Here is a 72,089-nt window from a genome sequence, read left to right as displayed (position 1 = left end):
AAAAAGTAGCTGGTGCTATTCATAAATGACACATAAGGCACAGTAAATTTAATTGATTTGTTTGATAGAGAAATGTAAGTAGCAACAGTGTGGCATCTGGGAATTAATTATGTAAGGCTGATTTTATTCCTCTCCTAAGGTAGATGACCTGTATGTTTTACAAGGAGTTACTATTATGATCTACTGTGATAGGACAACTATTTCCTAGCTATGCCACAGAGAAGTTGTGGAACCAGGAGCAAGTTGCTTAGCTAAAATTATCACACATGAAGAATGGGGCAGCACTGTAGCGCTTTAACTGTTTATATACAATTTCATAGAAACTCTATGTAATATGCTTTATATGGTTATATGGCCAGCCAGAGAGCTAAGAAAAATATTCCTTTAATCTAGCAGCTGAACACTAGTGCTGTCTGGTGTGGTCATACATAAATACATTTACTACACAGCCACAGCTGCCCAGGCCCTCCATCCAGGCTGTGCTGTGTGAGCGTGTCTGCTGCATCTCTTGGACGAATAGCCAGCCCACATTTTGGTGGGGACTAATCGGTGGCTTCCACTTCTGGGTCTCTAAAGCACATCTCCCATGTAGATCTTGCATTCCGCAGAGCAATGCTGCAGTCTGGTTCATGCAGACCAAGGAGCCAGCCATGGCCCCCTGGGCCTTTGGCTGCTTCAGTCTGTCCCCTTGGCTCCATGTCTGATGGAGCTCCATGGGAGCTTTGGTTTCTCAGTGAACTTCTGGAGAGAAAAGCTGCAGACAAAGGAAAAGTACTGCAAAAGAGCTTGTACTCCTGACTAACACACCAGGAAGTCACAGATCACCAAAACCAGTACCAGATCATCAAAACCCAACTCATCTGGTAATGTAACTGCAGGACTATTTTACAGGACATTCTTGATTTCAGCCATTTGTCTGAGAGAGAGAGGGAAGGCTGAGCCAGTTAACCTTTTGCAGCACATCAGTAGCTAAGTAACTGTGGATTAAATCTTGTTTCAGTATAGAACTCCTCCTGAGGAAAATGTGTCCTGCAACAAATTTAGCTGAAAATGAAGTCCATGTACATACACACACAGACTCCTCTTTTGTGTTTTCCTAATGCAACCTTGAATTGCTCACATAAATAAAAACCGAGACTACAGCCTCATGCTTGAGAACCTGTTGTTAAAACATGCTATTAAAATAATCATCTGGTTTTGTACTTGTAACCTTGCTGAGGAAAGGAAGAAAGTGTCTTAGCTGTAGGTGCTTGTTACATAGGTAGGCATGCTTTACTGAAAAAAGTGAGTAAAAAAGTGTGCAGGGTAGGTTTTGGAAGCTGGACAGCAAGCCAGTCCTAGACTGCTAAAAGCCTTAACAAAACCCTGTGGAAATTCTTCTCCAAGCTCAGCAGCCAGTGAATAGAGGAGGTTTTGAACCTCTGCGGTTTTACTGTGCTGTGAGAAGTGGATAGAGGAAGATCTGAGCCATGTGGCAGCCGATCTGAGCACCGACTGCTCTGAGGCTAGAGCAAGGAAAGCGTAAAAGCTTCAATGTCTAGTTGAAGTGGGAGAGAGCCTCAGAAGAGTGAGAAAGGTATGTGAGACAGGAAAAATTCATCCATGAAGCTTCAGGAATGCAGCTCAAGGAGGCAAAGATATGGGAACACCTGTCAGGAGCAACCTGCATCTCCTTCCCCCAGGACAGTGGAGAGACTAAATCTGAACCCCTCTTTGCTGAAGCCTAGGTGATTTCCCCAACCCTATTCTTCTTTCAAATCGAGCCCTGTGTACTTAACAGCTGTTAACCTTTATGCAACACCTTTAAAAGTACAGGATCTCAACAGAGTTCATTTTGGGGGTATGGGTTTTCTTATTTTACAGTGAAGTAAAGTCAACTCCTGTTCAAAGTGCATTTCCAGAATCCTTCTAATTAATGTAAAAGAATTGCAGCTTGGATTACCCGATGAATGCTATTGGTACCTAAAGATATTTTTCTTCATGTGCTTACTATGAATGAAATAGTTACTGTACTGAGAATGGTATGTGTGATCTATTGCCCTGGTACACAAGAGGTGCAGAGCAGAAAGAGCAGCTATAAGGTACAATTTAGTGCAAGTAGGATGTGGCTGACCGTTTTACGTCACAATATAGGTTATGGTTATAACAATAAGTGTAATGCAATATTCCCCCTGCAAAGCAAGATACATCCCTCTCTGAAGGGAAGGAATGGACCGGCATTGTCACAAAAAAAGGACACATGATTGTATGTGGGTCAGTGAAGATAGTAATAATTGCCGTAAGACATAATAGCTTATGCAGAAAATGATTATCAATTGCTCAGGGTGACTTTTCAGATGTAAGACAGTATGGAAGAGAATGGATCATAAAATAATTCTAGCAAAGCTTTTAAAAAACAAACTCTGAAGACTTTTCCTGTTCCTAAGAGGTGCAAATATTATAAAATTAAAACGTGGTTGCTGCAAAAATCATAAATATGCACCACAGTAAGTCAATCCATAGTCAGTCCATACTCATTCATATAGATCACTTGACTGGTTCAGCAGACTAAAGGTGGATGAAAACATGTGCCAAAGATTTGCTAGCTTCTCCTTCCACTGAAAAAAACTATTTGTGCCTTAGCTGAAAAAGGCATTTATTTTGTAGCTCTGATGTCTTAAAATTGTTTTATCAATATCCTACTGCTTACTTGATTACTTCAAGTAGCAATGAAAATTCATTAGGAATTTTTTCAGATGCGGAGAGTGTTCTACAATCTAGCAGGTTTAACATTGATAATGTATCATAATATTCAACAGAAAATGCTTGTGTTAACTCTGAGGGATTATCTACAAATACTGGAAAAGCAGACCGTGTATCTGCTTTCATGTCAGTGCCCAGCTTGTGTACTGCACAATACAAAGCACATTGTAGATAAGTCATTGCTTCTACTCGTAGAGTCTGTAACAGAAGTTTTCAATCATTTTTCCCTATTTGCCATAAGAGTTTCAGAATTACAGGAGATTCTTCATTTTGTCACCTTCGAATACATCTACCTCTCTATTGTTTCAGATATCACAAATTATCCTTGTATTGAATGTGAAGATTGCTTGTAGTTTTAAGTTACTTAAGGATGACAAAGATGGGAAAGATGCAGAAACACCTACAGTGACTGACCGCTACTGATCTTTCTTTCACAGTATGATAAATGAGTTCTATGATATCATCTTGCAAATGCTAAAATTTATGACAATATGCATTCATCCACAAGTGAGTTGTGATAAAAACTGATGACAAATCCTTCAGTCATAAATACGTACCTAAAACATGGCTGAGCATTCAAAAGAAAGGGAGGAGGTTTTTTTTCTTCAACATATATTGGCTCTTAAATACCTGACAGTGCCTGATTCATATTGGATTTCATCTAACATAATTGGTTTAGCTTGATTTGGCTATTTTATCTGAGGAAAAAAATGAGTTTTTAGAAAACTGTAACTGTTCTTGATGGTTTGAAACTTGGCAAGAGACTGGGTATAGACAGCTGAGTGTAGGCTACAGCCTACTGCCACATGAGAAGATCATGCATGAGTATTCTGGGAGCCTTCTTTTAGCAACTATCTAGTATCCAAATCCAAATCTTAATTCTCTCATTTTTTTGGACTTTATTGTGCCCATCTCTACCTCAGCAGTGGCAACAAAAAGAATGTTTATAAACAGACTTGAACAGGTTGCAGACACCTTCAGGTACTGAGGGTAAGCTTCACACAATATTTGTTTTGATGAAAATACAAATAATTTCAAGGGTAAGAAAAGGATATAATGCAACATATTAGAATTGATAAATAGCCTTTTAAACATTACGTTTAGGTTAATGATAATTGAATTTGACAATAATACAAATGTGGACTACAAGGGAAAATACATAATACGCTAAGGAAAAGGTGATTCCATTTACAAAAGATACTGCTTTGTTTTTCTTCGGGCAGTCCCTTATTTCCATTCCAAAAAGATAGCTGGGGCCTCTCCATAGTTGGCTCTTGCTTTAAGCGGCATTCAAATTCAATGGCCAAATATGTAAAAACGTCTCTTGCTCTAACAGAGACTTATCAAACACCCCGATGGACCTCTGACAACCTCAAGACAATAGGCTTTGTCCGTACTGCAGGGGAGCAGGTGCCAGACTGCTTGAGGTAGAAAAATTACACTGGCTAGGGAATGAGAGACAAAGTAGCCAGACCAAAGCTAATAAGCTTCCAGGCTAGTAAGCTCCCCTTAGAAATGAGGCACAGTGTCACACGAACCCATTCAAATTGCTTTCACGGCTGAGCTAACAGCTCTTCGTGGTGCTGCAGCCTGTTGGTGTGACTGTTCCGGTTTGGGTCTATGCAAGCACAAGGACTCTTCATGCCCTCCCCTGTGCACTGTATTAATTAATTATTTTGTATTTTAGTTCATTATTCATTTATGAATATTAATTCAGTAAAATGTTATGCAGTTTGCAATTCAGTATGAATGTCACATTTCACCATGAAAGCTACAATATAGTAACAAATCTCTGAGACTAAATGGGGTTCACACTGGGACACAGGCCTGCCTGACAAAATCCACTGTAGGAGCAAAGGATATTTGGCTCCCTCTGTGCTTAGCATTGCTTCACGGAAACCAGCTTCAGTGTGCAAGTGGTTCAGCTGCTTCCATATGTTAAAGACATCTGGGCCCCACCAAAATACCAGGTCAAAGCACATATTAGTTCAAAGATAGAGTGCTACAAACACAGCAATACTGCTCCTGAGTTGACTGATAGAAAAACCTGCACAGCACTGGGCTGTGTGGGTTCCCTGGAGATTGTGGTCTCCATTGCGCTTCACAGCACATTGTAGGCAGGCTCTGACAAGCTCTGAGCAGCATACATCTAGCCACATCCACATGCAGGGTGAGTTCCTAAGGCACAGTCAGATCAAAGCTCAGTTTTTGTTCTCCCATGAAGGCTATACCCAGACCATGCTTAGTTTTTAATGATAATTTGTAGGGATTTTTTTCTTCTTCCCACAGCGATATCCAAAAAAGGGGAGGGAGGGTTGTCACATGTTCTTTATTGTCTTAGCTTAATAGCAGCTAGAGGACTTTTTTTTGATCATAAAAAATAAGATGCCATTTCATTTAAAAATAGAGTCCAAGAAAGGCAACTTTCAAGCTCCAGGTGGCAAGTTTCAGAAACAATCAGCTACTAATGCAAAGATTTATAATGCAAAAAGTTCCCTAGGTTGTCTTGTGTATTCACCTACTATAATGCAAATCCCTTATGATACAAAGCTATAAACACAGCTGCTGTGAGATGGTCCTTCTGATGGGGAGTGGAAGAAGGAAAGTGTTAAACGCAGAGGGTAAATAGCACCTGATTGTTACCTAGTCAGCAGAGAAGAGAGGATCTGACAGATAAACCCAACCTGCAACTTCTCCCCAGCTCAACTGGTTATTAGGCTGTTGCAGCTCTTACTCATTTGAATCTAGGTGGAGCTCCCTTCCTCCCTCCGGTGACTGCCCTGATCAAAAAGCTTTTCTCAAAGACATGCACACAGGCTCATGAATACACACATTCACTTTTAAGGAGCTTTGCAAGAACACCCTTTGCTTTGTGTTGCTGAGTCAGTAGCAGAGACAGCTCTTCTCCCCCAGCCATCCTCCCGTGAGCCTGCTGGCTGCCCCAGAAGATGGTGAAGTACGGCCTCGACTACACACGGTGCAGATGGATCCTACCTCTGCTTCTGGGCATAGGCGTCATCTTTGGTATCATCGCACTAGCAGGCAGGGGCTGGTTGGAATCGCAGACCTTGCCCTATGTGCAGCGGGCATCGTTATGGGAAAGCTGTCAGAGACCTAATGCAGATGGAGAATGGATCTGCGAGTCCCTCATGAATTATGGTAAGTATCTGCAATGGTGTGTGGGGGGGGAGAAGTGCAGTCTCTGAAGCAGTGGGTCACATCTCCAAACTCATGTTCCCTCAGTCCTCCTAAACATATTTGCTAATATCTGAGTTTTATATAAGAAGTTCTGTGAAACAGGGATCCTCACTGAGATATATCAAGGTTTTTGAGAAACAGAATGGAGAAGAAAAGTGCCCTCACCCCATTAAAAAAGAAATGTGGTGATACAGAAGATGGGTTGTGTTACATTTGTGGTACAAAAAACACGTGTGGTAATGTAGTAATGCAGAAAACATTACAGCATTAAAGATTTCCTTCCTCCTTTAGAAGAAGCAAGTAACCTTTTCTCAATAATCATTGCTGTCCAAAACTTAATAGCTATTGCTGAAGAAATGTCCAAATGGCAAGCTGCATTGGTAAGCTTGGCATTGGTGTGATAAGTCATTTCTGAGTGCCAGTGAGAACTGGGAGGTAAAGTGTAAGATGATACGAATATATCCTCAGGGAGTGTCAGATTGCAGAATGCTGCTCTGAAACTGCTCTGGCAGGTGAGTCATGTGAAAGAAACTTTGTATGATTATGAAACAAACGTTTAAAAGAAGAAAACCTTTTTTTATTGAATGTTGGTTAAGTGTGCTGTTAAACATGTTGGCCCAGATGCAACTTTCAGCTTGAAAAAGTTTAAACCACTGAGGCTGGGAAAGTAGGCCAAGAGAAGGATCACTCTAAATGTGCCCTGTTTCTCAGTGTTTTCCTAAACATCTGCTATTGGCTACTGTCTGAAACAAGTTATTGGGAGAGATGGACTGTTAGTCTGAGCCAGGAGGGAAGTTCAAGCATTCTTATGACTTATGATAATGCTAATTCAAATTATAAGGAAAGAGTATTTTCTCTAAGAGTCAGAATCTCAGCTGCACTTGTAGAAAATGAATGTAAAAACAGTTGCAGAAACAGGCTCAGTGGTCGTTTACTACAGTTTTTCAAAATTGTCCATGAAAAGTTATCAGTAGTCAGACTCTGCCTTCTGTGCTCAAAGTTCATCTGTAACAAATTAATTGTAGCAGGCCCTTTTGAGTGTAGGTACCCAGGACAAGGCAAACTCCTTTCACCATCATGCCCAGTCTTGCCCTCACAGCTCCCGTCAGCAATTTGGCTGGACATAGATCAAGCCAATTTGCTGCATCTGGTATGTGGAGCTGGAGAGCAGGAGAAAGACTGTGATGCTGAGCTGCAAATACATACATGTACTGTGAGTAGAGAGAGTATGAGGTAGGCCTTGTCTTGCTCTGAATGCCGGAGACTTGACAGCTGTGGAAAAGTCTCTGGATAAAAGAGCTGCATGGACATGCTGGGAGTCTTTAGTGACCAGAAGACTGGGACATTCTCTGGTCTGGATTAGCAAAGGGCTTCCCATCAATGAAAAGTGAGCCCTCCTCCTGATCCCTGGTTAGGCACTATTAATATCACAAGAGCCAGTGTTACCTGGGCAGAAAATCTTCAGAAGTTTTACCCTGCTTCTGTTGATAATACAAATGCTTCCAGGTCTTCAATGGTTGTTCAGCATCTCACTCCCTTCCTCATCCTGCCTCACTCTTATATGCTCAAATTCTGCAATCATATGCATAGTTTACCCCTAGGTGCCATCTACAGACAAAGGCAGGGAGGAATAAACTTGGCTAATCCTCTATTTGAACTATCCCTCAAAGTATGTATGGTGTTACCATGAATCACATGCACAGTATGTCCAGCATTTCTAAGATGTTGGACTTAGTACACACATGCAGAATAATTCTCTAGTTGCATGCACCGGAGAGCCATCTGACACTTCTGAAAGCATCAGAAATGCTGTTCACATGCTGCATGACTGCAGTATGCACTCAGTGGGTGTGCATTTGACCTCTTCAGGTTTACTCGACATCCAGAAATCCTGAGCAAATCCTCAAAATCCTCCCGGGCAAAATTTCTAGGCAGAAAATGAGGATATGTGTGAGACTAATTGAGTCATTTGGCTGGTAGGAGAATACGTGATGGTGCATAGTCCAAGTGACTGTGGATTACACTGCCAGGCTTCTGCCTCTGCTAGATTATGCCTTTGCAATGTAAATCTGAGCCACTGCAGGCATGGATAACCTGTTGCAGGAAGACCTGGGCTGGGCCCCCAGGCCAATCTGAACCCAGGTCTCTTCCTTTCCAGGCAAGTGCTCCAACAGTAAAGCTGTTACCTTAAAGTGGTCAGCAATGGAGGTGGCAGGAAGCTCTATTTTCTCTGCTGCTTCAGGGTACCTTTAAGAAACATGGAAGAGGAACAAGGGATTATAAACTGTTTTTTGGATGAGTGAATGTCTGTCCTGCCACCTGGCTGTCTCTGAGGAGAGGACTCTGAGCTGTGGGCTGTGGGGAGATGGAGGTGCTTTCTAAGCAGACTTCCCTCAGGCCCTTATCCCTGGAAGGGGAATGCATTCAGACTGAACCTTGTCCTCTGTATTTCTTGTTATTCTGCCCTTGGTCAATAGATGCAGGGTTGGGGTTTTTCTTCCGGGGCTCCTGTCTTGCCTTACACAGAGTCCAGGTGCCTGATGCTAGTCTTGGATTCCACCCAAAAGGCCAGGCCACATGACAGCATCACACTTGTCACATCTGAGTCTTGCATTAAGTCTGACTCTACCTGCCTCACTGAGGAAATGCAGGTTTTTAGTAGATACACACTATTTCTGGGATTACATTTATCCCCACTGCTCCAAAAAGGTCATAGAAAACAAGAATTCAGCATCATGTTTTGTGGGATGCTTAGCTTCCTCTTGGGCCAAGCATAACAAAGTGCACAATAAACAAAGTATAATTACATGCCTTCCTGAGCACAGACACATAAGATATGATGTCAACAGTAAGGAAAGAAGTACTTTACACTTCTTCTGAGTGATGAACTCTTTCTTTCTCTCCTCTATTCCACAGTTCCCATATCCTTTTCTCTGGGATTTAACCTCAGCTGCCCTGCCTAATCTATTACAGGTTGTGTAGGTTCTGCAGTTCAATGTTCCCATGAGGCTGCTTTCACTGACATGCAAAGTATGCATGTATACCTCAGCGGTTGCCAGTGAATATTCTCAACATGACCTGGACAGTATAAAAATCTTACTAAAATCACTACAGGTATCTACATCTTAATCTTAATTTTATCTATCTATCTATATATCTTAATTAAAGATATATATCCTATATCTTAAAAATCACTACAGGTATCTACATCCTATTATAATTTGGAAAGTTTGTAATTCCCCTTGAATCTCAGCTGTTCAGCTTAACATATATGTATTCACAGACAGCAGACAAAAAAAATCTAACATCCTGGACTAGAGGGGAAGAAGGCTGAATGTTTCACGGGTTGCATCAGTGAAGTCATGAATCTCCTGAGTAGGTGCTTAAACTGACAAAATTCAATGCTCACAGGGGCCTGTACAATTTTTTTGGAAAGCCAGAAGAATAACTCCACTGATGCAGTCATCTTTCAGGAGAGCATCTACACACCCCAGGTCTTTTGCAAAGTTTCTAAACTCTGTGGAAAGTGGAAAAATGAGTTTCTATGCTCTGTTATCTTCTCCAAGTTCAGATCTTGTTTAACCATATGACACTCATCTAGATTTTAGCAGAAGTCTTTTGCTTTTCATGCATGTTTAGCTCAATATTTAGAACTTTATAGGAAAAAAAATCTAGTGCATTGGGACACTTATGAGAAATGAATGGAGTTTAGGATGAGGGACTGAGAGATGAAACCTGTAGCTCTACAGTGCTATGTAACTTGGAACAAATAAAAGTCTTCAGCTTGTAGAGTGCTCAAACCATTTCAAAGACTTCATGAATAGATAATGAACACAGTATGAAATGCACCTGGGACATGGCTAAACTTGCAAAGAAAATGCATAGATCATATCCCTTTGTGAAGGTGGCAAAACACTCCTTTGTTTTTCTGTTTTTTTTTTTTTTTTTTTTTGACTATATGACCTCTCCTGAACGAGGTGTGTCTGATAGACCTGAGACACTTTTTCAGTGTGCAATTTATTCCACTACAGGCTTTGAAGATGTTTAAACTTGCTTGTTCTTGATTGGTGGAAAATGACCAATTTTGTGTTGTTAGTCCGAATGTAGTGCACAATAAAATGAAAAACTCATGAGTACCCTTGTCCCCTCTTATGTTCCACCTGGCCCTACAGCCCGTCTCTGTGCAGATGCTTCCATTGATACAACTGCAAGCTCAAGCCTGTAAATTTAGGTTGAAGTGGTGAGCTCATTTGCATGGTACAAATAGAAATCTTGGGGAAAAAATCAGCAAAAGGCATACCCACATGACAGGTAGAATCCAGATATTCAGTTATTTTCATGTCATAGTACTTAATACCAGTCTTATCCTAGGAGAATTTATTGCCTATGGAGATTAGTGGAGAGATTAATGTTTTTCTCATCTGGGAATGCTTTTAGGTTTGTCAAGAAAACCTTGCTGAATCTTGTCTTCCAGGCAAATAATGGGTAATTATGTTTTAGCTAATTCCAGTTTTATTTCAGCCATAAATGTTAATGCAATATTACAAGATAGGATGGCAGTATAGTATGATTATAATGGGAAGACTGCGACCTCAAGTATGGCAGCAGCAGAGTATGTCTACAGCATAAGTAAATAAGGGGAACGCTGCAAAAGGTAATATCCTCTTAAGGAAAGACAGATTCTACGTTAGTCTCACAAGCACCCCCCCAATGAGTAGATTTTCTCCGTTTGTCTATATTGGGCTTTCAGGTACAGGGAGTCTTTTGCTATGATGAAGTACCATTTATTTATTCTGGAGGTAGCGTGCATGAATGGAAATCACCTGCCAAAAATCCCCAGCTAATGATACAACAGAGTGGTAGACAACCAGGCTAGGAGCATTGTCTGAGCAGCAGAGGACCTTTATTGATACAGCACATAATGGCCTAGGACTGCCGCCCCACAGCTCTCCTGCAGGAAAATTAACTTTGTTGGCCAGACCAGTGACTCATCACACTCAGGGCAAGAGACAGCCCAGGCATGGAGGCTCATTGCCACTGTGCTGCCTACATATGACGGTTTTCCCTTCCCCTGTGTTCCCATCAGCAGCCAATCCCTGGCTTGGGGGAGCCTTTGCTTCCATTTAGTTCAAGCAAGAGCTGTGAGCAGATTGCCTCAGGGATTTTTCCAGAGGGCCGGGTTGGGAGACAGCCTCTCTCAGCAGGGCCTGTGAGGAGAACCAGGCTTTCCCCACTCGTCTTCCGAGTATGAGGGTGTCTGCATGTAGGAATAAACATGGAGCAATAAGTAACTATACTTTTGAAGCTGAGACTGGCTCCAGGCGCAGGGATATTACTGCAGACTTTCCCTAAAGTGAATGTTCTGCACCTCAGCTTCCCTGGAGTTTGGTAATGTTCGGTTAGGTTTGGAAAAGTTTCTTTATAGCGGGGAAGCAAAGGCAAGGGTGATTTCTGGCTAGCCCAGAAAGCCTGTGAGAGAGTCCCGAATGGAGCCCAGCTCTATGTTCGGTGCATTACCTTAACCATAGGGCAAAGCCTTGACCCATTTTATACAGAATGAGCTGAAAACAAAAACTTTGTACTGTTCATACTGCAATCACAACATGAAACAATTATATATACATACATACATATACAAACATATATATATATACACACATGATGATCACTGGTAGTTTTAATGACCATGTATGTATACAGCAGCATATCATTTCCTAAGTCATCAGTCTCCTAAAAGTGTAACATTACTTAAGACTAACCAGTGAAAAATAGGATTACAGGATTAATAATACAATAGCTAAAACTTAGAATGCTGAAAAATACAGGCTCAATTAAATGTTTTAAATCATAGTAATGAAAATTTCACAGTAACAGCATATTTAGGGAAATCTGATGCAAGAAAGAAAGAAAAGAACAAACTTGATTTTCCTCCTGCTTGTAGGAGAGATTCCATTGTTACCATATAGGTATAAGAGAAGGGAATCAAGCCCAGAGCATTTAATTAGCATGGCAATTTTCATTCCTCTGCAATTACTTGCTTTCCCTCGTAATTGTAAGGTTTGTCCTTTTATATGTTTAGTGGCAGATTCATTTAATCAGACACTTTTCTAAATAATGGTTATGCTCCCCAGTAATTAACTCTATGGAGAGCAATTGCAGATGGCATCCCACTGTTTATTATCCAACCTCTCCTTTAATAATTGCACTTAAACTGGGTGGAAAAATAGCAAGCGTGTGGAGGGTTCTCATCTCCCCCATCAAAAGATACGAACCGCTGGTGTTGAGGACTTTGCAAAGTTCTTCAACGCTTTGCATTGTCAGGACTGTAAGTCCTTGAGTGTATACCATTCAGTTACTTCTCTAACCTTTCCCACACAGGAGCCATGTCTGCTGAAGATTTCTCAGAATTTGTGGCTTAATTTTCATTTCTCTTCATCTCACGTCCTATAGCTTATTAAGGTAATCTGATACAACAGGACTATAATACTCTGTCTTTAGTATGAACTGTGATAAGGGCTGTAAAATCAATTTTGAATTCCACTGTAGGGTTAAACAGTCAAATTATTTAAGCAGGAAAGCAGTTACTTGGGAAAAGAAACAGAACTCTTAAAATATTGTGGTTTCTTACATTTCCATATCACTTATCACTGACAGCTTTTATTGCTCTGAGAAACTTTGAAGACATTGAGTCAGTGAAAATTATAATGTTGTGTTTCTTCTTTGTCAAGTATTATTACAAGATCTCTCATCAGTCAAAAATTCAAGAAATTCAAGTTAGTTTATGGAGCGAGGGTGGTAGAATATGGCCCAAAGTTTTCTGGCTTCCCTCTACTGGTACTAAGTAACACTTCAGGCCACAAACAGTTCTGCCAAAGTGCTAATCTGCAACTGAATACATTTAATGTCACCTGTTATGTTGAATACACACACTATTCATGAATCTGGACTCAAATATAGGAAGTCTCTGTGCAGTTCCCATTTGTTCATTAACAACCCTATCAGCAATAAGCAGCCAGCAATGAAGACCTTTAAGATGTATCGCTGAAGCTGTCTTTCTCCTTCACAAGAAGATTAAGTAGGGCTTGCGAGATTTTCAAACTGTAAAATTATCAGAAAAAATATCAGAAATATCAAATATCAGAAAACTAGATCTGGATTTGCAGCTGCTCTCTATCAGAGGAAACTCCCTAGTACAAAAGGCAAGTTTCAGCAAGGTTTCAGAACAAAGTTTGTTCACAGCATGAAAATTGCAGATCAATAGTGAGGAGAACAATACTTGATGTGTATGGAAATGAAATGCAAATGCAGCGTTCTTCAGCCTCAAATGGCCTTAGGAAAGTAAAACATAAGAAGAGCACTTTGGAAAGGTTCCACTGTGGTGTTTTGATTAAAAGCCCTAGTTCATAGTTTGCATTATCATAGAAGTCTATTTTGTTTAATTCACACTGTGGTTTTTTTTAACCCATGTTTAGCTTGGGACTTGGTAAAAGAGCAAGTGCATCATGCTACTCTATGCCTAACTGACACTGTGTATGTGTACTGATTTATCAATACCTTACCCATTTTATTTATCTTACCTTCTCCCCGCCATCCACACATCCAAGTGGAAGTCAGCCTGATTCATTTAAAAATAAATAGGAAAAATAGGAGGAAAAATGTTATAGCATCAAAGTGTATAAAACTAAGCTTTTATCCTGAGATGTTTTGAATGTATGCAACTTCTGAAGATAATGTGAGATAGGGGTACTCCCTGACTCTCTCATGATCCAACCTCTAATTTTGAGGCACTGTGTGCATATTATTTTTAATAGCTAACTTACTCCCTTGCTGCTCCCTTTGATGACGGCTCTACACCCTCTGCCACTTCTGCCTTCCTAGTGCTAAGTAAGCATCAAGGAGGAGCCCTTATTAACGCAAGATTTGCGGCAGGCAACTTTTAAGTCAAGCTTGTACCTGTCTGGGGCTTACGATGAGATGGAGCGGAACCACTCCCTCATGACGTAACTGCTCCTCCCCCCAAATTCATGTCAGAATAGTTCCAAAATTGGATTGCTAACCTCAGTAAAAGGAGAGGCTTTCAGAAGCATGTAACGCCTCGGACGCAGGCTTTCCCTGTACATGCTTGTGACTCCGCTCAGTGACTGGGAATTATAGGCTGTTTGCTTTAAATGAGAAATATTTCTTTTAAAGTCCATCCATCCAAACCGAACTATCATGTTAGCATTAAGCCACTGTCAACACACTGCTTTCTGTTCATACATATAGCACTTTACTGATAGACAGTCTTTGCATAAAGATTCTTTTCCTGTCTGCTGTCATTTAAAGACTCTACTGTAGGGTGATTGGAAGCCCTAATTCTTTCTCCTTTACATGACACCTACTATTAATCACTGAGAAACCTCTGCAATGATATTATCTTACTGCCAACCTAAATAGGTTGTTCTCTGCTTCCACTGTTCTCTTAACCAGTGACTAGCTAACAAGCTGGTTCCTGCTCACATGAAAATGGCTTCATGCTGTGAGATAATATTCTGTTATGACATGAAAAATCCATGTTAACTGCCAATAAATTCTGAAGAAGCAATTCTGAAGAAGCAATGCTAGGGGAGAGAAAGTAGAGTTACCAAAAGAAAAAGATGCCAAACACCAGGATCAAAAATGCTTATTTTGTATTGTGCTCCAAATGAAATAAACTTACACAAACCCAAGAAAAACATCCACTATTGACCTCCTGAGGGAAAGATATTGAAACCTTCAGAAAATATGGCTGTTTTAAGAATGATCCAGATACCATGAATAGCACTGAAGGGTAGAGGCTTAGAGAATAATACACATCCAATCATGCCTTTTTTCCCCTTCATTTTATTCTGTTCATAAATTATCCAGGTCTAACATGCAATTTTCTTCATTTGTATGGTCTTCCTTTGAAATTATTTTCAGTCAATAGCTTTCAGTCTGCACATACAGATTATTCATAAGAAGCTGCTTTTAATAGGTTCTGATTTATTTTTTTGTATATGAACACACACACTGGTTTTGCAATGTCAGCTCATATGATCAGCAAAGGCTTGCAGAGATTTTTAATGTTCACTTGCTTTCAAAAAAAGCACAGAAATGCCTCGTAGCTGGCATCTTACAGAATTGTGATTTTTCAGAAGACAAGATTTTGCACTGTCCAGTGTTACACACGTAATATAGGAAATTGTGGCCATGCCACTCACCCAGGTCTTGTTCCACAGCTGGATGACAGTGACTTGCATATACACTAGGAGTTCATAACTCTTCAGCTGCTGAATTGAGCTGTGGATCAATGAGCTTGATCAGTCATCCAACTTGGACTTAAGATTCAAGCTAAGGAGATATAAATAAGGGGAAACACTTCCAGTCTAATTTATTTTTCCTATGACAATAAACCCCGGACCCTACTGCAAAAATATTCACAAATTCAAAGCTCATTTTTCTGCAGATAAGTTCACTTTCACATGGAAACTTTCTCTAGGAGAACAAAACTAAATGAAATGTTGAAAATGAATGAAACATGGCCAAAAATGGTACCTTTTCAAAGTGAAGCATGTGCTCTACAGAGTTCACCAAACCCTGATGAAGAATGTCAGGTGGAGAAATCTAAGCTGAGTGAGTTCAGGTTTGTTTCCAAAATAATGCTCTTTGCCTTTAATCAGAGCAGCATAAAACAGGTTGAGCTCTCCAAACTCAATCTAGAAACATTCTCATTAAGTACAACACAGAGATGAATCACTGCCATGGCAGGTCTTAGTTCTCGCAAGAACGACAATATGACTAAGACTGGAGCTAGCACTGTGGGATTTTTTCTTCCCCTTTATGATGTAAAGGATAACTGAGTGAAATATTATTCTGTTTTCAGTGCAATTTTGTGTTTTCTTTGACTTGTTTCTTCTGTTTCTTCTGAGTTAAAACTATCCTTCCTAAATTTGCTAAACAGTTCACTCCAATGGCTGATGTGTTAAAATGATCAGCTGACAAGAACATAGAAAATTGCTGATGTCTCTGAGCAGACAATAGTTCATTTATTTTTCTTTCCAGTGTTGGTCACATATTTAGCTCCAAGCAGTGAGGAAAATTTGAAGCATGTTCTTATCGATAGACCAGGAGAAGTACTTCTGAACTCTCTGGGGTTCCTTTCAGATAATGTAGCTCAAATGGAGAAATTTAGTAGTTCATGTGGTTTGAGGGTACCAGATTAAGAAAGACATGAGAATATCGTACATGAATGTTTTCCATATTTTGAACCAAGTACACTAGAAACAGAGAACTGCCTGTTTATCATAGGGGGAAGGAGATTTCACCTTCTATTTTCAGTGCATTACAGCTCTTTTTGGAAGGCACTGTTTGGGACACTAAATATATGGCAGGCTAAGAAAAGAGTAGATCTGGTTGTTCAAAGTTTTGGCTCAACTTACTGCTGAGCAAGCAAGTTTATTTCCTTGTGTGTGAAGCACAAACAGCGCTCACACTGTTGCAAGCTGGAATAGGTATCAAGGAGCAAGACCAGGAAGGCAGGAACTTGGAGACAGTCCTGTTACTGGATCTCTAATAAAGTCATCAGCTTCCATACGGCTGCAGTCAGAGTATGTGTAGATGGTGCAAAACGAGGGGTAGTCATGCTATCTCTAAAACAAATTAGCCTTAATAGCACAGTAATAAAGCTGCATTATTATTGTGCTTTGTCTCAGCTAATTATCCTGCTCAAAAGCTGCCATGAGCTGTGTCCTGGCATGGGCACACTCCTTCTGGTACCTAAATTAGCTCAGGGGTCTTGTCACATGGCGATGTGTTATAGTGGGCAGACACTATTTTCATTTTCTGGGAGTCATACATTGATAGATTCACTTTGGATGGTCCGCACTCTCACAAATCTTTACTGATTTATTTAGAAAGCACTGCAAATAAAGGCACTGTTCTTGTTCAGCTAGAGATAGGCAGGAAAATGTGGATTTGTTTTGCTTGGGTGGGATGGCAAGGCCTTGTTTTCAGACAAAACTGCGCAGAAAATTGCCAGCTAGGAGGAGTTTTGAAGGAGGATGGTGTGTAGCTCCTGCAAACCCTTTAATGATATTCATTGGCATTCTTTCAGATGATAGGGGAGGGGGAAAAAGGAATAAACAGAGCTAACATGCAAGCGTTACAAGATCCTGTTGGTGTTCAAGGACACTCTCCTACAAACACACCTTTCTTTTCTAACAAGCACATTTTAACCATTAAACAAACAAAACATCACTGCATTTAAGGGGGCTGAGAAAACAGATCTCACAAATTGCTGTATATTTTCACAGACTCAACCTGATGTCCTGTAACCTGCTGCTCCTTTTGTTTCTGTTTCTGCTTTTATGATGGGTGGACTAGATCCTTTCAGTTTTCAATTGTGTTCTCTCTACAGGCAAGTGTACACTGAGTTTGTGTGACACCTGTGATAATTTTTTGGCCTGGAGTTCACACTCTTAGGGAAAAAGGTTTGCAGTTACAATAATTTATTTATGCTTTAGCTGGACGTTGAAGCAAAAATCAGTGTAAAACAAAACAAGATTTGGGACCAGATTTGCCACAGATTTGCAATTAAATCACCTCATAAAAAACATTAAAAAGTATTTCCTAATAAGACATCTATTCTTAAACAGTATTTTTAACAAAGCATTTTGCAACATTTCGAGAAAGAGCCCTTAAGAAGGGAGGTGCTTCTCACTGCCACAAGGACTCTAAGTTTGTGTCAGGACTTGGAGATGTCTTCTTTGGAGATGCAGAAGACATTTGCAGTTGTAATGGATGGAGCTATTTGTTCTTCCATGGGATCTGTGTTTTATGACCAATTTAACTCCTCTAGTTTGGGCATTTTTTTAAAAATTTAAGCATTAGTTATACTAGAAAAAGACACTAAGCTACTGTAGTTTTCCTGCTTATCACAAGGGAAAAATAAATGTCTCGGGCGTAGAGACAATTCCAATTATTTCTATACAAAGATTGAGCTACCTTGTATCTTAGAAAGGTAAAGTGTTTGTGCTCTGCAGTCTTAGCTACTGCAAACTACTACTTTTTGTAAACGACAGATGAAGTTTGTTTAGTGTTCCTCAAATAAAAGTGCCTCCTCTACGCCTCCTGTTGCCTTATTTGGAGCTGTGTATTGGTGTTCTTCCAAAATTGAGATACTTGTTTTCTCTTCTGTAGAAGTGTGAGTCACAAAATTGGCAGTTACATGATTAAGCAGTACATGGCAAAGATGTAAGCATCCTGCAGCCAGCAAGTTTCTTCTTGTCTCCCAATGCCCCGCAGGCTGGGAGTACATCAAATCTACTTTCATGCAGTCACAGCACTTGTAACACTACTTAAGGAAAAACACCTGGGCGAGCCTGGTGGTGGAGGCAGACAGCGGCGTGGGCCAGTCCCCGCTGCATGCGACTGCAGCCACCCAGCACCCTCTGAAGCCCTGGCCCAGGCGACCTTCCCATCCACTCTGCCATCAGTTCTGGAAAAACACAGCTCGCCAAAGTGACAGTGGCAGTGGGTAAGGCTACACCACCAGGTCTTGTTCGTGTCTCAGCGCTGCCAGGAGGCTGCCTTCTGGATTTGTTTTGGGGAAGGGCAGCCCGTTGCCCAGGGGGGCCAGGCCCAGGATTTCTGCTGTTCCAGCCAGTTGTGCCTCTAACACCACACATCACATTCAGATCTTCTTTGGATTTCACCCTTCCAGCAGAAGCTGTAACTCTTGCAACAGAGAGCCATGAGGTCACTGTTCCTCAGCACCTCCAGTTTGGGACAGGTTACACCCGGGTGTCCTTCTTTTTTTCTTTCTTTTTCTTTTTTTTCCCCTGTTTTAGCAGGATGGCAGAGAGGCTGGGAATGGGAGCAGCCTAAACTGGGTAAACTGACCTGTGGCAGTAAGAGAAAATCCTCTTCTTGACTGCCTGCTTTGATAGTCTGCTGAGGTGGCCCCCTCCCATACTGGACTGCATGCCAGTACATTACATGTTCTACCTCTGAGCCTCACGTAAACTCCCAATGAAGAAGAGTTTAGGTTAAAATACTGGACTACAAGCTGAGATATAGGCACATCTTTGCTGTCCCTTTCAGACCCCTTCTCAGGCAGCTGTTTATAGGATAAGCAATATGGCTGGAAAGGCTGGAAGAGCTGACAGGAAGTTTTTGGCAAAAGGAAGAAGAAGGATGCTAGATAAAACTTAAATTACAGTGAAATAGTTGAAATGGAGCAGGGTTCATAAAGCAAGGGGAGATGAGTGAAGAGTAAACAAAAAGGGAAATTGGTTTTGATGGGCTGATGGGAGGCAAAGGAGAGCTGGGAGATTGTGACTATTTCTCTTGTCTAATAGCAGCCTTGGTGTGGAGCCCACGGGGAGAGAGGTTGAGCACAGAGGTGTCACCCAACAAGGACAGGATAGTGTCAGAGCCCAGAGGGCTTTTATGGGTACCTAACACTGGAAGGGGAAAGGCAGGGCACTTGGCTGTTTATTGCTTGCATACTTCCATATGGGTGACTGTCCTCGAAGCCCTGGGCTACTACAGCAGCAGGAAAAAGGAGCTGGAATGAAGACCATTTTCTGGTCCTACCTGCACAGACAGGCAAGCAATAAACTATGTGTAGGTCACTGAAATATAAGATGGATGCCTGAGAAAGTGGAATAAATAAAATCTCTTTAGTGAATGTGGATACTTCCCTCCATTTGTCTGTCCAATTATGTTTGTTTAACTGGGAGTGTGTGATCCCCATGCAGAAAGGCCAAACAATGTAGACAGGGTGTATATTGAGAGCGTGGCCAGCAAGACCTCAACCTGGGCCTTGTGATTAAAGCAAATAAATTTTCAAGTTATTAAATATCAGAAATCATAAGTCATTGAGCTCCAGAAGGAACTTTCACTGAACAGTGCACACTACATTTAAGTTTAGTTACAGTTATCCTCATGGTTGTTTGGGCTGTGATAATTTTACAGCACTAATGCTGTATGGAGTTGATTAGAAGCCAACACCTTAGAAATATGTAGTGTAGGCGAGGAGGTGAAGTCTGTAAATGCCCAGCAGACTTCGACTGCCTACTCCATCTACATACACAATTTAACAAGTGTCAGACTGGGCTTGTTACACGGAGACAGACACTTTGATCTTTTTGAGCAGTAGTTGCCCCTAAAGACTTAAAATATTAAATAAATAATAATATTTTCCATTGCTATGCCAACACATTTGCTTAACACTGACATGTCATGACATAAAGTTATTTAGTTTGAAAACTGAAGTATTACTATCCTGAATAAGTTTTCAAAATAAAATAGTTCTGACTTTGGATCAAAATCAGAGGTCAAATTTCCCTAGAAAATGCCAAATCTTTTCCTCCAAATCTTTTCCTCCATTTAGGATACAGATCTATAATCCAAAAAACAAAAGGTAGTAAGTCAGAAATCATTGGATGTTGACATTAGTGCAGTATCACCATACTTTTAAATTTGCATGCCTGAGTGGTAGTGCTTGTATGAACACTTTTTTTTAAGGAAGAATTTAATTAGTTTCAGGGACAGTTTAATTTTTCCCGTACATGCAAAATAATCCTAGTTTTATACATCTGATGAGGTAATCACATTTCTTATTGAAGTAAAGTACCCATCATTACATTTTTACAGTCATTTTTATCTCAGTTCTTAATAGTTAAATCTAAACAGGAACCTTGCATGAAAGTCCTATTGCATCCTATATGAGAGGTCAGACCTGATGTTTTTAAGCATTCTGCACCTAACGAATGATTTATTGTGAAACAAAAATGTTCACACTGTACAAGAAAGCTAACATGCTTTGCTTTGTGAGAGTTAACCTTCTTTTCATGTTCGTTTAAAATTAGCGTTTCACTACAGGCCAGAAACACTGTAAGGGTTTTTTTTTGTTTTGGGGTTGTTTTTTTTTTTTTTGCCTTTCTAATATATCTTCCTTTTGATTACAGCTTGGGGAAGAGCTGCTGCTGCCACATACCTTGTTGGCTTTATACTTCTAGTCATCTGCTTTGCTCTGGCCATCATAGCATTTGCCATTGATACACTCCGGTTCAACTTCATAAGAGGGATTGGCGGCTTGCTTTTTGTCGCTGGTAAGACAATATGTGAAGTAAAGCTTAGTTATACAGGGAAATCCACACCAGAACTGATATTTCCCTCAGCTGATTCTATACCCAGTTCTAGTGTCTATACGCACTTGAACTCCCAATGAAAAATAATGTAAAGTCTACCATGGCAGTAGATCAATTTTCAAATCCTCCAAACCATGGGTGGTTTTAGCTATAGGTATTACGGAGGCCAGCAATATGATGGGTATGAGCTTAATCATTTTTTTTTCTCCTGTTTCTTCAGCTGTGTTCTCCGTCATGGGCCTGGTCATTTATCCTGTAAAGTTCTCAACTGAGATTAAAATGACAGGAATCAATATGTTCAGCTGGGCCTATGGCTTTGGCTGGACCACTGCCATTATGGAAATATGCTTGGGATTCTTCTTCTGCTGCCTTCCTAACTATGAAGATCAAGTCTTGGGTAATGTGAAGCCCACATATTTTTACTCTTCCCCATAAACACCAGAAAAAATGCATTTGTATTCCAGAGATATTTGACAGATCATCTAAATTTTCCAGAATATCATCATTGGATGTTAGTAGAAAAGGCTGGAAACTTTTTAAATGTATGTAGAAAAACAGTACTGGCATTTTACAATAAAGTTATCTGCTCTATTCTGGACCTTCATATCTGAGGTGGGTTGCTTAGATTAAGTCTAAACGTTTTAAAACCTTGTGTTTCCTCATTCATGCCCATTAGTGAGGGTGTTTATGGATTCCGTTATATATTACATGCATTTGTATTTCCAATTAAATTCAGAAAATATTTTTAAATCTTCAGTAAACCAAACAACATATATCATCTTCCGGAAGCAAAGCAGCTCACAATAACCCTATTTTGTCTATATCAGCTTAGTTTAACCTGAAGATTTTGTGTGTTTTTTCAAGAGCCAAATATTTTTATCCATCATCTGCCAAAGTAGTAAATTAGGTAAATTAGCCAGCCAGCACTTCATAGCTTTGCTTCCTTTTTTCATTCAATAATTTAAGGTACAGGCACAGAGCAAGATAAGACAGAGAGAAACCCCCCTGCCCCCACCAAAGCCAGCACTCTAACTTGGAATATAAGTATTTATTTTGGAATATTTGTAAGAGTAAGCAATAACCATCAGTAATCCAGGCATCCTTAAAAATCCTGGCATGCCATTACTGGAACCAGCCCAGACCAGGCCAAAGGAGAGGGGATTTCAAGCCATCCCTGCACAGTACAGATTTGGGTTGAAGAGGCTCCTGGTGTGTCCTTCTTCAGGGGCATCTGCCTTTTAATCCATTATATCAAAATCTGTGGCTTTAAAATCTCTCTTATACTATTCCAGCTCTTTTATTCAGAATGAAAGGAAGTCAGGAAGGACTTAAACAGATGTATGATTCCCCTCAGCCATCTAGGTATACATTAGGAGTAGAAACAAGTAGCAGCTATCTGTAGAAGTTTGAATTTAGATATGAAACATTTGTGCAAAGACCCCTTTTTCATTAGTCTGTTGTTTTTAAGTACTCTAAGAGCAGAAAGTATGTATTTTAATGCATAATTGTAAAATGCACAGATATGCCCTACCATCTCATACAAAGACTCTCATAGTAAGAAGAAATCACATCATGAAATACCTTTTTGTATCTTATACTCCACAGTGCTCCAAATATTAGTATATTGCAAACAATAGAGTATACTCAAGATCATGCTGCTTTCTGCCTTGCATATCCTAACTTTAAAATGTTCCATTTCTTCTGTTAAGTGAAAAAGATGGATAATTCTGTTATGTGTAAAAAGAAGTCCCATTGAAATCATTAGCTAGAGAGGCTTATTATCTTGTAACTCATCTCCAATTTTTTAATAATCCATACTTTATGAAAAGTGCCATACCAAATGTTCTTTACTGCAAAGAATAAGGGGTAGAAAAACATTTTAGTAAGCTTTGGGTAGCTAAAATTAATAAAAGCACAGGACTTAATCTTTTTTTCCAGCAATTAGCTCCACTCACTTCTAGGGAGTTACTTTTAACTTTGATCAATAAACATGAGAGGAGTGTCAGACCAATGTGGAGTGTATACACACCAGAGAATAGTTAGACCAGAGCTTGCAAATACATTAAAAAGATGTTTCCTATTTGGAAAGAAATGAAAATAAAATAGAGCTGGGGAAGTAGTTGGTATAAAGTGGCTTGCAATTCTTTATGCAATGTTATCTGATCAGAAAGAAATCTATCACAAATCTTTTTCTTATGCTTATTATACCCAATAAATGATGGTATCTATGTACTGTTTCACAGTGAGTCTTAGATTTGTTCTCTTCTGGAATACTACGAACAAGGAAATGTGGAATTCCCCAAAGTATTCTTTCCTAAAGCACCTTTTTGAAGCAATCTGGGTACCTTGGAGTAGCGTTTTCAGAGGGGAGAGTAACTTAAAAATATAACTTCACAACAGCTTATATTATTCTTTAGCTGTATTCTGATTGTATCCTATGGCCTTGTCCATACACACACACAAATCCTGAACATGCTCTGCTAAACTTACGCTCCATCTGGGTTCAACTAACTCTACACAGGAGTCTGTATTATAGCATGTTACAATTCATTTCAGCATGAAGGACAGTGAACTCATGTTCATCAAATAGGAAGCCAGTGTGGTCCTGCTCCATACCTTTGCTCCAACAGATGTGGAAATCCCTTGGAGGAAGCGAAAGGGAACTGGAGCAACCGATGATTACATTTACTGTTTCTTCAATATTAGCTCGACATTGACTCAGCAGGGGGGAAGATGCACAAAACAAGGCTTAGGAGCATGACGCCAACCTTGTTGAGAGAGCAGAGCATAATTAAAAGGCAAAGAAAATCATTAGTGACAAATAACCTTTCCTCCTCCCACCCCTCCCTTGTGGGGCTCAGCAGCTTCACCTCCTCCTCCTCCTCCTCCTCCTCCTGCTTCTCCTCCTCCTCCTCCTCCTCCTCCCCCCTAAGGGAGGAAGAGCTGTATCTCGCAGGTCCCCCTTACTGATGGTTGCAGCACTGTGGGACTCAGCCCTACTCCCTGCTCCCTACTGCCATTTTCCCCTTCCCAGAGGGAAGGAGGGAGGAAACAGTGTTGCTGAACCTAGGGGTAGCTGCAAGGGAGCCACAATCAGCTCTCCACCATGGATCCACTGTGCTCCCCACAAGGAAAAGCTTTTTGTAAGAAAAAGGTGGGTCAGGTGGGTATCCAACATGCAAAAGCATCACAAATACCAGGCTTCAAGTGTATGTATTTAAGGTAGTTTGTTTCCAATAATGTTAGGTCAGTGCACCACAGATCCATAGAAAAATACATCCTAAGCCCCACGGACAGAAAAATGGTAAGAAAAAGAGTATAAAGCCCTCTGTTTTCCAGACACTGTTGTACAGGTTCCAGTGCCATCTCCTCTGACTGCCATGGTGGGGGAACCGGCCACTTGAGAGATCATGGCAAAACGGCATGCAAAAGGCAATCGCTTTTGACAAAAAAGGAAGCTGAAGCCAGGAGCAGAGGATATAGTTCAGCTAGATTGTCAGCTAACTGATTGTCAACTAAATTGTTAGATTAATTTTGAGTAAAGTCAATGTAAGAACATTTGTGTTTTCAAACAAAGGAGAACTTAGAGAAAGAGAAGACATCCCTTAAGTTCTGCAAGCCTGTTAGGTGGGGATCTTTCTTGAAGTCCTGCCTGTCAGGGAAAAGGAGATAGCAAAATGAAGTCTAAAAGCTTCCTTGTGGCCAATAGCAATGCTAGAGAGAGTTCAGGAAAGAACAGATATCTGCAAGATTTAGCTTTTGAGAACATTAGGCATGCTATAAAAAAAGAAGAACAGTAAAGATGTTACTGCCAAAGACATTGCTGCTCTTCCTGCCAAAATTTCAAATTATTTATTGAGGAAGCATCCTCCAACAAATACATTTTATTTTATTCAACTACATCACAGAAAAACAAGGCAGAATTGTTCTGACAGCAAGTGGAATGTCAAGCAGCCTTTCAGGTGGAAGCTGAAACAAAAGAAATGAGAACTTTCTATCAGTAAGTTAATATGTTCCATTTAATTGTTTGGCATTTTTACCAGAGTTTGTGTAATGTGTGGATGTCTTGGTCTCTTCAATTTTCTTCGCAAACATTTTCATCTTTCATTACGCATCTCTCAGGCACCTGCCATTTGCTCTTAAAAATATCCTACCTAAGCAATAATTCCGATGGAATCTAGATGGCAACTATATTAAAGCTGTGCATATTTTGCTGCACAAATTAATGCCATGAGTGAAATTTTGACCCCATTGACATCACTCACAAAACTGTTATTGATTTTCATGAGGCTGACATTTCATCCTTGAAGGACAAACATTTTTTCTACCTGTGCTCAGAATCAATTGCATCTCCGTGAGTGGCTCCACTGATTTTAGCAGCTATACTTCTGGAGTAGGACAGTGGTCTGTATAAGGTAAGGGACCAGAGTCACGGCAGATGGGATCATTCCCAAAATAAAGGACAACTCAATGTGTGCAAGATTGGCAGAATCTGGGTCCTAATTAAATTATATTTTGTTAGATGCAACGTGAGGTTGCAGTAAAAAGATGCATTTTCCTTTTGACACATTTCAACTGTGCAGCAGTTATTATTTCTTATAATTCACTTGCATGTTTTTACATTCAGTGGACTTCTGTGTGCTCTCAAGATGATTGATCTAAGGAAATAATGAAAAACCAAGCTTGTGGTAAGGGACAAAAGAACTGGCCCATTTGTACACTTCGTCAGGAAACCAAAATCAAACAGACTTACTGGAATGATGTTGAACTGAACTACCAAAGAATTAGTTCAAAATTATATTTGAAAGTCAAATAAGAAAACTGACAAATAAAGGACTACTAAATGGTTAATCATAGAGAAAGAGAGGATGAAGTCTCATGGATCTTCCCTTGTCTTTTCCCCCATTGTCAAAATACTGCTCTTGCTAGAAATTATCGGTTCAAGAGCAGTTGCTACTCTGGTGCAGCTGCATAGTAAGGACTTGGTCTAAATTTTACCTACGAAATTCCTTTGTGCTAAATGCCAAAATCTAGAAAAGGACATGGATATCTTTGAGATTGCAGATGGTTCTGCTAAGGCCAATAAAACTGTTTATATATATGGTTCCTTAAAGGGCTTAAAGAGTAGAATTCATATGCCCGTCCATACACACTGTTTAGTTACTCAGATTGCCTGCAAATTAAATAATGTAGAAAACTTTTTCAATGTTTTTTACCTTTTTTGTAATCAGAGTGAAAAAGTGGATGCATTATATTTTTGCATGTGACTTTTGGGAAATAATAAAAACAACTTTCAAAATAATTGTACTATTTATGATAAATGTGGTGAGATTAAATCAAAGCGTCCTCTCCTGGATGGCTTTTTGACACATCTTTTTACTTGTTTCGCAGTTTGCCTTGCTGTCTGTTCTTCTGTAAAACTATTTTGAGAAAACCTACTCTAATAATTTTATCATATTTAAAAGAAATTATATTAGATATCCATGGAGAACCCACGATAAACCCATCATAAACCCCTTTAAACAACCCTTGATCACGCAAATCACATCTCTCATGATTCAAGCAGAAGTAGGGATGTTACCTGTAGGATTTTTCCACAGAATTATGTAAAACCAATAGAAGCAGATTCACTCAGTTGTTGATTGTAGGCCTGGGTTACATGCACAGCTCACAGTTTCTCACAGAGAAATTAGTGCTCCAAAGCCTTGGATAAAAATCTCTTTCTTGTGCTTAGCAAAACATTAATTGAATAAGTAAAATGTAAACCAGTAAAGCAGTTTACAGAAAATATTACATAAAGGCATATACATGTAAATACTTTATGTCACCTATTATTTTATAGTGGACCAAGGTTATGTAAAACATATTTGTGCTAGCATTGTTATTTCCATTTTTCATTCTTTTTCTCTTCCATATAGAAACTTTCTCACCTTTCTCCTTTAACGCTCTTACTGCTCCTTGGTAAACTGTCCCAGTTTTACCACACCCAGCCCTGAAAAACACACCCAGGCTTATTACACTCATATCTGAAGCTCATACCAAGTGTTAGTACAACTAGTATTTTACCTGCTAACCCTCCCTCTTTGCTTCTTGAATAATAAAGTTTTGAAGTAATAAAATCTTGCTGACCTTAGGTAAACTAGAAGACGGGAAGGGCCATTTTCCCAGGCTGGCAGGTTTAGAATGAACCTGCAAAACAAGGAGAAAATAAGAACCAAGTTTCAAGAGAAAAATCTTGTCTGGTGTGAAAATTGTCCCCTAAAGTGTAGTTACAGTCTTGAAGGCAAAATATGGCATGATTGGCACCTAAATAACCTTTGCAACCCCTCTTCATATGAGTGTATTCTCCGGTGCCTGCAGTTGACCACTCATGTCTCCAGATCTTCCAGGAACTGGCTTCTGAGTTCTTTGGTATGCAGCAAAGAGGAGCTGCCCATTGCTCCTGCCTCCGACAGTGCCCAGGGTAAGCAACTCTTCGGCGAAGAGCCTGAAGGACTCCTTTAGCCCTGGTGTGATTTAGCTTGTGTCTTTACTGCAGGATGGCACGGTTACCTGTCTGCGTGGAAGTTTCCCTCAGTTTTAGCTGACAGTCCTACACAACTTACTAGCAAGCCGAAAGTGCCATTGTATCCAGTTGACAGGGTTGTGTGTGTAGGCAGAGACTTAGCAACCTATGTGAGCTATTCAAAGAAAAATTATTCTTATAAAATCAGAAATTCACTGCACCAGGAGCTACAACCTTCCTTAAGATAATCCCATGTATAATAAATGGAAAAAGGGAAGGAACAGACACACCCACTTATTGTCATAATTGTTATGCCTGGTGCTTTGGCACCAAGAAATGCTCTCTGATTGGTAACAGGAGATTTGAGTCGGAAGAGCTGAACCTTTACAGTGTACCCTGAGGTACCTGAACAGGTAAGGGACATCCTGAGACACTGACTGCAGTCCCTGGCTGTCAGAGGAAATTTCTTATCATCTTACTTGTTATCTGATCCTAGCACTGCTTTGTCATCCACTACTTTTATAGGAGGCTGATCTGAAATATCATGCTCTGAGAGTTGGATTCTTATTTCCAGCCTACATAGATCAATAGCCAGGTGACAAAAAAACCCTCTCCTTCTCTCTACTGCTGGATGTAGTCATATCCAAATCTCATCCTGGAGTGGTATAGCTGGCCCTGGGCTTTTCTGCAGCAGAACTTCTGTTTTGACTCCAAGAATTTCTCTTTTCTCTGTTCCATCCCCTTCAGTGCACCCTTCCCCAAGCAGCACTTAACTTTCAAAACCAGTGTTCCTGTCATGCCTGCTGTCTCACTTGTCATGACCTGGCCACCCTGGATAATTACAGAGTAGTGCCCTGGGCCAGTCCTTCAGGTTCCTCTTCTTTCTTGACTAGTCTCCAGCACCAATTATTTTGAACTGGCCATGTCTGTTACCAGCCAGCCCAGGAAGAGTCCTCACCTGGGCAGTGCAAGCATGGATGGGAGGGGAGCTTCACACCCCTCTCTGACACTGCTTGGCTACGTAGCATCTAGGTCAGCATGAGGGGGCACTGCAGAAAAAATGTGAAGAACAAGGAAAAGCAAACTTCTTCAATTTTCTACCTGCACAGTTAAGACAAATAAGGACACAGGAACTGTTGGTTAAAAGCTTTTGCAGTGGTGGACTTGAAATGACATATTCTGCCTTCACCTCCCAAACTCCTGAGGGCACTCTGGGACGGCAGTGCCTGGAGGAATTATATCCTCTAAAGGTTCAAAGAAAGCAGTAGAGCTTCTTTTCTACATAACGCACATTTCTACCTCCTTCTAGAGGTACAACTCAAAGATTGCTCTGGAGCCTGGAATGGGAGTATAAATAACATAAAGTGATCAAAACCAAAATATCTCCAAGGAGGAAAGATTGCTTCAGGTTTCATGGCAGGTTATCCCATCGTATATGTAATATTACTTTACATATATTACACAGATCATATACAGATCATACACCATGTATGTCTGGGGAAAGGACAGTTTGTTCTAAAGTATTAAATGTTACTACAGGTGGGGTACTAGATTGGATTAATATTGGAAAGGGGGATTGGTATCCAGTAACCTCAGTGTTACCAAAACAGCTCCAATTTGAGCTGTGTTGATTTGTGAAAAAATCCAGAAGTTTCATATTACACTTAGCTAAATGATTATTTCTTCAGGCTGTTTTTTGGTTTATTTTTGATTGGATGTTTTCATGAACTTTAGTTTAGCCCAAAACAAAATATTTGGGGGGGGTTCCTTTTGCCATTATATTTTCTACAAATTTAAGAGTAATAAGCATTTTGAAACAACATATTTAAGTTTTATTTAGAAGGAATACAGATACAATATTTTAGTTATTTTTATTTAAAGTGGGTGGAAATATTCACAAATGACAAATTTGAGCGAGAGGCTAAAGTCACCTGGAGATCCAATTTGTTTATTAGTGAATAATCTACCTGTCCAAAAACTGGCCTCGTTCTACAGTTGTAAATATAGTAGCTATTTTGCTATGAAAAACTGTAGTAAAGTTAATGTAATTTAAAGAGAATCTTTCTTTCAGGTCAGTAGCAATAATCTACAGTGAATGAAAACATTTTGTAGCAAAAGGCAGGGCTTTGAAGGTTATCAGATGAGCAATCACAGAAGACTAGGCAAAGTTGCATATGACTGGGCTTGCATATGAGCTGCTCCTCACTTACTTGCCTGGTTTTGAGAGTCCATGCCAAATCAAACACAAACATAAAGCCTTGTTGACAGCCTGTGAAAAGCATTTTAAAGGTAGAGAGGCACTACAGACAAATGCCAAATGACTGCAGTACTGCTGCCATACACTCTTGCCCCTAAAAATTGATTTAAATCTGACTACAGCTCTGTAGATGTTTTTGTTTTCATACATTATGAAGCTTTCTTTAGTCTGCATTAATCAACTGAAAATGCAGACCAATTTAGTGACAAAAATGAATGAATGAACTAAAAGGCAGGGGCCGTTTGAAAAAGTAGTGTTTGCATCCTTATTATAGAACTTTATCATTGTGCTCCTTGCTTCCATCATTGCTATTATAAGTAGTGCTATAATCCACCTTTTGTAAGAAAAAAAATATGAATTGATACTCCTCAAGCACCCTTTATCATCAGGCTACGGGACTGCCAAAATACTACTTGGATGCAAATACTAGGAAACTGTAATGTCTGCTCCTATAAAGATTAAGCCCAGCATGAAAGAGTTAATCTGGGCAACAGAAAGAGAGGTTCTCTTTCAGCTTCGGGGCAGCCAGTTTGTTTCTACTGTCACAACAGATTAAGAAACACACTGCACAGTCCTGAAAAGCTGAATCAGCAGAAAAAACCTGGGCTGAGACTCTGGTGATGAGACATTCAGTATCAGTTCTTAGGCAGAAAATGTACCCAGGGCTAGGGCTGGGTCCCTCCTCGGCAAAGACTCATGGGGTACAGTCATTTAACAATTCATACTAGGGAGCAGCTCCCCAGCAGTTGCTCGAGGGCAGTGAGACAGTTGGCAGAGAAGCCATCATGGCACTGAAATTAAAGTTACAAGCTGCTTTCCCATGTCAATGCAGGGACATACCATGGCGCTTTATAATTATGTTTTAAGAGCCTCCACCTTCTTGCCCTTATTTCCAATTAACAGTCGTACCTATCCAAATAAAGATTGCAAACATCCTGCAAACAGGGCGAGGAAGCCAAGAATGTCTATTCTGCGTAGGTCAGTAGCTGAGTGCAGTCTGGAAAAACTACTTTATGTGCCACCATGAGTTTCTCAGCCGTGTGGCTTAATTAATTTTCTCTTATAGATTCACTGACAGTACAGTCACAAGGAAAAATGGCCAGCAAGTGGAATGGAAATGTGATGGAAAAGGAAGGAGAGGGGAACTTGAGACTATGCAGCAAGGCAGCAGAGTACAAATTCTGTAGTAATTCGATCTGGCTGTTATTTCCACTGTCAGTCGACTCTGATTTATCTAGAATGAAATCCTACACTAAATGTGTTAGAAAGTGACACAGAGAGCCACATAATCCCCTAGAGCTTGTGCCTGTAGCCATGAGACCCCACAACTTCCCTTCTCACCAGACTTTGCCACCTGCTCTGTGGTCATACATGGAAGCACTCAATTATCTTTATGGGAAAAAAAGGAGCATATGGACTCCTCTCATTTAGCCTGAATCTACTACAATCAATACTTAGTGACCAAAGACCTCCTTCATAGCCCCCCTTAACACATGGCAGCATATGAAATGGTAGCTAGCTTTCACTGACCATTAATACCACAGCAATTTTCTACCCAGACCTCTACTTGTCTCTCAAAGTAATATAACATAGAACTCCTATGTCCAATTGAATTTTTGTTTTTAAAATTCCTGTGTTCAAACACACAACTCCATCCTTTTTCTAGTTTATTTCTCCAACCTAAGCTAGGCTTTCAAACTGCATCCAGATGCCAGCATTGTATCTTCTCTGGCAGGGCTTCTCTGGTTACCCCTAATTCATCCTAGCTGACCTGAAATTTCACTGAGAAATCAATGCTGTTCAGTAGTCTCATGATCTTTTGAATGGTGCAACATCAAAACTGTACAACTAATAGAATTTTAAAATATTTTCTTGACTAAATATTGTGAAGTGGTTTATAGGTTTCATAAGCTACTGTAGGTTTAGACACAGGTTTTGGAGATGTTTGCAACTCCTGATTCAAGTAAATGTCCCTTGCGATTCCACTTCTGATGTTCTGTCCATTTCCTCTTTTTGGTGAAAGAAGGGATGGTTTCACAACAGAAGGGACCTACTCTGCATCGGTCCATTCTTTTCATGTTGGTATAAATTAAGAAAAGACCATAACCTCATGAGGTTAATTTTAAGCAACACCTTTGCCCATCATCATCATCATCATAATAATCTCCAATATGATGTTAAAAGGATATTTCTCCCTTCATTTGTGTAATAAAGGATTTCCTTTTTAATAGTCTGCCTTTTGTGACCAGTGGAATGTATTATTAACAACAAATATAATTCCTATAATTAGAGATTTACAGACTTATATTGAACCATTTAACTGCCTGTTTCTGATCTGCATCTCGTAAGAGCTTTTGTGGCCATTAAATTAGAACTTGTGAAAAATTTTATTATGGAAAACTTTCCTGTTGCAAAAAGCAGATTTGGATAAAACAAATCAAAACAATTTAGATGAACCAGTTTGGTTTCATCAAGACTTAAACCAAAAAATAATTAGGTCAGATTGTAATATTTCATTTCAACACTTAAGCACTTAATTTTGATATTATTTTTGTTCACATGAAATAGCAAAAAAAAAAAGTTTCAATGAGGTGAATTTTTAACCTTATCAAAATAAAATAAGTTTGATCTTATCAAAACAATCTTAGTAAATCTTTCATTTTGACAAAATCATTTTTATTTTAGATTTTTAAAATGTACTTCACAACAAGTGAAGGCTCAAAATATTAAAACAGAAATTGAAGAACAGAAAGTGCTTGATTAAGTATGGTCAAAAAATGGCATTTTTGTGGATGAGTTTCATGAAAGTTTTGAGTCTGGTCAAATGATTAGGAGCAGGGGTGCCAACCAAGAGTTACTTTTCATTAGGGAGCTTCAAGTTCTGTACAGGAAAAAAGAAATATGAGTAAATGAGGAAAAGAGAAAATTTTCTGTAATTAGGTATTTTGCAGTTAAAAAGTAGAAGAAATATCCATTCTGATGGGAACTGTGAATGTCTTATCCATTTGAGTAGTAACTACCAAAACTCAAGCTCTGTAAGTGGGGCTTCAGCCCACCTATTTGGGTAGATTAGATACTGCCTTAAAGTGAAGCAAAGCTCAAACTGATATCCCAGCTCTGTGCATGCTAAGAGTGGATTCAGTTGATTGATAGAAATAAAAATAACAGGTTTGTAAGTATAGGGTAGAAGCTGAGCTAAAAGCTGGGTAAGAACTAGAACTAGATGAAAGGCTCTTGGCAGGGGCTAGAGGCACCACAGAGTTATAAGTAAATATTTATGACTTCCAAATTCTGGATTTTCTGTAATTACCTCCTCTTCCTTTGCTAACCGAATGTTTATGCATATATTTGGCAAATGTTCATGCACTGCTTCTTCATATAGCCCATTACAATTCCATGCAGCTGGGCCTGTCTGAGCAGAGCTAGCAGAGGCATGGCATTTCGCTGTGTCATTGGCTGGTTGGAGCTCCTGGTCCCCTGGGTCATCTGCACAGGGCAAGTTCAGGGTTAGAGTGAGATCACAGTTCAGAGGGTAGATAGGATGGACTAAGGGAACAAAAAAGATGAGAAGATGCCTGCACAACGGGCAGGTTTGGAAACCCCACCCCAGCCCACTCCTGCTCTGGAGGAGCGCGACCTGGTGCTTGGAGCTGAGCTTGCTGCCAGTGGTGAGGATTCACCCCACTGCTCAGCTGGAACAGGGGATCTAAGAGACTGGTTTCCTGAGGCCTATTTGAGGAGCAATTTTAGGACAAGACTGAAGGGGAAGCACAACTGGACCTGCAGACAAAGCTGAATAAGAGTCTGCCTCTTTCTTCATTATTGGAGAAGCTGCAACACGGCCTGTTGATGACCAATGCAAGTGTTATTAGTGAGGATAATACGTTCCAAAGAATTGACTTCTGCTTCAATCCCGAGTGGCATCCATGCCATTTCCTTTGCTCCATGCATAGTACTAGATGGATTACAAGCAAAGGGAAGACTATTAAATGTATAATTAGCAAAGAATTTTAGCTGAGATGTTACTGATTTAGTAAGAGCTTTCATTACAGCATAAACAAGCAGTCACATCCCATATAAAAGACACAAAGCTCTCTGCTTATAGCTTTTCAGGAGTTATCAGCATTACAGATTTTTCAAGTTATCCTAGTCTAAAAGTTTGATTGAATGACTAGGACCTGTACTAACTTGGAAGTATTTAGTCAGTAATCAAGGAGGAGGTGAGGACAAAGGACAAGTGCACATGTTCGAGACAAGATTGTGCATTCCAGCTCAACAAGTTAATATTAACCCACATTTTCATCTGTTCTTCCCTGATTCTGCCTGAAGTCATCTGTATAGTAGCAATTCAGGATAGTTTTTTCTTCCATAGCCTGAAGAAGTGTTTGTCTAGGTGTCCTGGAGAAAGAAAACCCTGAATCCACACGGAAGTAAAAGAGGGATCAAGGGTTATGTGAGGAAGTGCAGAGTAACCCTGAACAGTCAGGCCAGTAGTGAGTGGTGTGGTACAGGGAGGAGGAGGAGGAGGTCGTACCGAGAGCGTTCGATAAGGATGACGTGATGGTGAGGAAGCAGCACAAGGACAGCTTGAAATGGCTCCTTGATGTGCAATGGCAATATTTCTACTACTGCAGTGGACTGCTCTTGATGCTATTTTTCTGTTTCATCTTTTTCCTGCTGCAGCTAGTGATCCATTTGGGAATACTGCAGGGAATGGTTTGAGTGAGCTGTGTGCACACCCTGGGCTTTCGATGTTAGGATTTGCTTCAGGGAAGCCTTTGTCTTTCAGCGGTTTGTTGTGTTTGAAGGGAGGGGAGAAAAGGCAATCTGCAGGAGGCTGAGCTTAGCTGTGATTTTAATAAGTGGAAACCTCATTTTTGCCTACAGTTGGGACTAGAAAGGATGAACAGAAAAGCATGGCCAATAAAGCAGTGGGTGCAGGGACAGGGAGCTGGAATCTCCCAGTGCTGCTTACCTCCTTCAAGCACCTGTTTCCATGTAAAATCCTAAAGAGCTGCTGGGACGATGAATATTTGTAAAGTATACTGAAACTGCAGCTGGTTTTGCAGCTGGCAAACAATCTGAGCCTGTTGTTCTCTGGGATGCCAACACAGCCACTCCTCAAAGGCAATGCCCAAGATGCCACCACCCTGTTCTGGAAAGAAATGAAGGAGCTGCATTGCTTCCTCTTACTCCTCTGGATCTCAAAAGCCCCCTTGGCTCATGTCAGAAACCAAAGGGATTGAAGCAGGTGAAGCAACACTGTCCTTTGTGTCCTTTCCCATGTTTTAGAGAAACAGCAACCATGACAGCACTAAATAATTTCATTAGAAGCACTTTCAAAATACTCAGAATATTTCCAGTTACTTTTGTTGCCGATTCAGAGCAGCCTGCAAATTGTTGGGAACTGGGTATGTTCTAGCAGAAATCAACATCACTGGCTTTCTTGCCATTTTAGCAGTCCTGTTGGAAAGTTCAAACTTTGTATGTTAGCAAGTTTGCAGTCTACCCCTCTGCGATTTGCAGCAGTCACACTTCCCTTCCTTTCGTTGCTATTATTAGGGCTAAGACACTGCAACAAGTGTGCAACGATAACTATTATCACTGCATTAGCCGCTTGTAGTTCCCCTCCCAATTTATAGCAAGGCACTGATTAACTCCAGCGTCTTGGCAGCGGCTGTGCTGTGCTGTATTTGCAGAAGTCAGTTTGTTCTGGTAACTCAGCAATGCGCTAGTGTTGCACAGGGGGGATGAATCATGAGGGCGTTGGTTCAGGCTCAGCAGGGTTCATAAAAGTCAGAGAAAGCACTAAACAAAGGAGCCTAAAAATCTAGTACAAAGCAATGAAAACACTAATGTTGTGATTGTTCTGTTCAGGGACTGAACTGTTTCACAGACAGCAGTATGCACAGGAAAAAAAAAACTGAGTTCGTAACCAGAGATGGCAGCTAACCGAGAGTTTCGGACTGCCCCATTAAGTGACTTGAAAACAAATTATATTTACTCTAATTTTTTCCACCAATTACTCTGTTGTATATTTTTAAATAAAAGCAAGGTTTTAAACTGTGTGTGTGTGCATGAGGATGAACGCTGGTAATAGCAGCATCCAGGCAACAGCTTTTGGAAAAACAATGTCTGTAATGGCTTTTAGTGCTTCCCGCAGAATTAGAAGCTTTGAACACTGGTGTCAGTTTTAGAAACATAAGAAGGCTTGGGGAATGGATTCTCTTAATGATTTTTTTTTTTTTTTTTTTTTACTTTGGACAGAGTTATGAGAATTTTATATCCCATACTAGCATTATGCAAATTTTTCCATTCCCTACTAATAAAACAGGAAATAAGGAATGGCAGGGCTGTATCAACTACCCGATTTGCAAAGACTGGTAAACAAACAAGCAAACCAACCGATGAAACACAGTTCTTGAGTGAGTAGGTGTGTAAATCTGTAATTTTGCTAAGCAGGGGCTGTGCAAAATGGGGATACAATTGGTTGTATGTGAGCTATTTAAAAGATGAAAGTATGCCTGTATTTGGCACACATTACTCTCTACTTTTTAAGAAGTAGGTTCCCTCCTTAGCGGGGAACCTCCAGATTAGAGCACAAAAGTAACAGACTGAAAGCTTGTCCCTTACCCCAGGTATTACAGGGTTGTATCTGGAACAGCTGCTTTTCTGTTGTTTCTTTTTGAAAATAAACCAGCCTTGACTGAGTTTCAACCCAGACATCAAGAAATCCATTTTCTAAATTGAACTTGCTTAAGCCATAAGGATTTTCGTTCATATTAGAAGTTGTCCAACTTTCAATTGTGCTTTCCAGAGAACCTGGCAATGGCTAGGACCATCCTTCAAAGCTGCCAAGAAGAATCCTCATTTGATTTCATTTTTCGCTACACCCTCGGCTATTTGTCACTGTCTCCTGCCATAGCTTATACCTCTGCTGATCAGCCTGCAGAGTGATTTGTGTTAATGCTCCCTTGTTTATTTCAGGCATAGTGAACTGGAGTATTTCAGAACCTTTTCCCCCAAGCCTCTACCTTCATCCAATTCAAAATATTTAGCTCTGTTGATTAACAATGACATGAATTAGAGTGCTTCTGCCACTGGAGCATTGACAGATCAGCTGTGGAAGTAAAAAGTATCTGGGAATCACTTTTACTGGTACCACTGAACCCAGGAGAGGGCACCTGTCCTTGCAATACAAAGTGCATCTTTGAGAGCTTCTCTAGCTGAGCTGAACCGTTTTTTCATCTAGGTCTTTGGCAAGCCCTTCTTTAGGGGTACATGGCTTCAATTTATTTTTCAAACTAGACTTAATTTTCTGCCTGCTTCCTTCACAATCCCACAGACCTTCTTTAGAAATGCCTTTATAAAATGACAATATACAGCACTTCTACTGTGAATGTACAGCAAATTCCACATTAGTGCTTTCTCTGGTTTCAGAGTAAAAATCCATTGCACTCTGTTAAAAAAAAAAAAAAGGTTTAACAGCACATAAAAAGTCAAGATATTTTCAAAATGGCATTTAAGATATCTACCTCAGGAACTCAGGAGCTTCTGACTTTCTCAGTCCACACAACAAATAACCATAACTAACCAAACAAGACCATTTGTTTGTACTAATATTCCAAGTCACATGCAGGGTATAACAGATCTGCTATATGGCTTGGGGATTCTATCATTTTAAGAAGAAATCTCCTTTCAAACTATCCAATATGAAGAGAGAGAGCCAAAATCAAATCTATTTTCTACTAAGCCCCCAAAGCCAATGGGGTTAGTTGATAAAGCCACCTAGACTAATCAACTAACCTAATCCTAGGGAGGATTCATTGAACTGAACTAATCTTTTTCCTTTGTTAAATCAAAGGTTGAAAAACATTAATGAGGCAATGCTGGGGAAGCTTGCATTGTCACTTCTTATGCTGTACCTGCTGGTAAATAAAGAAAGGCTTGCATCTTTCACCACTTCACAATTGATAGTTGGGTCATTTCATGTGAAAGAAGTTTGCAGGAAACATGAAAATAATGAAGTTAAGAACAGATCTTTGAAAGGGATCCATGAAATGAAAATGTAGATAGGTGCAGTGCAGCCTCTTTTTATAATCAATACCTTTATAGTCAGCAAAGTCCTCCTGACTCTGAGGCAGACATCCAGGATATGATAAATGGGTTTAGCCCTGCCCATTTTCCTCCCCTGAGGACAAAGTGAGTCCAGCCTCATTAACTTTGGTGTAGACATCTAAGAGAGGTGAACATGTCTATATGTCTATCTCAGTTTCTGTTGGTTTGTGTATCAGTTTCAACAATCTCAGATTCTGAGGCTGTAAGGGACTTATCTATAGTCTCCCCTCTTGCACGGCACAGCCATAAATGTTGTTGTTGATTTTAATGAATAAAAAAAATGTCAGTCCTGCCAAACTTAGCCTTTTTTGTTCGTCTGTGAAAAGAGTGAGACCACTTTTCCAACTTTTTAAACATTTACTCTTTTGAAGGATTAATATTAAAAGAGAAAAACAAGCAAGCCATCTTTGACTGTTCTAATCCTTAGCTCATCTTAAACTGAGATGAAAATGAAGCTCAGAATTTCATTTTTGTTCATATTTTCCTTATTGAATTTTGGTCAGGTCAGGCTTGAGCCCGAACTCTCATACAGAGTTGGGTCCGTACCCTCAGTGCTTTGCTGTGGTGACTGGGCATCTGTGAGAGACCTCCTGACTTCAGCAAAGCTTGTGTGGGCCAAAGATCTCCTTGCCTGGAACAAGTCGAGGGCTGATCATCCGGGAACCCGGGTGTCAAGGAAGGAAGGAAGAAAAGAAGGAAGGAACACTCTGCCACTCAAGCTGTGGGAAATGGGCTGAAGGCCTCTATCATCAGCCTTGGATCTTGCAAGGCACAGAAGGTTTGCAACAGAAAGTAAGAACAGAAAAGATTTGTATTTAATGGCTCACCAGGGAAGATTTTAAGAAGTCACAGGCCTGTCTCATATTACATATTATGCAGCCATGAGTGCTTCATGAGTCAAAGTGTGAGGCTTTACTGATACTCTTCAGTTACTGACATTGGTAGTATTTACATTTTATATTGTATTATGAGTGTACACTTAATAGTAATTTTGCTCTAGGGCAACTGATGACACCACGCACAAAGCTTGGAAGAATTAAGTTCTAGAATTTTGACAATCCATTTTGGTCCCTTCCTTTCCCAGTCTTCCCTGATAATTTTTTATGGAATTCTTGAGAGAAGACTTAATATATAAAATCTGAGGACTGGATTCATTTTGAAAAAAATTTGAGGGGACTGTTAAAAAACAAATAAATTATATTGTGAAGCTACTAACTTCAATTACATGGTAGTTACCTCCACTCCTTATATTTACCCTGTCCATTACAGCTAGGTGAGATTAGTCTCCCTGCTTTGATCCCTAAGAATTGGTGACATTGCTAGAAGTCAGCAGAGCCAGTGGTACGACACTCCCCATCGGCTGGGCCAAGGAAATGCATTTCAACCAGGCTGCCAGGAGTCATAATACTGCTGTGTGTTATCATGTAAAAATTTTCTGTATCTGTGTCCTCTGCAGCTTCTTGTAAAATAGACTACTCCCAGTGAAAGTGAACAGCAAAATCCCCACTGACCACATTTTATGGATAACAATTCAAATCCTGGGTTCATATCTGCTCTTCTAGCCCAATAAGGTAATGTGTAAAGAGGTTCATTAACATCTTGCCTTACACAGATGACGTGAACCTGCTTTCTCTAGTTAAAAAACTATAACCTAACTGAAGTTAAACCTACAGGCACGGTCTCTGCTCAGGCTGGAGCATATGAGATCTTTAGTTTCAGTTCTTGGTTCACCCCACTGAGCTTGACCTTTACCATGCAGATTTCTAAGAGAAAAGACTCTGTCTAATCATACGGCTGGAGTTTTCCATCCACCCAGAAAAAAGAAAAGGCTAAGTCCATCCTGCCATGCATTTTGAAATAAGTAAGGCAGAGTGCTCACAACAGGAAGAATTAACTGCAGCAGTCAGAAATGCAACCCATACTTATCAGCACTATCACTGTCTGATATCTGTACGAACAACCTGCATGTGCAAGTCTGTTAGTAAGCAGACTTAAAAGAGAACCTTCTGCAGCTCTAACAGAATATCTAATTGCTTATTCCACTTTGTGTAAATTTTCCTTTTACGGCAGAAAATAGTCAAAAGATAATCATTACAAGCAACGCCTTTCAGCAGGAAGCATGTCATAACTTTAGCTACAGCACATCATGCCCTGGTGTACTTTGAAGTTTATCTGAAAAAAAACGAAGCAAACACTAATTAGTTGTGTGTTGGGATGTTTATTAATCAGAAGGCACAAAGGATTTATGTTTGTTAATGGTCTAGTACCAGGCAAGTTTAACCCCCCAGTAGAAAAGTGTCAGGATCTTCACTGGCTCTCTTAAAAATAGATGAACACAATCTCAAGGATTTAACCTTTTTTTTTAACTGCTCTAGAAAAGGCAGACTTCTTAGTCAGACTGAATCTGACACCCAGAATAGTAGCTTCTAAAAAAAACCCCTGACCTATTAATAATCTACTTTGGACATTTCACTCAGCTTCTCTACCTCTCAATTTGCTTGTTCCAACAACGATAGCAATGTAAGCTTTTTTATGTATGTGGCTAGGAGGAGGGAATTCATGCTTTTAAAAGCACTTCTTTATTATGTAGGTCAAAAAATAACTTGTTTTATAGAACTATAGTAACTTTAAAAAATGATCAGTAAGCCTTCCCATGTAAAACTCAGGTGCTGACCATGACTTACGTTTTGATGTGTTGGCTGGTTTAGTTTTTTTGTAGTTATACTTTTCTAAGCTGTTGGACTTAGAAAGCAACTATAGCTTTCTATATTACTGGTAGCTGAGATTGACCTCTCTTTGTCTCAGTTCAAGAGACTTAATTTTCAGAGTAAAAAGATTGTGTTCCATGCTATGGATTACCTGGCAAACTGTAAGCATATGCCCTTGGTTAGTTCTCTCAGCTGGCAGAGTTTGTTCAACATTGTAGATATAAAGGTGTGCTGTTTATTAGAAGAAAGAGCTATCAGCATCAGTATAGATGTTCAGATGATCCTAGAGAGCCTTCTACCTCCCCCTCCCCCAGCAATTTAGTTAAAAATTTTAGTTTAAAATCTGGAAAATATCTTAGAAGTTTCTGGAGGCCAACAGTTATTGAACTGTGTCATGTCCCTTTTGGTATTAATTCAAAGCAAGTTTGGCTCAAGAGTTTGACTGAGGGGACAGCATTTCAGGTGGATAGGAGTGAAATTCAGTCTCAGAGACACTTGTATATCTTTTGGTTTTTTGTTTGCTGTGCTTTGGAATAGATCTAGTTTACTACCTGGTATCACAGAATAAATGGTTTATTTGAGATTAAAAGACAAAAGGTAGATTTTTAGGCAGAGATTTGCAAAGGATACCCATTCTTATCAACTTTTAATGGCAAATGAGCACCCAATTCCCTAAAGATCCTTGAGAAACCAAGCTCAGTTGATATAATTTATGTAGTCCGCATATATGGGTTAAAGGTCAGCTGCAATTTAAAGTGTCTTAGAAGCTCTGAATATTACATTCATCTCCTCTAATGAAAAGTTTTACCTTTTTTCCATGGACATATGCCAAGAGAGATATGGCTGTCATTTTATAAGGGACCTAGAAGACCCTATGGTATAATGAGTTTAAGCCTAAGAAATAAATGCTGTAATAGTTTAGATATCATAGCTTCATAAGACAGGCTTGACTCCTAAAATCAGTTCTTTCCCTATATAGGAAGAGAATGGAGAAAATGTTGTAGTGACCATATCGGCTTCTTTACCTCCTACAGACTGTGGTCACAGCAGGCTTTAGCTGTCCATGCCTGAGTTGCAAGTTACATGGTTTTTTGCATGTGAACGTGGTGAGCATGGAAGGTGAAAGTTCCCGGAGGGCTAAAAACTGCAAATAGAGATATTGTGAGTAATACGCCATAACTGGGTCTCAAGTTGTCCACAGTCAAGCCCGTGGGAAAACCTCAACTGATTCAGACGGAATCAGACCACACACATACCACTTTGATAAACCGACCAACTATTTAGATAGAAAAACATGCAGAAATCTTCTCTTCCATGTATTCTCTGGAATATATTTTAGTTTGGGGTCCTGTTCAAAAGTGCTAGAACCTCCAATTTAAACCAAAGCTCAGTTTTGGTTTCAGGTCATTAACAGTGAAGCATTTAACAGACTGGCCAATAGTCCATGGTCATCATTCAGTATTGGTGGACATGTGTCTACATTGCCTACAAGCACATGTGCAGCAGGTGACATCACTATTTCTCTCTTCAGTGTGACTTTACTACCTGCACATTCAGTGCTATAAGCTCTTGGGGAAAAAGCTACAGAACCATCCACTAACCCACTTTTATTCAGCAGATAAGAGAAGGGAAGGCTTGATTTCCCAAACTTGCTGATGACAGAATGTGCCACATATGAGTATGTGGGGCAGACTGACCTCAAGCACACAAATAGCAATGTGGCTAGACTGGTGTTGCTAATGAGCAGGGTTGCATTAAGTGCTTGTAAGATGTCATGTTCTACAGAAATGCTATGCAGCACTAATTATCAGAGGAAGAAAAGTGGCTTATGTAATTCAATGTCACTAAGATAAAGCAGCAAAAGTAGAAATCAAAATACTTAGTCAAGAAGGTATCACAATCCAAAGAGACTAAGCGAGAAATTAGAAGGGCAAAACATACACACTAAAGCTACAGAGCAGTTTGCATCACTTCCAGTAACTGTTCTGCAGTTCTCTAACAAACTGTCCACATGTGTTGTCCTGTTTACTGGCTCTAGCATCTAATGATAGCATGGGCAAAACAATGCAAGAGCCAAGGCATTTCTTCACAGCAGCTGCTGCCCTGGCTTGACTGCCTGGCTCCTCAGGGCAGCCTCAGCATCTCACCAGGCATATGGAGTACCAGGTACTTCCCACGTGTAGTTCTTTGTCCTTAGAGCCTCCTGGCTGCAGCACAGGGCCATTCCAAACCCTCAGGATTGCGGCAAACAAAAGCAAATTTCAAACTCTTGAAGTACATGTTGTTTTTGTCTTCAGAAAATTATGAGAAGAACGGTATGGTCAGCCAGCTAGCCTAGGATTGAAGAGACCTAGACAAAGCAAGTTCATTGTTTTCCCTGCTATTATTATCCTGTGTGACTTTGGGAAGTCATTTTGGGTCAATCAATAAAGGACAGTTATACTTTCAAGTATGCATGATAACAAAGTTTGAAGACAAGCGCAGTCCTTCAAAACTACCTTGGTTAGAGTGCTAGATCCCCTCTTCAGGGCTGAGAAATGCATCTTTGTCCATGTGGGACCTATAATTTAGCATCCCCCTTAAACACAGACATCCAGAGCTTCCTAAACTAGGCATTGGTCTGAGGGAGCTGGTAACCCCCTTAACATTTATTTTTTCACTAAGGAGGATTGCTTCCTGCTCCCAGCGTGGGAAGTCCCACGCAATTCCTCCTCGTGCCTGGGATAACTCAAACCCTGGAGCCTCCAGTGGTTGGCTCTGCAAGGTGGCACTCACGCTCCCTTCTGAGGTGGACACGCTGCAAAGGAAAAGATTAAGTACAGGAGCAAAGAAAGAGATCAAAGGGATCATTGCCTTGAGCTCAGAGATTTGCACATCACCTGAGGTAAGACCTGAAACTCTGACTTTTCTCAAAGTACTGGTTGTACATTTAAGAACCATTATATATTAATAGTTCATGGTCAGAAGAGGATATAATCCAGTTTTGCATGTCTACTCCCCCTAACCCTTCTTTCCCACATAAGTATCTTCAACATTAGGCTGCAGAACTATGCTACTTCTGAAGCCCAGTTAAATATGAAGTCATGAAACTCAATGTGAGGGAAGAGAAGGGGCTATAGCTGTGTTTTTATGGGAAGCAGATGAACATAGGTCTCCCATGTCCTTGTGAGTACTTTGCCTGCTGGAGGCTGTCAAAAAGCAAGGCACCCATGGTATTTAGGAACCTTCAAGAGTAGACAGCAGCTGAACAAGAAAGAGTTTGCAGTTCTGAATTTATACACTTAATTCTGACAATGCACCATTTTATTACCTGCATCTTTTCAAGATTTCCATCTTTATGCACAATCCTGAAGAGTGGGAGGGGAATACTCCATTTGTGAGGGTACTGTAGGGATAAATGCACTGAAAGATTGAGAGACTGTATACATTAGAATAACAACAACAGAAAACTTGAAATGTCATGCCCACTGACTTAGGGATAAAGTAGTTACTTATGTGATTCCTTTCCAACCAGTGTGAGACCAGTATTAGCCATGAATAATCTTATCACTTCAGCTTGCACAGATACATTCTGGGTCCCATGCACATACCAAAAACCTTAACAAAGTTTTAACTGTATTTTGATTATCTGTTGCTTAGGGAATCAGCTTCAGGCATCCAGAAGACACAAAGAAAATGTGAATGTCATCAGTATTCTCACAGGTACTGTCTTTCTTTTAAAAGCATTTATAGAACTATCACAGAGATTTCCATCACGCTTAGATGCATTCTTTAAATGCTCTCTCTTGGAAGAGACATTTTCTCCAGCTATTACTTATCGGTTCTGCCCCAGCAAGCTTTTTGCTAGCCCTGCTGGGGCCAGTGCACTGGAGTGAGGAGGTGGTCCAATTTCTGCTAAATCCACAACAGAAGTTGTTGATTGGGGAAGAAGGGTGACTGTTCACATGCTTGCAGGAAAGGCAGTGAGCTGTTAGAGAGTCATGTTTATGGCTGAATAACAAATTGTTTGGTAGACAGTGTGACATTAAGGAGTTAATCAGCAGCTAGGCTGAGATTAACGTCTAATTGCAACAACTCCAAGCAGTTTAATTTGCTTCCCCTGGCCTAGTGACAGAGTGAAACCATCAGCTGGAGCTGTGTGAAGCCTGCTCCACCCAAGCTGGGGTGGTTGCAACCAGAAAGTGCCTGCCAATCTGCCCTCCCTGCCTCCCCACATGCACAGAAAAGCATAAATCTTGTAAAATTTCCAACTACTCAACTCTTTTACACTGAGGTATTTACCCATGATTGGGTAAATTGATGGAAGTTGCAGTCTCCTCAAATTGGTTAGGCACGTTCACGCATTCAGTGAAAGATAAAGTGGCCGAACAATTTGAGATTAGTCTCTGCCGATTTTTTTTTAATTGAAGCCGTATACACAGCTCATAGCCTCAGCCAGCGTAAAGGAAGGAGAACAAGATCAAAGGAATTATTATGAAAAGTTGCAACTCTGCACTGAAATACTGTTTCGTTATCTCTCTTTTCTGTCAGTCACATTCTATTGTGGTAACTCCGGAGTTACATGAGACTCAGGAAAAGAACAGGGTTAGCCTGGATTTAGCAGCGAGGAGATTAATTCTGTAGCTGCACATCTCTTGGGAAAAGACTTACGGAAATATGTCCACTACAGTAGCTTTCTTTCAAAAGAAGCCAATACCACTTTGTATAGTAATTAACATCTCACCTCTCCGCACTCCCCAGGTTCTAATAAGGCAGCTGACTTACAGCATACCACAGCAGTGCACCACTTGGAAAGTACCTGTATCTGTTGCATTAGCAGCAATTGCAACAAATGGTTGAACCTGAAGGGGAATTCTAGTAGGCTGAATGTAGACATGCAAACTGGAATTTGGCAAAAAGAATCTGGATTAGCTCCTTTACCTTATGAAACATATGACTGAGACTCTAAGGGCTTACACTTCATGAAAAATCATGGTCTCTTCTAAACCCACAATAGTCTACCTAATTCCCTTACACAGTAAAATCAACCATTCACCAAAGTCATTTGAACTACTTCTTCTCTCCACAAGACCTTGCTCACTGTGTGCTGGCCAACCTTAATTCTGAGTATTATGTGTGCTAGAGAAATAACTGCTTTGGGCTCCCACGTCTTAGTCCTTTGCATTGGTTCTCATGCAAAAAACAAAGGACTGCTGTGCGCTCTGGAATGCACACAGTAATCCCAAGCTGGCACAGTAAGAACCTTCTAATGTAGTGAACTCATCTTTGAATATGTCGTAGATTGAACCGAGTGTCACTTTCAGTCTTTGCTGGAATAGTAACTAAATTCTGAGAGATACAGTGGAAAAATTTGCAATGCAAAATCTCATGCTTATTTCAATTTGAGATAATTACTCCCATTTTGTGAGTGTTTCTTTTTAAGTGATAAAGACAGGGTGCTTCTGTTGAAAGAGTGAGACTCCAGGGATTAAAGAAATCAGGAATGACTGCTCACAGAAATCAGAAAATGCCTGAATTGACTACAAGTCTTTGATGCTAAACTCTGCTACAGTGGAGAGATGGCAAAATTCCTACCTATCTCAAGACTTAGGATTTGACTGCTTACTCAGTTCAGCACAGTGAGAGTCAGTAAACCTTTATTACAAGATACAAGAAAGCTGCCATCCAAAATAAAAAGGGTTGGGCTGAGCAGGGCCTGGGAGAGCATGCTGCTGCAGACAAGGGAAATAAGGAATGTACAAGCTGTGACTCCATCTGTCCTTGCAGGCTAGAGTCAGGCGCTGCAAACTCTCAGGAAAATGGAATTTATCATTCCATTCCACTTGCATACTTCGAGCTCACCCTCCCACTTTGCATTCACGTCGAACTGGGAGTTTTTCTCCCTGTTTTCTATGAATAATAAAATATCTAAATGTTGACTTTTCCAATGGGATTTCATCTGAGATGAAATGTTACCACTCCCCAGAAACTACCAGCTGTCACCACCCTACTTAAATAGTCACTGTGCTCTATTCCAGTGGTTCTTGCTATTAAAAAAAAAGTGACTTCCCCTCTGCAGCGAGGATGGAGGAGTATTTTCCTACAGACAAATATTTAAGTGTGGGAATTCACTTTCCCAGAATGCCCAAAGGAAGTAGGGAATAGAGTTATGATGGGCTGGAGGAACACAAAGGTGGAGTTTGCAGACCTGCAAGGTACTGTTCGTTAACTCCTGGGATGTCCATGGTACGTCCATATTCATGTTACTGCTTTCCCCCTGCATTAATTCCTTCACGAATATGATCTGCAAGACACCCACACCTTGTATGCAGAGAAGGACAGCAGCTCTGTGAAATGCCAGGTGACCACTCCCAGCAGCAGGGACAGAAGAGCAGTGACCACGTACAGCAGGAGAAGAAACATTGCAACTTTCAGTCTCCAGTGCTGGAAACCTCCTGCTTCTACACTCAGTACACTACAACAGCCATTTATCTGTAGGTGCAGCTTCCCCCTCCATCATGCAAACAATTTCCACTGATTTAAACAGCAGTTATACAAATAAGAGGGACGCTTCTCTTCCACAACTGCAAGCACGTTTCGCTGTCACTAGCTAATACGTGCTAATGTAGCTAATACACAAAAAGTGCCCTTACTTAGGCGAAGCTGGGCAAAGGTGGCATGATTGGGGGGGGGGGTGTTAATGCAGAAAGGAGGGTGCATTCGCCAGACGGATGCAGCCGCTAAGAGCAGGCCCGCAGCTCTAAGTGGCTTCTCGGGCCACCGCCGTGCCCCCCGCGCCGCGCCGCGCCGCGCCGCACGGCCCGCGGCGCCGCGCTGCCCACGCCCGCTCCCTGGCGGCAGCTCGCGGCGCTGCAGGGTCCCGCCGGCCGTGGCGGGGGCAAAACAGCCCTTGGCTTCATTAAGGGCGGGATTTTCTGCCCTCTCCTAAGCTGCTGCTGACAAGTGTTACTGAGTGACGGCGCCTCTAGCACTCTGTTTCCGCAGGCTTCACCGGAGCTTAGTTTCCTGGTGAAACATGTTGAATGCCCAGTGTTATTTCTCATCAGGGACAGTGATTTGGAAAAGGAAATCATCCAGCCACTGCTGCCAACTGATACCACTCTCCTTGTGCATGTACTTTGCCACAAGACAAGGAGATCAGCTGCTTTGCTGCCCTGCTACCAAAAAGCCTGACCCATCTTGCTGACTGTGCCAGGGTGACTGGCACAGTTTGCTACCATATGAAAGGGAGGCATTTTGCTGCGCTCTGACACCCGTCACCCTTCTTTCAAACCTGGGATGTGAAGTCCATGCATGTGGAAATTCTTGCATCTGTCATTACTGAGCAAAACAGAAAAGAAGGCTCTGGCAAAGTCAAGGTTTTCCAGCACTGTGGCCCAGCTCAGGAGCTTGAAATTGCAAGTACTGCATTGAGTTTTGCCCAAGTCTGAAGCACAGAAGGCAGCAGGGCTACAGTGATATCAGCTGGGAGGTGGCACCCTTATCCGACCCCCTGGGGCAGCTGGGTGAGGGCCCGGGTACCTCATCAGGAGGTCGCCACTGTTCAGCGGAGATGAGCAGGTTATGTGCCTTGTGTCAGGGTGCTGCGGGGCTGAGGGCTCCCTGGGGCTGGTGCTGGGGCGGTCCCAGCAGGGCAGGGCCGGGCCTGGCCACCAGGGCCCGTCCCCCCGCCTCGAGGGAGCAAGGCCCCAGGGCCAGCCAGGGGCAGCCAGGGGCAGCCCCAGCCCCTGGGGCGGGGAGCGGGGCATTGGGCACTGCTGCGGGGCCAGGCTGGGTGGTTGCCTGCAGGTCGGGGTCAGGTCTGGATCAGCAGCCCATGGCCATGCACAGGCAAGGCTGCCAGATGGCAGTGGCTGAGCTCAAACCAGGCCGTGTGTGAGAGCCGTAGCTGGAAGCAGCTCCTGGGAAGGGGGGTTGGGCTGGCTGCGGCCTCCCCAGTGCTGTCGGGGAGCCTCTCCCCATAGCCCCAGTGGGCTTGTCTGCACCAGCACGGAGCCAGCCCCCAGCCCCAGCAGCCAAATCTCCAGGAGTGCTCAGAGCCCAGATGCCTTGTTCCTGAAAAGCTGCTGTTGTGGATGAAGAGAAAACGGAGAGCGTAGGAGCCACCCTGAGCATGCAGCAGCAGGAAAGTGTCAGCACTGCAGAACACAACTCTATTTCCAGTGCTGCAGTTTCAGTGCTGCCATTTGGAAGTGCCTGGAAGGAAAAGAGGCAAATCTGAGAGTGCAGAGCACAGGGACATGTTTCCTCTGCCAGCAGTTCCCTCTGGAGCTTTCTTGCTGGAGAAGGGACATGCACACAGCACCGTGGATGGCTCCATCCTCCTGCTCTTCTGCAGCTAGCCAGCTCTGCAGCCTCTTACAGGATGATGGGCAAAGGCATGGCTTTCCATAGGAAAGATTCTTGTAAAGGATCAAGCACAGTATTGCTATTTATTGGCTTTTGCACAGAGCATAAAGTATATAGTAAGAGGTGAACATGACTTAGGCATCTCTACCAATTCACTTGATTAAAATAAGATACAGTCTGACCATAGCACTTTAGAGAAGCCAGAACAGCGGAAAAGCAAGTCATAAGAAGTTGCCGTATAGGATTGACTAGAGGTCCCTCTAGCCCTGTAGGCAGCTCCAAAGGTATCTCTGAGTCTGTAGACACCTCCAGGGAGCAGCAGGCAGTCTTGGGTTGCTCTGCTTGGTGTCTCCTTGTGGTTCCCATCTCTCCATTTCTTGACCCTTTGACGCTCATCCTTCGCTATTTTATATGTTATCCTCCAGAAAAAGTTGTTTTTTTCTCCATCTTTTCCTTCAGCCCTTTCCCTTCCCTGGAGGGGTTTAGGATCTTGGAAGACCTTGGCACTTAGCTCAACCCTGAAGGAAGAAACCAACAGGAACCAGATTCACTGAGTCCTGACATCCTCAGGGTGGGTCATGGGTGCCTTGGGGTTGCTTCTCTCATTATTTCCTCTGATTGCCTTTTTCTTTTTAACCTTTTGACTACAACTGTTTTCCCAATCATTGCCCCTGTGATCATTTGGTTTGTCCATAATTTCTTTTTCCCTCCCTCCAGGAGGGTTCTGAGGGTTAATAAACATCCCTACAATGAGACACCCTGTAGGGACAGTAGCTGCAGGCTCCTCAGACACTCTTGAGGACCATCAGCTGCCATCTAGGGTGCTTCACATCAGGGATAGGGATTTGGAAAAGGAAGGAGGGGGAAATTTGACCTACAGCTAAATGGCTGTTGTGCCTGGAGATGAATGTAGGATTCTACTGCTTGGTAAGATTCAGCTCCCTGTTCTTTTTGACCCATCTCCTTTTCTATTGGTTGAGTTGTATGAGCACTTGGTTATACCTATATCTCCCCCCTTATGGGAAGGGGGAGAATATTTTATATTTATAGGGATGGGCTTACACCCCTTCCTCATGAGGACAATTAATAAGAACAATGGCTAGGAGCAGAAACTAAAGAAGACTCTGAGAAACAAGGCAAATGTGGAACAATATTTAGCTGGTAAATACCTTTTAGCTTTTTGCAATCAATAATTCAAGAACTTCCTAGGCTGGAGTCTTTTGATGCACCATAAGAAAGGCAGCAGAGCTTGTAATTTGTCTGTGCAGTGTTAAACCACAAAAGGGAGAAGGCCCGAACACTCCTGTTGCACAGCCATGTGGTGGCTGGGATGTATGGTAGCTATCTCTGGCCAGTCGGCAGTGAGGCTTCTGTTTTCTGGTGCAGAATGAGCCCCTGGACTTAGGCTATAGTATGCCTAGGTAGAGCTGATCTTGTCTGTGGCCTCCATGATGCTCCTGAACAGCAGTCGGCTATCCCAACTCCAAACATTTCATATTCCTAAGACACAAAAATAACAGCAGCCAGGCTGTACCTTTCTGTGCCAGACAGCTTGGAAACTGCCTTCTCCAGCTGGAACATGCCGCATGGCTTAAAAAGTTCGTATGTAACCTGGGGTGGGCTCCCAGAATTACTTTTTGTTTAAAACTAGCTCTTCCCCAGACAGAGATAGACAAATGTATCAGTGATTTCTGTTGGAGAGGAGGAAGCTGCCACAGGCTGCCTGCTTATAAGAAGTTCACGCGGATTGGTGGACACCCAGGCAGCCCACCCTCTGAGGAGCTGTGGGTAGGGATGTGACCTGATGTTTGCCTGAGGTGTAGCTGTCCTGCGCTGCCGGAGGTGTGCTGCACACATACACACAGCTCTGCAGGGTCAGCTCTCAGCCAGCCCTGTAACACTCCAAACTTCAGTAATGCTAAGCAGCGCTAAGATGAAAGAACTTGTGGCAGGAGGCTCCTAAATCCCCTCCTCTCCATGGAAATCCTGATGGTAACGTCATTATGTGTCAGTATTATGTTCTTTGTAGGATGGTAGGGTGCTCTCAGTGCAGTAGGTTTTCTAACCATCCCTCTGCTGGTTTGCTTTTGTTCAGGCATCTCTTACTGTGTGTAAGAATATGCAAACAGGATATACACAACTTTATGAATACACAGCAATAGTCTGTTGACTAAAACACACTAAAGACTACCAAACTACATTTTAGCATGCAGCCCAGTGCAGGCACCTGATGCTCCCTGCTGGCCTGGCAGCTCTCAGTGTAGCGGGAAAGCCCCTGTCAATCCTTGGAATGGGCTGATGCTTGATCTTGTTGAGATGTTGTCTTTTGACTCTCTGCTTTATTTCTTAGGGTTTTATACTGTTTCACATTGGTATTTGTCTCTTGAGTCCTCATGCTAGAAACTAATGCTGCCTCTTATTTTACTCCTGTCTTTGCTTTCATTTTTCTTATCTTGAATTGTCCTAGCTTGCTAAAGCACTGGCTCGCAGCTCAGCAATCATGTCCTCAGTAAAGCTGAACCAAGGTCATGCTACCACGCCTTGCAAACCTGGGCCTTGGCTTCCAGACAGTTGCAGCCCTCGGCTGTGAGGCTATGGGTTGCAGAGACATGCAAGCTCCAAGGAGGGCTCAGCAGGACCAGCCTATTGCCTTCCTGCAAGACTGAGTGACATTCGCACTCAGGTACAATCAAAGCAAGTGTTACCAGTGTAGTTGATGGCTGATGTGATACAGAAGGTTAGATCAGGGAATTTGAATGCTTCCTCTGGTCTTAGATTTCTACTGTTTTCTCACAAACCTGTGTGAGAAACAATAAATTCATGCATTCTGCCATGCAAGTAATGTGTGCCAAAAGGGTTGGTCTCTGCGGCATGGCCTATAACCTTTTACTGCTAAAATAGGATAAGCTCATTTGTACTCATTTCATGTTATGGTGCTTGTTTGCTTCTGTGCACAGATTGCCACACTGTCAGCAACAAGGTAGACCAAGCTGTATGAATGTGAGCATACAAACACAGAAGCTGAGGATTATACTGGCTTACTTTGAATTTGACAATATAAGAACAAGATCTCAATGTGTGCCCTGGTTCAGGTAAACACTAGTATGAGATGGAGGGGGGAGTCCTGCCTCCTTTCATGCAGCATTCAGAGGTGTCACAGCTGCATGGGGTCCCTAAATAACGCACACCGCACACTGGCAGTGTAGCACTGGGAGACCTACAGCTGGGGCTGAGTGGCACAAACTCCTTTTTCTTTCCTCATACTGCAACAATCCCATTCCTCGTCCCTCTCCTTCTTCCTCCTCCATAGGCAACTGCTTCCTGCGTGCAGGGGAGCGAGGATGTTTGGCAGTGCCTGGACCAGGCTGGCAATCAGCTGGCCTCCTCTCAGAAGGAAGCAGGAGAAGATACAGCAGAAGTGGGCAACTAGCTGAATTCTGTTTCCTCATGATAGTAATTGAACAGGAGATAGAAGCTGCTATTCAGCTGAGGACCAGCAAGTTTTCCCAATATTCAGCTAATGGTATAAATTAGATGAATGCTTAGACATTTTGCAGTTTCTTCTGTGATTCTTGTTTATTTTTTTGTCATTTGACTGTTAGCTAAATAGTAAGTAAGTATAATTAGTATTCCCACACATCCTTCTCAGGAATGTGTGATCCAATTTATATAAAATAAAACCTTACATACTTATGCTCTTCTTTTTTATTTCAACTTTTTAAGACTCTTTATTCAGCATTTCTCTGATCCAAAGCAGATGTTCTAAAATAACAAAAAATTTATTTAGATAATAAATAACAAAAGATTTATTTAGGAAATAAACTCATTTACAGTTATATGTAAATTTATTTCTGCAGAAGAAAGGGCAAAAGTATACTAGGAAGTTAAGCGTGTGGGTATAGGATTTTTACATGTATGTAACAACATAGCTACTGAATTGATACAAGGAGCAATGTAGCTGTTGCCATTTCTGTCAGGAATTACCGCCTGGTTTTAGCGGGAATTCAGTGCCCAGACCTTACCATGCCTCCATTTTAGGCAGTCTACCCATAGCCAAGTGGCCTTTTCAAGTTAGACTGCAGTGGACAAGGAGGAAGGGAATTTTCTTGCTTATGCACGTTGTCTGTCTGTCTGTCTGTCCATCGGTCAGCAGTGTTCCCTGGGTGAGCTATTTTGAAAACTATAGGCAATGAGCAAAAATCGTCCACTAGATGGCTGTATTCAGTAACAAGAGGCAGTACATGTATTCTTACTCTACCATAACCTATACTGAGGATGGTTGTTGTTTTTATAGGCTAGATTAGTCTTTCCTTGGGCAAATTCCTGGGAAGAGACTGAGGATGTAGGACAACCCACCCTGACAAGGTTGTGGCTGTATAAGCAATCTTGACCATTCTGTGTAGTGGTAGCCAGGATAAGAAGGGCAGTGGATGGCAGTGCAGAGAGATGCAAGTAGCTTTGCACAAAACCAGTCTTCATGGGACAGCCTGGCCAGCACTGAGCCAGTGTTAGTAAGTCCTCAGCTGACTCCTAGAGCAAGACCCAGCCCAATCCCAGCTGGGATCTCCAAACGCTGCACTAGTGGGAGATCCAGCTCTTGCCTCACAGCTCTCCATGCTCTGCCTGCAGCGCTTGCAGGAAGCACTGTGCAGGCCAGCCAGGGAGGTCCCCATGGCTACCAGTTGACTGTACTTACTGGTGATGGTCCTGAGCTGATGGGGAACTCATCCAGCATTGAAGCGGGCAAGGGAACTGCTGGGCATGAGGTCTGATAGTGAGGCCTCACTGATCAGCTGATGACTATGAGGTGCCCCTTCTTTCGTCTTTCATGAGATGCCCTGTCTGTATGCTTTAACAAATACTGATGAAGGATACTTTTAAATGAGTGTATAGTTTTATAGCACAAAAGCTAAGCTTGTGTCCTGAAACATAGGTCAAAGAGGGCTAGTGGTCCATATGTTTGTTTATTGCACTTCTGTGGATGCGAGTAAACCAAAAAGGTAGCTTTTCTGTGTTTTGTCTCACTTGGTAATCCCACATTGGCCATAGACAGCTTTACCGAATTAGTTTATGCTATCATATATCAAGAGGTGGTTGACTTGCTATCTCTAGTCATGGATCTATAGCCCTAGTTATTAAATGGCAGGGCAGCCTGGTGAAGAGCACCACAAAACAACTCTGCACAGTAGTAAGGCACTCTGTCTATAGTGAGCTCTGTAGACCTGTTTGTTTCTTTGCTCCCTGTTGCTTAGATTTGCACACCACCATGACAGAAAGGCCACAGTGTGAGTAGGCTTTGTGAGCCACTGGGTGTGTCTGATATGGACAATAGGAGATTAGAGTGACAGAAGGGTCTTGTCAAATGTGCCACAAGGCATGTCTGTGCATTAGGTATCATGTCAGAAAGGACCTCAGTTGGACACTGAGGGAAACAAGGGAAGGGCTTGCAATGCAGATGTAGCTGGTGCATCCTAGCTGATCCTAGCTGCTGTGAAATTCAGGAATGTAGTGTTATTTCACTGACCATGTCTACATGGCTGTATCTTGAAACACTTCTATCCCAGGACGACCATGGGTTTGTCTTACTATTGCTATATCAAGGTAAATGATAGCTTAGAGGTGCTTCCAAAAACTTTAGTGTCCTAGTATCTCTTTTCCACAGATATTGACAGCAGGCTTCTGTTATCAGAGAAAATGAAGAATAAGTTCTGTCAACAGAAGAGGTATTGCTGTGGTCAGTTAGGGCTACAGTGAAAGTCAGAGAAAGGAGATCTCTGGTTACTGCAACCTAGAAAGTAAAACTTTATTTTTCACTTCAGCTGTGCTGTCTATACTTGGACAGCCTTTGAAATGCTTTTGAGCATTAATTATACTGTGACAATCCTGTCAGGCCCTGGGTTTTAGGTATCGTCCAAACTAAGACTTTCATAAACAAGATGCAATGATTTCAGTGGATCAGACAAATGGAAAGTTAAGACCAGTGAAAATTAAATCATACACCTACTAAATAGGCAAGTTAATCATAGGTGAGTTATTTCAGTGATTCCCAGTGACTTAGCAGCAAGTCCCCACTGCTTTGAGACCACAACAAACACTGCACAGAGCATAGCCTAGCACAGCATGCAGTAGGAACCAGAGCAACCAAGGTTGCTGGGGGGGGGGGGTAAGGATCATGCCTCTGAGACACAGTCATAAATTGCAATAGTCCCATTCAGCCATAACATTGTCTAGGCAGAATGGTAATGCAATGGCCCTGGACAAGAAGGTGAAGATAATAACCTCAACATGCTGCTTAACCTCAGCAAGGTGCTGCCATCTAGCATTTCTGAGAGTTTTTTCCTATGCCATTTCTTTTGTTGGGGATTAACAGAAAAAGTATTCCTTTCTTTTAAGTGTTTTTCTGGATCCTGATACCTGCTGCAGATGTGTGAAAGTACAGGTGCCCATGTCTTCGACAGGTCATTAACTCTCTAGTAGGCAGTGTGGATCTGCATGTCCCATGACATCTGCTTTTACACTAGAACAAATCCATAAATACGATCATCTTCCTTAAGGATAATAAATACTAATTTTGCATTTTCAGAGGTGGTTACATGTGTATGCATGGATAGAGGTACTTAGCTTTAGTCTCCCATATTTGAAAATGTTGATCCAATCCATAACGGAAATCTAATACTAATAAGTAAGAAATGTTCTATAGTACACAGTTTTGGTTTTTTTACTATTTAGAAACCAAATCATGCTAAAAAAATTAGAAAACAATGTAAAAATCACTGTAAGGAGGCTGAAGGTTTTTGAAACTTGAATGTTTAACTTGTCTCCAAAGTCTGAGCTGTAGACAAGAAGTAGAAATTCAGCAAAAGAAATCTAGACTAGCAGTTAATCTAACTTGGACTCTCACAGGAATTTCACTTTGACAAAAACCTGTAGTTTCAGGTTTGGGTTTTTTTTATTGAGAAATTCAAACAGAACATCTGACAATGTCAGGAACTTTTCCTCCTCTTTTCCTCTGAAATAGAATTTTGGCAAAACTGATGTGATATCGTGAAATATTGCTTCAACAGTACTGATTTTTTCACTGAGAAGTGTTCTGTCAATTTTTTTCTTCAACCTTCTGTATATGATTAGTATTTATAATGCACTTTCTTTACAAATACCAGGTTTTTATAATTATTACAATATCCACCCTGATTTCACAGGCAGTATGTGGAAACGTGGTCCCCAAACAGACAAAGGAAAAGCTGTCATTGTTTTCAGTATGGCAAGTTTTTTCACCTACAGTACCTAGAGATAGCTCATTCAATTAAATTACTTGTTTCAAGGATTTTTTTTCTCATGTAGAGCAGCTCTTTCATTTCTATATCAACCTGAAAGAGCAGAGTCATTTTTAAAATCAGAAGCTTTTAACAGCTTCTTGTACATTTAAAATGTGAAAACTGTGAGTTCATCTTAAAAAAGAGGAGCAGAGTTCTGTCTTTATCTGAAGCATTACTGCATCCCATTTAGCAAGTTGCATTATTCTGAGTGTCCAGCGACAGAAAGTATTCACTTCCGTGTCTGTATCTGATAAAATCTTTTAAATAAATTCCTATTTCTTCACATAAAACATTCAGATATTGAAAAGCACTGGGTTATGCACTAGGTTGTTCTGAAACAGTATTGTGACACCCCAAAATTTCTCTGTCCAACTATTGATAGGCTGAGTTTCTAGGTATCATCACTCATGGGGCTCTGATATGTGGTGCCAGTGACTAAGGATCAAAAAATAGTGATGGAGAACAGCAAGCAGGCTAGGCACCAGCTACCAAAATAAGTGGCCCACAAGGAGAAACTTTGTTGACCATGACAGCTATCTTCAAAATACGGTATCAAATTCCCACAGAAAGAGTATAGCTGTTTTTTCTACACCTTTTCACTGTTCCAGCAGTAAGATTTGATTAGATCATATATTCAAAATGAAACTACTAGGTTCAGCTGAGAGTGTTCGAGATGATATTTAGCTGAGGCTGAAAAGTTTGATTAATCTTTTACCTTTGTCTTAGTCTTTCAGTAAAAGGAGGGTTCTTCTGGGGTACATCATATGAAACTGGTAGGTGCACATTAAGTTACAAATGCTTTATAAAAATTGTGTGAAACTTTTTTTTCTTTGCTAAATGTCATGCCGATAGGAATCAGTATATCATATCAGATGATGCAAATAAGGAATTTACACTAGAGTACTCTAGAGTTTTCTCATGCTGAAGGGTGATTTATTTATTAACTCTTTGTCCAGTTTTGTTGATTGTCAGTAAGTCCCAGGAGTTCCATCCGTTGTTTCTAGTAACAGGACCAGGGCTCATGTGAATTCGGAGAAAATACATCGTTGCAGCTTTCTAAAATGGGGAAATGAGGGATTTCTTAAGAGAGTGTCAAGCTAATCTTGTGTCCCTGTTTAGTCAGTCCTTGATGAAACTGCCCATTATGATGCCAAATAGAAAGCAAGTTGTGATTATGAACCTAATTTTAGAGCTTGCCAAATAGAAGCCTTGCTCTGACTGTCATCTTATCTTACAGAAACACCATACCTTCATAAGATGATGGCATCTTTCATTTACTGCCTCAACACTGGGAGGTAGCATTAGATATGTATACTTCTATACAGTATCTTAAACACCTGATCTACTATGTGAAAATATTATACAGAGCACTGTTTCTAGGAATACTGTTTTTAAAGGAAACCTGAAACATTGATAGGTGAAATGATTTGGCCAGGTTATATGGGATATTTGTGCAAGACTCAAGGACTGAATCCATCTGTCTGGAATACCCCAAAACCCACAAAATCATGTTATTCACAGACAGGCTTCTAGGAGAGATTCAGTCTGTATAAATAGTGGGTATTATAGATAGAACTCTAATGCTACTGTCTCCCGTCTCCATGGAATGAATACTTTGTTCACCTTTTCCTGCTTTGGCTGCATGGCTGAAAGCAGTACATGTTCAACACATGATGACAAACGTACTTTACTCCTCATGGATAGGCGTTGTTGGCTCTGCCTACCTTTAGCATCTATCATGAATTCCCATCAGCAAATGTTTATATAAAGTTAAATTGTGGAGGGGCGGGATTAGCGATGTGACACAATGTCAAGGATGAACATTAATGAAAGAGCAGGCTGTCAGATACTGATTGAGCCAGCTTAGAACAGTTCATCTGGAACCCAGGGCACTACAAGGTCAAGCACTTCCCCTTATTCAACCACACACAATACCCCTGGTTAGTCTGTATTTTTAGTTTCAAGCATTTTCTGTCTTTGGTATTGGTTTTGTTACACCAACAATTCCAGTTTAAGAAAAGTTTTAAAGTGAAGAGCTGCCAGGAGGCTTTACTGGAAGGCTTGTGGTGTTAACCCAAATGCTGATTTACTTCCACACCCAGATTTAAAGGGATGGCAATGAAACATTTCAAGATGCAGGCACAAGCCACCACTGTGCATCCCCAAAAGACAGAAAAAGCCATCTGAAGTCTCTACTTCTTTTTATAAGCAGGTTGAGGTGACACCTTCCTCAGGGAAAGGCAATCAGAATAAAAACAAACATGGAGAAGCAGAATATAGCAGTGGAGCGCTCTAGAGCCCTTTTTTAACAGAAAACTGAAGCATAGGGATTACCACCTTCTTGTCTGGCTCATTGCGCCCCTGGGGCTGGTAAGAATTTCAATGGAAGCTCAGATCAGTTTAGTCTCAAAACCGAAATTTGTGCAAAGTTTAAGAACAAAAGGGATTCTTCTCTGATATCATCTTCTTTTTACAGTTTTTAATTGATGTATGAGGTAGGCAGACCTTCCTCTGCCGTGATGCTAACCTAACCTTCAAAACTGTGGGTTTGAACCTGAGAACCTCAAAGTGAAGCTGGTCACTAGAAAAACTGTCACCGACTGTCTTCACCCTTCAAGCTAAGAGAAATACAGTCCAAAAATAAAGTGCTCAGGCAAATATGAATCATTTACCTGATTCATTTAAAGCACATTGCTCCTCTGTTTTGCTTTTAGAAAGAAACATGAAACAAATCTCTCATGAAACTCTGAAGAGTGAATTATAGTCTACATAGCTATACCTTGCTCATTGCTGTGGTATTTGAAAACATTATTAAACTCCATAATGCATGAAAGTCAGCTAATGAAGTTTGATTTTTTTTCTCTTTACCTTCAACAAACACTGGGAAGACCAGGAGGCTTCTTACTGCCTTTTATAAAAGGAAGGTGGCATACAGAAAATGATTGTTTGGACAGGGAGGAAATAAATACATCAGAACAAATGGTAGCTATGTGAATTTGTAATAAAAAAAATAATTTAAAAAGTATAGTTTAATGCCATTAAGTACTTCTTCTGGGAACAATTCACCCAAGCTCTGATGCCATTTTTAGCGTTAATTACCTAAACAGACCATAGCGGTTCTTAGTGAACCTGCATGGGCTCTGTGGGAGGGTGCATGGGCACACTCCCGATCAGTCCAAGGTGAGATATGCATTCCTCTGAGGAAGGCACTCCTCAAAAAAGGTACGTATAGAAGAAGTTTTTACAAGACTATAGACCTCAAGATTGTTTTCTTGGGAAGTGGAAAGAATTTTTTTTTCTTTCGTTGTCCATTAGGTAACATTGTCCTGTTCTTTTGTTAAGGTTAGAAATACAACGTAGTAAAGAGCTTTGCACTGGAGTGGCTGCAGTGCTGGTTGTTCTGGCTCACAAGAGGTAAGATCAGGTCACACACCCATGTTGTATTCCCCGAAACACAGACAGCCCAGCCCGCAGGTGCATAGGCCAGCCCCAACTTACCTAGCTGGGGGAGCCTCTGCCCGCTGCAGACCTTTGACCTGCCACGGACCGAGGATACAAATGCAGCTCACTGCAGGGTCTGTCATTCCTGAGGCCTTCCCAGGGCTCCTCCGCAGCTTCTCCTGGAAGACAGACACATCCTTGGCAATTGCGATTGAAAACAACTGCAACAAAGAAATGAAAATAGCATGGCACAAAGCCTGGGTGCACTCCCAAGCACAAGATGAATAAAAGATACTAATGGTTGGGGAGGCAGCTAATCACCTGGTGAAAGCATTTCTTAATTGTGCAACAGGCAGCCTTAAATAACCTCCTAAAAAAAAACCCAACACTTCTTCACTCTTGATGTGATACCTTCTAAAAGAGGCAGAGAAGGCCCAAAAGACATCAAAGTCAAGGGGCTGCATCCATGGCATTATTATTTCAGCTAACTGTAGCTTGACTCCAGTAGTATAGTAAGAACAAGAGCGTGCACAGTCTCACTTCAGAGCCTGTCGCTAATATTTTGTTCTTGGTCCTTTTCCTGGTACAGAATATTTGTAGGGTGCGAGACAAAATGCTGAAGTTGATCTACGGCCATGTTTACAAATACTTCCACCAAGCAGCACTACAAATTGGTTAAAAAATTAAAAAAAAAAAAAAAAAAGCATGTGGCACAAAAATGTCTCTGCTAGCTGTTTGAAATAATTCAGTTCATTGCACATGAGTCGTGAAGTCCTCAGGACTTCACGAAGTAGTTATGGCATTAGAGGTAGGTAAATAAGAACAGTACATTCTTACAGGCATTTGGGTAGATCATATTTGCATTAACAAGCTCATTCCTAAAGGAAACCACACTATAGCTGTGAGGTGAACTCTCAGAGTGCCATGCTTGTTTGCACAGGGAAAGACTGATGTTGAATAATACACTTGAGGCAGGCAGGCCACTACCCAAGCAGACAGGAGGAGGCTGTGACAAGCCCAGAGGAGGCAAAAAATGACTAGAAGAGGAACTGGGAAGGGGAATCTACCCACAAGGAAACTCTTCTGGGCCCGTGGAGCCATAGCACTCTCACTGCAGAGAGGAGGCAGCGCCGACCACAGATGCTGCCCTGGGGCCCCAGCCAAGGCAGGGGTCATTGTGCCTCTGTGCCCACCACAGCTCCCTGGCATGGGTAGGCAGCCATGAGCCTCTGCAATGGCAAAGCACAGTGATGAGGCCATGAGGACTCCAAAATACGTGGGAGATGCACACAGAGCCAAAGCTGGGGAGAGCTGCCAGCCCCAGGAAGATGGTGGAGTTGTGGGAATGGGAGACTTCCTTTGGGGACATCAGGTGGACACGTGTGACTTGTTGGTTCCAGCCACAGGCCTAAAGCCCATCTGAAGTTTTAGAGCAGCAGTCATTTTAGAAATAGAGGGAAGTACCTATGGAAAAATATGACAATATTTTCATGTTGCTTGAAGAGGCGTAGCTGGAGATAAGAGCCATGTCTAACATAACTTATCTTGAACTGAAATAAAGAACAGCTGAGACTTAGGTACAAGCATTTGAGGCTCAGGTACCTAGACATGCATGAAAGACAGCTACATAAACTGTTTGAGGAACAAGAACTATTTTTATATGGGAAAGGAAGCAGCTGCATGAATAATGAAGTGCTTCCAACTTAGGTTTTACAATAGTAAGGAATTAGGGAGAGGAGCTGACATCTAAGAGTTTGTGGAATTTCTTTTTAAAAACGTATCTGTGAAAATCCTATTCTTTGGATAAAAAACAAAAATAAGTGACTGAAGACAATAAACCACTTTGTTTAGCAAAATAGCCACATGATCTGCCAAATCCAGTCTTGTGATAAATAGCCACACATAATCTGTACAGTCAAGTCATCACTACTAGCTAGCTTGCCCTGTATTTCACAGTCAAGAGATGGGGAGCTGTATATGTAATTAATACGCAGGGGAAAAGTAGAGGACTTAAGTTAAAGGAATCCCTGATTACACTCAAGCACGGATTGATCAAATGAAGGCAAATACATTTTTGCATTCGTATTTCTTCAGCTGGCAGGATCTGGACACAGTCCAAACAGAAGTGGCAGAGGACCTGTAAGACAGCCTGGTGGTGCAATACCCTACCCACAGCCTGAAGAGGTGGAGGAGGTGAGGTCGAGCAAGTGCCTCTACCACTGGGCACAGAGGCTGGACTCAGCCAGCCTGTGTGAGTATTTAAGAGAAAATTTTATATTAAGTTTTTCATTTGTGGTCTTTGATTAAGCCAGAATTGGAGAGGTAGGAGGGCAGAAATGGGTCTTTGAAGGTCAGAAAAAATCACCTATCATTTGTTCAGGAAATTCAGGTTGTTCTGTGACTGTGCAAGCACAGTTTCTGGGTGTGGTGTGACTTATCTTTTCCTGTTTCTCACTGTTTTTTCAGCAGCAAGTTGGTGGCTTTTTTAATTGCAGTTATAAACTTAGTTCTTGATAGACTTTGTTCTGGCGACAAGAGAAGTAATGCTATAAGAAAGACCTCATTTTCCTCTTACTATTTTCTTTGGTTAAGTAACTTATGTTACTTATGGAGCAAAGCAAAGTGCAATATAAATATACCCTGTCCCGTTTTATCCAGCCTTTTAGTAATAAAATGCCATGTAAAAACTCTATGTTAAGATCTTGATATTATGTAAAATGATATTGCAAAAAACTTTTGCTGTTTTGACAGGAATAATTTTGCAATGGTGAGCTGTGGTGTTAGTTAAAAAAACGAATCAGCAAAATTCCCTGCTTCACTCTGCTTTCCCTTTCTTCACCCTGATCACAATTTTTCAGAAAAAATCAGTTACATAAAATTTTTCCTCTTTTTTTTTAAATATAGTTCCCTTGAAATTTCAAAGTCTGAAAATATGTAGTGCATGGATACCCTGGTTCATTTGTTGTGAGCAAGGTGAAGCACAGTTCTGAATATCAGTCTGCCCCAAGTGATTAGTATGGTATAAATACATATTCACACTCACATCTCTAGCTCTTTCAAGAATCGTTTTGAGAAAAGCTGAAATCGATGAGCTATAGTTTAATAGCAAAAGATGGTATCCCTGTTGGGTGCCTGGGATGATGTCAGTTAGAAGCTCACACCTAGGCCACACTTCGCTGCACAGTTTGGATATGGGTGAGTGGCCTGACCAGGCAGGACACATGCCACTGAGGCTCTTCCTTCCTCTCATGCTGGAAACATGCTTGTGTGGGTATTTTCTGTGCCATTTTCTTTCCAAATCCACAGGAAACATGACAAAACCTGAAAAACCAGATTCTGCTGGTCAGTATTTGTTACAGCTTTGTGGAAGCAGCAGAGAAAAAGGTTTCAAGTGGTTTTGCCTCCCTCCTAAGGATTCTGGGCTGCATTTTACATTGTGCTGACTCAGGGTAACCGAGGATACTAAATGTCTGACAGAAGCTAAGCTGAGCTAGGACTGAAAGCAAAATGTAAGTACTGGGCCCATTTCCCTGGCTTTGCACACTGCCTTGGTCATGCCAGAGAGCTCAAGGGGAGCACTCCAGCTGCTGCACCCAGAGACTTCCTGGTTCTTCCAACACCTCCTGGGGGGGACTTTTGGGCAGCCTAGATGCCCTGACTGGCAAGATGCCCTGCCAGGAACTGCCTCCATTTGCAAACATAGATACCTCAGGATAAAGCAGTAGAGTGTGTGGCAGTGGTGGTGTACATCTGCCTCAGCAGTATTAGAGCCAAGGACGATGCGGGCTTGTGCTTGGGTGCCTGGGCCGGCAATGAGGCACGGTGTGTCCTGGTGGCAGGTGTGGGGACCCTAGGTGGCCACCACGGGAGGGACCCTGTGTCTGCTGCTCAGCGGTGGTAGCAAGGCCCTCTCTGCACAGGTACTGCGGGACTTACAGCTCCATTTCTCCTGAATGCTGGGGCAGTGCTGGCATTTGTTAGCATGCAAAAATAAATGGAAATAAATCAATACATGAGAGTAAATCGAAAGATAGAAATAAATAAATAAATAAATAAAAAGGAAATAAAGGAGGAGCAGTACAGCTCCACATGGAAATGCCTTGCTCCCCGACCAGGCTGCAGCTAGCCTGGTCTGTGGGCACATCGGAAACATGGCATCGTTGAACTGAGGGGTATAGGGAGAGCTAAGTTAACAGACATTTTTCTTGAGCAAGGGCCTTCACAGGCCTCCCTTGGATCATCTCCAAAGCCAGCTTCAACTTGGGCCAGGACCTCCAAGGGAGAAATACCTGCCACTCAATAATGGAGGTCCACGGCAGATCTAAGGCTACAGGATGGATGTGGATGCAGCATTTTTCATTCCTTCTTTGGGGATGGGTTACCCTGTGCTTGACTGAGGTGAGTTGCCTGAAAGCCAAGGCAGAAAGCCCTTAAAGGGAGTCTAACACTAGCCAAGGCAGGACAGCTTAGGTGATGCTCTCCTCCGGTCTGCACCAACCAGGGCTTTGTGCTCTCACCCAAGCCTGACATCTCCAAGTCTCACCTGCCCTGGGCAACCCCACCACAAGGACTTTGTGGGAAGGGCTGCTGCCTGCTTTGAGTGCAGCCTGGGGTCAGGCTGAGACAGGTTGTAAGGATGCTTGGAGCTGGATACTGGGGGGGCCCCCAATCTGCCCCAGGGGTCAACTAGCTTAGGTGAGTGTAGGTGTAGTCACATTGACCACTAGTCACCGCAAAGCACTCCATAGCATGGAGTTGGATGGCAACTGGTGTGCTGTGAATTTGGCATTTTTCATATCTTTTAGTCAGAAAAAAATCTCAATTCCTGAGTTAATATTTTTTCCTGAATATATGGTATTCTGATGACTATTTAATGCTCATTTATATGGCATTTTTTACATAATGAATATGCCTTTAAGTTTTTTTTCATATATCCCCAAGTAGATCTAGGTACAAATATGTAAATTAGTGTTTCTTAAATCAATGCTTTCTTCCTGAAAGCTTTCAGTGCCTTGATGGAGGAAGCCCACAGCACATTATTTTCTTTTATTTAATTTAGGAAAAAATATTTTCTTACATTGTGTTTGTAGTTTGTTTTGGGTAGAGTTGCAAATAAAGGCCATCACATTTTCTAGGCTGAGAGACCTGTGGATCCTTTACTCAGTTGTGTTGGAACAGCTCAGTTGCAAAAATATGAGAGGGGAGTTTGATGATTTGTGCAGACGCGTAGGAGGCTAGAACATACTGGACTACCACATAATGCCAAAACTTTAAGGTTGAACTCTAACCCAATACGATGTGTGTCACTCATTTGTTGATTTAACATCTGAGTTGTTTATAACATGAGCACTCTTCTCCCACATGCAGGGACTGAAACTCCCTGAAGACTAGCACCAGATGGCAGAAGATATGGTGGTTTACTCTTTTTGGACAGAGAGTAGATAAAAAATTTTGCCTGGTATGAAACTTTTTTTTAAGGGTTTGACTGTTTATTTTTGTTATGGATTAGATGGGTACACAGGGGCTACTAAAGGTTAATGGTGTTGGAGAGCATTTGTAGGTTACCACTGTAATTCAATTTTTAACTCAACTGTGGCTAAAGTTTCTTGCTGTTCTGAAATGACAATCAGATGGCCTTTGTAAAATGATTTGATCTTTTCAGTATAATTCCTCTGTAAAAAAATAGAGCATTAACATTAATAGAGAAAGGAACTTAAGAACATTTTGGACTTCTTCCCAAGTCCAAGTTGCGCACGCATCAAGGAAAAATCAAAGGTTGGCAAATCAAATGTAATAAAAGTTTAAGTAAGTATTTTATCATCAAATAAATCTCAGCAGTAGTACAAACTTACCTCTCTGCAGATAATAAAATTGTAAACATAGAGGCAAAAAGTGTTCAGTAAACATCCTGTTTCTGTATTTAACATTTCCCATAAATATTAATGTAATGGAAAGTACTGTTCTTCTGTGATATGAATAAATAACATCACTTCTTCCTAAACATAGGGTATACCCACTAATTCTACAATAGTTTCTTCAAGAAGAAAGAAAATCACCAGTGTCATTGTACATGATTTAACAGAAAACAAAGCTTGTTAAATAAACCTGATTTTATGCTTTGCTGCTATCGGTTACTAGAGTGGTTGCTAAAAGTAATTATGGAGAATTTTATGAGGTGTTCGATTCAGTATTGTATGATGTTCTGACAGAAAAATATTGCAACGCTCATTGTCAATGAAGCAGGCACGTTAAACTTAGAACTGACATCCTGGCAGAATTATTAATAAGCTGGCAATAAGAAATCTTCAGCAAATGGCTTTTCTAGTGATTTTCTGTGGAGATCTGTATCAGATATGGGGTCAGAGAGAAAATATTAAGTCGCTATTGATAAAATCAAAAGATAACAGAAAGACTCTAAATGGTAAAACTGAGAGAGACAGAGGTGTCAGACAGTGTAATATAGGTGGATTAGCAAACTAGACCCACCAAAACAAATACATTTTAATACAGCCAAATGCAAAGTGGAGTATTAAATCCTGGAAACAACAGAGAGGATGAGGGGGCACAGTGGACAAACAGCTCAGTATAAGTTTACAGTTCATTGAAGGAGTAAAAAAGAATGATGCAATCCATGGACGTATAAGCAAAATAGAGTAAGAGGTGATTTTACCCTTGTATTTCTCATTGCTGAGGCTTTTTTCCATGCTAATGTTTCTAGATCTTTTTTCTGGTACTTCTCAATTCTCACTGAGATCACAATTTTATCTTTATTATGAACATTTTTTCCACTGCAAATGAGTGTTTATTCCTGGATTATGGTAATAAATCACTGCAGAAATAGATAACAGCCAGCTGGAGAGGAGATGAACTTCCCACTTAACTTCCCTGTTCATGCCGCAACAGTTTATTCTCACCTTTCTTGATAACTTTGAAAAACTAAGAGTAAACAAGTGGGTCATCTGTTTCCCCCGTTTTATAACATTAATCGTTGCCTAAGCAGGATATGAATTTCCTGGTACATCTTGACTGTATTATGATTCAAAGAAACTAAACATAATCACCTGCAGCCAACTGCAAGTGATTTACAGAGAATTCTGGCCCAGTATTTTTCCTTATTGTTCAGTAACTTTTCAGATCTTTTGCTTTGTTAAAAAGAGAGAATGACGATGGAGCCAGGTAGTCCGTTGATGCAATTCCATCATAAAGGAAGATCCTGTTTTCCTGAATATTTTATTAATGCAAGTGGAGGATATGTTGTCCTTGGTAACAATACCAAGTATCTTCCAGTTGACACTTATTCCAAATAGCCCAACCCTGAGACAAGTGCACTTGTGCTGATTTTCTACATCAGAAGCATATTGGCCTGAATTAGAAATTATCTGAGAATCCAAATAATTTTCTATAACACTGATAAACTAACCGAGGAAAGGGCAATGCAAGCGGGCTTAGTATTTAGCTGATTATTTAGTGCAGGGACATATATCTTGTTTTATATGCTCCCTTTGAGGAAGTCTCATTCTGATTCCTCTGTAACCCATAAGGTACCTGAAGGAGAAGACACAGTAACTTCAGACCAATAAAAGCAGAATCTCAAAAGGTGAGACCCAGTTGGTCCTAAAGTTAAGTTGTTGGTGGGGAAAAAGCACATCCTCAACACAAACAGAAATATTATTATTTAAGTATTGTGCCTTTCACCTTGGGATAGTGCATATCACAATCAGTAATGAATTTAGTCTCATATCTACTGAGTTGAGATAGATTAGTGTTATTTCTTCAATTTCACGCAGAATAAATATAAAAATGGAAGAACTGAGATGTTAATTCCCCCAGATATTGAAGGCATTAAAATTCCTAACACCCATTGATTTCAGGAGGAACTAGTCACCATAAATTTTGAAGATCTTCATGATTTGCCCAGCATCAAAATCTAATTAGTTAGGAAGAAAATGAAGTAAAAGATAATTTGTGTGTAGCCCTAATTTTCTTACTTTCTTGAAGAGGAAACCTCACCGCAGAAGTGGTGCATGGGATTCATCTGACCAGATGTGTCACCTTTACATTGTAAACATCTGTATCTGAACTAGCCATCCAGACTCCCTTTATAGCCAATGGGGGAAGACAGTTGAGAAGGATTCCACAAAGTGGAATACTGAAATACAGCCTATACCAGCTGTGGTCATCCACTTACCCTTGCCTCTCATATTTGATATCCTGAGATTCACCAGAAAAGATTATGAAAAGTATCCAGGGGATTTCCATGCAGTCCTTGATGCTATCTTTAGAGTGCTCTAATGAAGAATAAAGAACTCATTTGTACTTTTTCTTGTGTCTACTTGTCTCTGCTTCACCCAGCTCAAAACAACCAAGTTTACAGATTAAACAGTTACTTGTTTCCAAGTGACTATTTTTGCTGACCTCTGTGATGTCCTGTGATTGTTCTCCATGCATTAGAGGGTTTGCTATATTAATTTTATCTACGGATGATATTTTCATTGTTGTAGTGTTAAAACAGAGATGTATCCAATCTTTCATAAACTAGCATGTATTTTTAAATTGCTTATAGTTCTTTAACAGTGCAAAAATAAGTCATGATCAGTACAACCTAGTTACACTTTCCCTAGCCCCGAAAATATTTAGTTACACTTTGAAACGTAACACAAAGAGTATGTTAATGAAAAGAAGTTAGGAACAAAACACATCACAGGCAGCTAAACTACCACTGTTAGCACTGTAGGCTGAAACTTCACTGCAGAGAACACAAAAAGAGGAAAAAAAATACACCAGACTGCTATACTGATGGACTTTGATGAGTTTAATTCAAAGTTCTTTCCAAACAGGAAGTGTTGTTACTCAAAAGAGGTAAATACTGTGAAATTTAGAAGGCAGAGCTCAGCCAGATTTCTGCATTTCTATAGATGAAGCCATCTGTAAGATGCAAAAGGCAAGCATAAGGAGGAGCATTAGCAACTGGAAATTTTCAGCAAGCCATCCTTGTGACCTTCACCTTCTCCGAAGACTCAGGGAGCAGTGAGGAACCGGTGGGGCAGGCAGTGGTGGGTGGCTCGGGGCAGCCGTGGTAACTGCAGAAGCGCACCCAGACCCCGTTTGAGGATTGGGGAACTGTAAGCTGAAGGGCATGTCAGCGCGCAAAGTTACACTGCAGGTACCTTGGGGAATTGGCTGAAGCTGGAAAGGCTCTGCCATCTACAGCACATGTAGACACTTCTCTAAATACACATATAATTATGCAGTGGAAAGTATAATGAAGCTCCACACTCATTAAAGATCAGCTTGTTCTTGGTCACAGCTGCTGGCAGGTTTCTATTCTGGGGAAGGAAGTGAGCTTGGATCAAAGAACGTGTGACAATGAGGCAACTTGACATTGTAGCTGACGTTGTTGCAGTCAACTTAGACGATGCAGAGAAACTAAAAATCCTTTAGAAAAAATCTTACTACTCTGAGGAGGACTGACTCCATTGTGTGGCCAGGAGTGGGAGTCTGACATAGCCCCAGTGCAGGGTGGATGAGCAACGCCTCAAAGTCTGATTTAACAGCAAATTGTTTGTACCGAAAGTCAGTTAATTAACTAATGAAACCGCAATGATAAGAGATTCTACCTTGATAGATCTTTCCTGCTGAGTGCCCAAATGAAAAAGCGAGAGGAAGAAAAATTGTAGTGATGAATATATTAAATTTGACATTCACACAGACTCAGATTTGGCTGGGCCCAATGGGGCCTAAGCTACATGTCTGGTCTGAGTAATGCATTTTGAACTTTAATGGTGCACACTACTGATATGACTCAAATGCACAGGAGCACTGGCAAGCAGCAGAGGCTTTCCTGCCTCCAAGCACCTGACCTGGCACTAGGCTTTAAAGAAAAGAGTTCTCTGCCAAGGGTCATCATTCATTCATTGCCCTATTACCCCCACCCAAACTTCCCTTTTTTAAAAAAAGTCTCTGGAAATGATGACTTTTTTCTTTTAGGCAAATGTAGGCTGGTCTAGACACCCACATGACTGTGAAAAAAGCCGTGCAACATTGTCCTTTTCTGTTAGGCTGTGTGTTAATAATATGTAAGTGAAAACAGTGTGATCTCTTTCCTCAAGTAGAAAGAAGTTTTATCCTTATTTCAGGGAAAAAGTTACAGGCTAAATAAGCTATAGCCTATCACGCTAAAATATCAGTATGGCTGCTTTTTTTTGTTTTTTCAGTGGTTCTGCATTAAGGATCACAGCAAAAACTAAGGCACCTAACTCCCATTAAATTTTAACCAGCAATCAGTGCAAAATGTGTTTTTATTTAAATATATTACTTATCAATGAGGTTTGCTTATATGCATGTCTTTGTGGCATGAGGATTGCAACAGCAGTAGTCTAATGTGAATTTTTCACTCCAGAGCACATAAATGAAAGAGGCTATTTTTATAAGATAATTGGCCAAATTCTCATCCTAGTTATCCTACTGAATATCTGGAGTAATGAGGCTAAAGCCAAGGGAATTATTAAAAGCTTACAGCAGTATAAATGTGATCAGAATTTGTAGTAAAATGTTTAACAGGCATCGCTGCAGGATGCACTCTTCTGTCCAGAATGTCAGACAAGAGGAAATGACTCCTACAATAATTACATTTAGGATGTGGGAATTCTTACTGTGTGATCTTAATGTGATGCTTAATGCCACAGCCAAACTCTATCCTACATCACCCAGCTGTGTATCTCAGAATAGACAGTAGAAAAAGTATTTGTTTCAAAGTGTAAACCTCTACGCAGAATCATATTCCTTAGAGTAGATCCCCACTGCAGTGGATTTACTCTGCATTGTAACTGAGAAGAGAATTTTGACCCTCTCTTGTGACAGGCCACCAAAGGGTTTTGTTTTTTTTTTAATGGTATTGGGCAGGAATTGGACTAACTCATAACGTACATTTTTATTAGATCATATGAATCCCTTGAAATAAAGCCATAACCAGAGAACAAAACCTAAGTTTCCCCCCATGGTAATTCACCAGGGGAAATCTCACTTCCTGCCCAACACAAAGTATTTGTACTATCGCTGAACCAAAAAAGAGAGCGAAGGGGGGAAAGAAAGAAAAAAAGCCAACCCAATAACAAAAAGAACCATTGCTGTCAGAGATCAGGGGATGGAGAGAAGAGGGGGAGAGACTGTGTACGTAATATTATTCAGTTTAGTGAGGCTGGAGGAGGGGGCAGTCTGGATAACATGCCGTAGGCTGTCTTTCAATATTAGACGCAGGGATTTTTTTGAAAATTAGCATTAGTACAAAAAGAAGTCATCATAAAACTCCCAAGCAAAACTACCTGCTCTTATTTCAGGTTTCTGTTTGACAAACATTAAATACACTTTTATATATATTTATATATGTATATATATACACACACACACATATACATATACACACACACATATATAAAAAGGCTTTATAAAAGCTTTTTTCAGTAGAAATAAATCTTGACATATCCAGAAGTAATTAAACTGGGTTCACTAGACTGCTTATAGCAACTGCTCAGTAAAAAAGCCCTGTGGCAGCCATTTGGCACAGGGTCTCAGGCCGACCTGGAGGCGGAGGGAGGGATGTCACAGCTCCTGCAAGATGACAGTGGCAGTAGCCCACCAGACCTCTGATCTGTGGGATACATCATAATGTATCGTATTAAATATTTGAGTTATTTGTGATGTACATTTATGATTCCTGTGTGACCAGGGAATGGATATGCTTTTAACAGACACCAGGGAATTGTTCACTCTCTGGGGGCCTAGGAGAGTAAAAGGGAAAGTAAAGGTAAAGGGGAGCAGATATCTGCTGAAAGTGCCCTCAGGCAGGCATTGAGTGTTGCTACTCAAAGGGGCTGCCTTCCTTAACAAACTGGAAATGAGAGGGGACTTAATGGAGGCCCCTCAAAATAGGGGATGGGGCCCCTCACAGTAGGTAAAGGGACACCATTCCCTCTGGCCCGTACTGGGACGACTGACCCTTGAAACAGCTAGTGGCAGTCTTCTCCAAAATGGGTGTCCATGGTCAAGAGGAGACACAATAACTCTTTTGACACCGGATGTTCCCAGGGAGGTTAATGAAGCAGCAGCTGAGTTAAACTGCTCCCAAGCATTTTATCTTTCTTCCTTTGCAGCTAAGACAAGCCCTTCTGAACCTGTGAAGTGTTGATGTTATCAGGCTTTATCACCAATGGAGGAGAAAGCATAAGCACAGAAATTACTGTGCAAGTTTACATCAGTGTATTGAATCCGCTCTCATCAGCAATAGGTTTGCTACACTGCATG

General features: G+C 41.1%; 1 protein-coding gene and 2 long non-coding RNA genes across 3 annotated transcripts; 2 read left to right on the top strand and 1 right to left on the bottom strand.

The window, feature by feature from the left end:
* The first annotated feature begins 5,468 nt into the window (after positions 1-5,468).
* Positions 5,469-23,332, top strand: LOC112996086 (p53 apoptosis effector related to PMP-22-like). The gene is made up of 3 exons (XM_026121393.2): positions 5,469-5,901; positions 20,913-21,056; positions 21,316-23,332. Exons 1-3 carry the CDS (start codon positions 5,691-5,693, stop codon positions 21,528-21,530), a joined length of 570 nt encoding a protein of 189 aa, XP_025977178.1. The 5' UTR covers positions 5,469-5,690; the 3' UTR covers positions 21,531-23,332.
* Positions 23,333-43,481: 20,149 nt separating this feature from the next.
* On the top strand, positions 43,482-59,740 carry LOC135328029 (uncharacterized). The gene is made up of 3 exons (XR_010388756.1): positions 43,482-43,567; positions 44,323-44,385; positions 59,691-59,740. It is a non-coding gene; the product is annotated as an uncharacterized LOC135328029 (long non-coding RNA).
* Positions 57,250-68,112, bottom strand: LOC112996121 (uncharacterized). Its single transcript, XR_003262357.2, has 3 exons — positions 67,978-68,112; positions 59,847-59,968; positions 57,250-57,404 (listed from the first exon to the last, which is right to left on the bottom strand). It is a non-coding gene; the product is annotated as an uncharacterized LOC112996121 (long non-coding RNA).
* Between the last annotated feature and the right edge of the window lie 3,977 nt (positions 68,113-72,089).

The sequence above is a fragment of the Dromaius novaehollandiae genome, chromosome 3 (genome assembly GCF_036370855.1).
Source record: "Dromaius novaehollandiae isolate bDroNov1 chromosome 3, bDroNov1.hap1, whole genome shotgun sequence".
Classification (NCBI taxonomy): domain Eukaryota; kingdom Metazoa; phylum Chordata; class Aves; order Casuariiformes; family Dromaiidae; genus Dromaius; species Dromaius novaehollandiae.
This window is presented reverse-complemented; position numbering and strand designations above follow the sequence as displayed.

What these genes read in the sequence shown, in the direction of transcription:
- LOC112996086 (XM_026121393.2), top strand. Translation starts at nt 5,691, where the DNA reads ATGGTGAAGTACGGCCTCGACTACACACGGTGCAGATGGATCCTACCT. An exon ending in CGAGTCCCTCATGAATTATG is followed by an intron (nt 5,902 to 20,912) that starts GTAAGTATCTGC and finishes TTTTGATTACAG; the next exon opens with CTTGGGGAAGAGCTGCTGCT. An exon ending in CGGCTTGCTTTTTGTCGCTG is followed by an intron (nt 21,057 to 21,315) that starts GTAAGACAATAT and finishes CTGTTTCTTCAG; the next exon opens with CTGTGTTCTCCGTCATGGGC.